General features: G+C 34.5%; 1 pseudogene; it reads left to right on the top strand.

Moving 5' to 3' along the window:
* The first annotated feature begins 33,098 nt into the window (after positions 1–33,098).
* Positions 33,099–34,338, top strand: LOC136123108 (tubulin alpha-1C chain pseudogene; annotated as a pseudogene).
* Positions 34,339–72,089: the final 37,751 nt, after the last annotated feature.

Genomic DNA, 72,089 nt, shown 5'->3' with positions numbered 1-72,089 from the left:
ATACCATGTGTCCATCAACAATTTTATAATTATTGTTTTTTGTAGGTATTTTTAACTTTGCCTTGCACACTAAACTTTAAGACTGAATGATATCAAAAGGATGAGAAATACTTTGTCTGGAATGGGGTTGCTGTTCTAGATAAGAGAGAACGTGACTATCCCAGGCCTGTGTATATATTCTTTGGATTGAATTAAAAACAGAAGGAAAATTTTATTTAAAAACTTACAATAGGGGATTTTCATCACTCTTTTCATATTCGCTCACCTTATATTTTCCAATTAGCGGCTGTCTTCGTGAATCAAGTCCTACTAATATCTGTATCACTGCTCTTGAACTGCTTATGGTGCAGTCAACACAATGGGGTAAATTAGGAAACAATGGGATCAGTAAAAAATCTTGACTTATGCATTAAGAGAAAAATTCTGGTCTTTCCTCCATCCCCACTACAGTGTGTAGTGTGTACATCTTTCAGTGCTTGTTGGCCTCGGTTTTCTCAGCTCTTGTGGTAAAGACCAAAGGTCGGACTAAAAGGCGGTTTGAGTTTGAGTTGTAAGTTTCTATAATTAAAAATATATTTCTTTCTTCTAGAAGCTCTTTGCTTAGCTTTCAGTAGAATAGAAAAAAATCTTTCCCAAATTGTCAAAACCATGTTCTTATGAGGAAACATAATTTCTTTTTCTCATATTATTTTTATTATATTTTATCTTGCAGTGTCTCATATTTATTATATTTATGTCTATATGCTGGCACCCTCTGTGGCTAAGAAGTGCACCAAATCTCAGGTATAGTGTGGTAAACTGTTTTTAACCAAAGCATCTAGATATGTCTCCAGTAATCTGTGTATATATTTACTATGCTTTATTTTAATTATAATCAATTTAGAATTGATTGTGGCCCCTTTCTCACTCAAAAGTGGTTTTGGAATGTACTAGGTCAAGGAGATATTTTCTTAAATATTGTCATACTTTTGGCAAATGAGTATATCACTTAGACCTCTGCAAACCCCCAAATGTTTGTATATTCTGCTTTTAGACTCTCCTGATGATATTGAGGTTGAAATGTAACTATAAAATCTGATGTTATTTCCAGGAAGGTCACCTTTAAATAAGAATGTGCATATGTGTGTCTTTTTCATGTGTTATGTATTTGCTTGTTTCTTTTTCATACTTTACTTACAAGTTTTATTTTAGCTTCATTTAGTTTTTCCTTTTTTGGTTCCTTATATTTTAGAGATTGAGCAAGTTTAATATAGAAGTGATATAAATTGTTGCGCTCCTTGAATTTTCATATGTGTTAAATGAGGAAAAGTGAGGAGACTAGGACTAGATACTCTATAAAATCATGCAATACTAACATGCTTTGCTAATTTTATAAGGGTTACAAATAATAGTAACAATCAGCTTAAAATAATACCAGGTACCATTCTAAGTGCTTTGCATATATGAGCCCAGAAAACAACCCTGTGATTTAAAAAAATTTCACAACAACCCAGTGCGGTAGGTAAAATTATTATACTCATTATACAAATGAGGAAGCAGAAGCACACTGAGGTTAAACATTTTGCCTAAGGTTACACAGAATACTCATACCCACTGTGAAAACATATAAACTACAACAATGGAAGAGACTAGACAAGGAGACCAAAACAGAGGCCATTGCCCTTCCTTGGCTTGCATTGCTACGTTTCCTCCTTGCTCCTTTGGGTCTTCAGGAAAATTAACTCTCCATCCTATTTGACTATAAAATCAAGCTGATATCCATGCTCTGGCTACAGTGTCAATCTCTTGTCTTCCTTGCTCTCTGAGCTGATGTTTTAAAGCCAATATGTTAAGTGAGAAAATCTGGCTGACTCTGTTTTCCCATCAATTTTAAACATTTTTAGTTTGCCAATTCTACATTCATTTGGGTATTACTTGAGGCATATGTAAACTTAGAGTATTGTAATATATTCCACGGATTTTCATAGGACTGAGTTCATTTGAAAAAATAAAAATTCTCCCGTTTTTCTTCTACTAGTTCCATAGTGTCCCATTTCTTCCTGTAGGTTTGTACTTACTGCCTATTTTAGGCAGACTCCTACATATGGCTTCTACTGGCTGAGAAAAGGAAAAGTGTAAAAATGCCTCAGGCAAATACTAGAATTAATCTGATAGGACAGGCAGGCCAATTATGAGGGCACAGTAATATATACACATATACTATTTATTTTCTCCAGTGGGGAAGACCAAGGTAGCAAGTTGCAAGATGACTGGTCCTCAGGAAATCTTTGTCTATCAAAGTAAATAGTGGAAGAAAGAACGAGTGATGTCGTTATTATTTAGTTGTTACATAAAACTAAATCTGTAAACTGCTTTGTTAACATTTTGGGATAGTTTGCATATGGAACTTTTGAAGTAAGTTAGTTTCCTATCTTCATTTAAAGATAGTAAATCAGACAAAACTAAACCATAATATCCCTTTTTCTTAGAAGACGTTGAACAAGTTCCAGTACACACACAATATACATATATCTGTATGTACTTTTTTGTTGTTGTTAGGATTGCTAGGATACTCCAAACCCTTTTACTCTTCCTGAACTTGCGCTGCAATTTGAGCCATGAGATGGAGGTTTGGTGACTGTATTGTGAATGTCGTAACTATCCAATGTCATTTGTATATATTTAGCCATTAATTAATTAGAAACAGGCACAAAGTATACACTTTATGTCAGGCATTGTATTGGAACTCTAAAAAAAAATCAGTTCAGGTCACATCTTCATGGATCTCACATGAGGAAAATAAAGCAAATCTTAGATAAAGTTTCAAATTAATGTAAAATTTCAGCTGTGATTAAATGTTCTAAGGAAGGCAGCAATGTAATGCTATTAGAATCTACAGTATGTACTCTAGCCAGAATGCATTTGTGCAATCTGAAGGAGGATAGAGGATAAGAGGGTGAGACAAGCAAGTCTGAACAATCCAGGTGCTTCCTTGAGAAGATGAAAAATAAACAAAGCTTTGAATAAGAGTGAAGGAAAGCTGTGTGGTTATCTGGGAGTAGAGTATTTCAGAAGGAAAAGGAAATGCTCCCTTTGAAGCATCCTGTATACTTGGCATGTTTGAGGAATAGCAGGAGGCCAGCATGAGTGACAGAGGATAGTATTGTGACAAAAATTCTCTCCTTGACCAAACTCTAGCCAGGCTCCTCTGAGCCATCTTCTCTATAGCCCTCCACCTTGGCCTATAAAGAATTGAACACATACTGACATAGATTCTAACAGCACAAAGCTGCATCCCTATGATGACCCTAGCCTCCCTGAGAAAACTCAAGGCTGGCAAAAGAATTTACTGTTTATTCTAGCCAACAACTGATGATAGATGGCAGAGTGGGAGCTTAACCTTGATATGTGCCTGTGAGTAAACTTAGATGGGTTTCCCATGCACCTCCTCTCTCACTTTTGGTAATTTTAACGTCCCTGACTCTACTCATGCTCTTTCATCGTCCCTCCCTACTCCCTCATCCTCCCTTTAAAATGCTCAGTCACCTCTGCACAGCTTGGAATGGAACTTAACTCTTTGTCTATTGTTAGTAGTTAACTGAATAAGTCTGTTTTCACCACTTGAACTAATGTCTGGCTCTGTTTATCTTTATAGTAGGAGGACACAAAGTCATAAATAGTAGATGGGAGCCTGGTCTTATTGAGGCTAGCAGTCAATAATAAAAACTCTGGATTTTACTTAAAGTGGGAATCCACTAAAAGATTTGAGCTGAGAAGCTGAATAATAAGACATGTTTGCAAAGAAACCATCTAACTGCTACGTGGAGAAATGCCTGCAGACAGACAAGGGGAAATGCAGGGAGACCAGTTAGGAAGTTGGTGGTGAAAATGTGAAATGACAAATTTTGGATATATTTGAAGATAGCACTAATTGGATTTGCTAATGCACTGTTAGAGTTAGATTTTAATATGTAAGGATTACTTATATACAAAAGGAAAAGTAAAATATGATTTTACACTCTGCTCAAATATCTGTGTCAGATTTATAAATGATGATGATGTCTTTCCAAAACAATTATTCCATGGAAGAAAAGGCATCATTAGCTAATTAACAAAATCAGATATACGGTATACATTTCCCACTTGATATTTTCCAGATCATTCAAAAGTGGTTAGTGACAAAGACAGACAAATTCAGTAGGCTAATTAGCAGATAATGAAGGACAATATTGTTGAGGGCTCTCTTATATAAGATATCCTATTCTGTTTCCAAAGAAATACATGCTTTTTTCCCCTAGACATTAAGAAAAATAGGAAGATATATTTTGTGTTTTCAGAAAATATTTTTATATGAAAAACAAACTCAGTAAGTGGTAATAAGTGTATTACCCACTGGAAGTTAAGTTTCTAGCTTGGTAATTACAGCTGTAGAAAGTAGAACAAATAACTAGAATGCCTGGGTCTTTTTTAAGAGAAAATTTATGCAAAAAAACTGTGCTTTATTTGTAGTGAGTGTCAAACTTCATCCTAAATTTTATTAAATAGCACACAATTATGATCCTTTTCCAGGCACTCTGAATAATTATACATTTACTTTCATCCAGCCACCTATCCAATATTATCTAATGACCATGAAGATTTGCTTAATATATTTTTCATTTTTGCAGTGGAAAAGACATATATCTGAAACTAAAGTAGGAAAATGGTTTGAAATAGCATGTCCTATTTATATTTGAATAGTTGAAAATCTATTATTTTTATCATGAAAAATACAGGAAGGAAATGTCAAAAATATGTTTTAAATGCTTAATTGAAAGTCTATGAATTCATACTAACCAAGTTTCTTCAGGGTAGTTAAAGTGTGAGAGTGTGATTTTTATGCTTATCCCAAAAGCAGAAACTTTAAAGGAATTTATTTACTTAGCAAATGGATCTGAGTTGGAATCCTACTTCTATCATTTATAAGTTAAGGTTCTCTGAACTTCAGTTTTCTCAAGTCTGAAATGGGGTTAATAATTGCATGAGATTCTTGTAAGAATTTAATGTGATAACACAATAGAGTGCTGGTCAACCTCCTTGATTTTTTCACCTGGGCCTCGGCTCCCTCGGAGTGATGGAGCAGGGCACTGGGAGACGGGACATGACAAATCTCTCCAGGATAGTAGATTACCATTGAAATCCTTTCTGTTAATTAGTGTTGTTTTTCTTGACTAACACTGAATGGTATTCTCTGTATTTATATAACAGCCATTCATACTCTCCCAAATGGGTCTGTGTGAGAATTCCTGAGAGCGTTTCTCAAGGAGCCTCTCTACTTGCCAATTCCCTAGATTTTTCTTGCTTCCATACCTTAAGCAGCCACCTGCAAGGGTACAATCCCAATCTCTTGCTGCTGGAGGAAACTTGTCAGCTTTTTCAGGTAAAGTAAAAGTTTAGTGAATGTGTGATGTTCCAACCAGATCCAATTATCAGCTTGCTGGTGTTCCAACCTCCAGCTCCTGAAAGGGTTAGCAATTAACAACCTACAGCTGTACCCTCTTATGGCAAAATTTCCTTGGACAAATTGGAACTGTCTCATCATAGAGGCTATGAACCACCTTTTCCCTTGTTCCCCTCTGCCAACTGGGGAAAAGACCTCAGCCAATGACTAACATCAATGAGGTCTAAAATTTCAACCCCTTCTGTTGAGTTGAACCCACTCTTTTGGCCCATTTGTGTTTCAGAGTTTTGCCTGGATCAGAACAAAGTGAGTTTTCAACTGAGACCACGTTATTGCTTAGTTTTAAATCCAGTATGCTATCCTGTTTCTTTCAGTCTTCTGTGAGCACACCCCCAATACATCCACTTAACAAGAATCTTGTTCTGGGCTCTGCTTCCAATCTAAGACAATAAGCAGTGTGATTGGAGCCTGACTGGTTTTGTGATGTCCAGCCCATGGGAAGCCCATGCATTTGAATGTGGCTGCTTCCAGCAGAATATGTCTTCTGCAGTTTTCTAGAGTCCTACTGCTCTGTGCCATCTTAAAGCCAGTCTAACTTATATATTAAGGAGCACATGTGAGACATTTCTGAGGACTCCTAGAAGTAATAAAGTTTGAATAAGCTCAGAATAGGTATTATTCCACATTACTTATGATTTCATAGGAGAGAAAAGCCTTATTTCCAATCATGTGTTATTTGACCCAAATATTATTTGAGAAAATTCTAGATGGAGCCTAACCTGGCTGTATTACTACAGCTCAGAAAGGGTTACATTATTCCTGGTTAGATGACATTCTTGGATTCCACAAGTATTTAACAATTTGTGTTGCATATTATGAAATACAAGTCTTAGAGTTCTGGCTGATATCCTCCTTGGCTTATATGCAGCTAGCAGGCATAGATAGCACTTTTCTATAGTTTCTTCATTCTGTTGATTATAACCCAGGTATCTTTCTCATGACCTCCTTTTTCTCAGCCTCTCAAATTAGAGATAGAAAGATTCATGTATAGCCATGAGATAAGAACTATCACAGGAAGGATGACTTTAAGTATTTCTAAAACTACTCCCTTGTTTTACATAATAAGAACGCTCTCCTTTTGTCTCATATTTGCTGCCTTGATTTCCCTGTGGAAAGACACATATTTAGGTAATATTTTTAATGCTTTTATTTCTCAGTTAGAAAAATAAACCCTTCATTGCAGTTATTCACACTTCTAAATAGCTCGTTCACAATTTAGGAAAATTTAGGTTGAACTTGATAAAATACCCAAATGGAAATAATTCAAGGAAAAGGTGAGTTTTATGGGAATAAAACTAAGGCATTTCTTGAAATCAAAGAAGAGTTTAACAACTAAACATCTGGAAGTCAAGGATGGCAAATGTTTTTCTGTCTTTCATCTTTATTCTCTATGGAGGTTAGTTTATGCTTTTTCCACATGTCATAAAATGTAGTTGGTGACAGTTGCAGCACATTATATCTTACAATTCCAGTGGCAATACAAAGAATGTTGTGGCTCTTTTTGGAGTCTAACAATCCCTGGGAAAAGTTTTATTGGCCAGGTTGGCTCAGGCACTTACTCCAGGACTAATCAACTGGGAACAATGGGTGAGATAATGTTACGCTTAATGGAAGTTCTCCTGCTAATCCTGTGAAATCAGTAGGGGAGAGTGGGCATTACTATAGAAAAGTACAATTCATCAGAAAAAAAAATCAGGTATGCCAATGCCAACCACTACACACTCTGTGCTAGTGCTGGCCTCTTGGGTGCATGAGTTAGTATAATTAATCTAAACAAAAATTGGAGGCCACTTTTTCCATTATATGAGTGTCCTAAAATGAAGAACCTTGAAAGTGGTAGCTATCAAATTGCCAAGCCACTGTGAAGCTATTTTTTTTTCTCTAAATCGGATTTCTTTTACTTTACTTTCTCCTGGTCTATGGTTTAAATGAAAGACAGCTCTTTATGTTTATTAACCAAAGGGTGGCCCTCTTTAATATCTTCCTTCTGCATACTTCAGCCTTGTGTTTCCTGGAGGATCACATACCACAGCCCCACACTTTGTAAGTCCAGAAGTTTTATCAAATTTTCTACTTTCATGAAGTCATAAACCCGAGCAGGAAAATTAGAAAAATGTGTTTCTAATGGCTTTTATCTACTGATAGACATTATTCATAACAGACATTTGTAATATCAAATGTTTGTTACAGAGAATATTTCAAAATGCAGATTTGCATAGTTATGGCTTCTCTACAGATATAGATAATTCTTAATTGGATTGGAGTATTAGGCTCTTATGAAGAGCTCATAGTTTAATGAAAGAGTAAGGTAAGTTATGTGTGCAGGGATTAAATAAGAAAAACACTGCAAAAGAAAGGTAAGAATATAAAGTAGTTTGGTGTAGCTAAAATTAGTTGTCCAATTTATGGTTTTATAGAAGTAGGCTACACTATAAAACCGACACACACTTTTTCTTCCAACTTTATTTTTTCTCTTTAGGCTAATATGGACTTGATATTCAGCAATACCTTTTATCTGCCAAACATCCAATATTAATGTTTTCACTTGGGAGTAAGCTAATGATTATACTTAAAACTTTGATTGCAAGTTGCCTTAAAACTTTGAATACTAGTTAGAACATTTTTACTCAAAACATAAAGTTATGCTAAAATGTCTTTCATATTTGATATTCTACCAGAATAATTTGTCAATAGATCTACGAATTTAAGAGGGACTCTATGTTCAAAATACCTGTGGCATTATTCATTAGTGATAGATTTTTATTTTATGAGTAAAAGAAGTGAATGGAAACACACATTCAGCTCTAACATGTTACTGATATGTGAAAGAATACTGCCACATAACCTTTTGTCTTGAATGTGTATTTTTTTTAAATTATCTTTTTCTTCAATTAAATGCTTATCACAATATATAAAATGGACAAGATTTTGTTTTTCTTGGCAAAATGAAAAATATAAACTTTACAAACATTAAATCGTCAAACAAGTTGTGTTATTTGGTACATAAAAGTGACCTTATATAAAAATCTCTTTGAAAACTATTGGACAAATAGATGTGAAAAAGAGTGCACTAGAGCAGGGTCTCCATAAGAGATCTCAGTCAAAACTCAGTTTACAATTTTATTGCTGGTATGAAGGTAAATGAGAATAAGGATGGCAGTTCAATAGTTTCTTGCTTGTTCTGACACTTTTATTATTAAATAACTTAGAAAAAAATTGAGTTATAAACCTGCTATGTTAAGAGAAATAATGGAGAAACATTTTTTTCTTAGTGAAATAAAATGAAAGACAGCTATAAAAGATTATTATTCAACCAATTTGTCATCAGAAGAATTTGGGTGATACTAATCTATGTAAAGCGTATCCTATTATTAACTCTTAATTATGAGCTTGGAAAATAAAGTGACAGAAGGAGCAAAATGTATGCACATTTAAAATAATTATGAATCAACAAAATTTGCATACCTTAAATCAACAAATAGTATGTCAGTAACGTCTCAATGCTGAGAAAAATATAAATTCTTTCACTGATTAAAAATGTATCTGTGTGTATGTGTATGTCTGCATGCATGTATATACAAACATATATGGAGGCAGTGTGTAAAATGGTTCAGAGAAAGAACTCCAGTCTGGGTATGAATTCAGGCTCTGGCATTTACTGGGTGACTTTGATATTGGACAAGTTACTTAATTTTCTGTATATCAATTTCATTAGTTGTAAAATGTGGAAAAAAAAGTAATATCTGCTTTGTAGATTGTTGAGGTTAAATTTAAAAGCCTAGCATAAACACTATATAAATTATTAAAATACAGTATATATACGTATATATTATACATATATTTACTTTTCTATTTCTGAAGACCCATCATAGGTATTACAAGAAATACAACGTGTGCGTTTTGACTCTGAGACTTGTGTTCTCTATTCTGGCCTCACTTCTCACTTAATGCAACAGAGCATCAGGAAAGAGAAAAAAAGAAAAGATCAATTGAAGTTCATGATTTTTCAGGTTCATTGGCACTTAAAAAGCTAAAGCATAGACAGGCAAGGCTCACAGCTTGGTATTTCAGCCATACACATCTCAAAGGGGTAGGGCTTTATTTAATTAGCAACTGACTTCCCAGAGCTGCAATGATACTCTGCTGAGCTTTTAAGTGAGGAATGTGAACTTGGAGCCTACAATCTTGAACAAAGCCAGATTCTGTATCTCCATTTGCTGTTTTAGCAATGTTCTCCATCACGAATGTGGTATATAAGAAGAACATAAAAGTTTCCTAACTCTGGGCTCCTCTAGCATAAACCTTTTACCTTGTTACTAACCGGGTGAACTACTCCAATGTGCTCAATCTCTTATGTTTACATTTCCTCACATTTGTCATAAAACATTGGAGTATTAATGTATTCTATAAAAATAAGTCTTTGTTTTGCTGTATCGTTAATTCTAGTAGCTTGCTAGAATCATGACTTTCTTCTTGCCCATTTTTTTTTGTCCATATCTCTTTGTGATTTAATAGTTCAATTGTGTTTACCCTAGTTTGGAGGTTGCTCCCTCTGTGTTTTATCACACAGGTTCGCTACCATTTTGGGCCTGCTTGATGTTTGTGCAGAGACTGAGATGGATAAATATTGCAAATCCATGAAATAAACCAGAGATCCAACACTTTAGTGGAGAGGAGCTCTTTTTTGTATTTGCTGAAAAACGGATTGACTGAAAGTAAAACATAGTAGTGAAGTCCTTTCGTAAGAAGGAAAGCTGCTTAACACTTGTTAAATATGTAGAAAATGCCAGGCACTGTGCTGGACATTTTTCATCCATTGTTCCATCTAATTCTGATAACAAGTCACTGTGGTAAGGTTGAGTAACCCAATCTGAAAGTTCCTAGTTGAGAACTTATGCTCTGCGGAATATGGGTAGCCTGCTCATGATTTCACCTCTAAACGGTTAAAGCTCAGTGTTTGGGTGTTGTGTCTTTAATTTTTTTCTCTTTATTGCAGAATAGTGCTTCTGTGGCATGATGCTCTTGGTGAAATCTGCTCAGGGTGGTTTGGGCCATGTACGGAGTTGTTTTTGAGAGTGAGCAAGGGGATTTCCCTGTCCTTGGGAGCCCTGTGTCTGAGGGAGGTGGTGGACAGTTTGGAGGTGGTGGTGTTAAGTTTCAGAATTATAGAAATAAACCATGAATTAGCTAACAACAGAAGTGTTCTTTAGAAATTGCTAGCTTACTTGTGAAATATGAATTTATAAAAGAATTTTAGCAGCTTTACTGAAGCATAATTTACATGCCATAAAATTTACCCACTGTATATGTAGAATTCAATGATTTTTAATAAACCTACAGAGTTTTGTGACAATCATCATAATGCAGTTTTTGAACATTGTCATTCAAAAAGTTTCTTCATGCTCTCTTTCAGTCAATCCCCTCTGCCCTAAGAACAAGGCAACCCTTGATATGATTTTAGTCTCCATAGATTTACCATTTCTACATATTTACCATAACAGTACAATATATAGCCTTTTGTGTCTGGAGTTTTTAACTACTGTGATGTGTTGAGCATCATATCTGTTTCATCATATATCAGTAGTTTGCTTCTTTTCGTTAGTAGTATTCCATTGTATAGGTTTACCATATTTTGTTTATTCATTCACTGGTTGAACATTTTGATTCAGTTCTTGACCATTATGAACAATGTTGCTACGAACATTTGCCAAATGGCTTTTCTGTGGACATTATGTTTTCATCTCAGATAAATTCCTAGTTGGAAAATTTCCAAGTCACATATGAAGTTTAACTTTTTTTAAGACACCACTTTCCTAAGTAGCTATACTGTTGTGGTAGGCAAAAGAATAGCAAGCCCCCAAATATGGCCATGTTCTACTCTCTGGAACCTGTGACTATGATATATCATGTGGAAAAAGGGAATTAATGTAGCAGGGGGAAAATAGCTGAGCTTATCCCGGTGGGCCCAATGTTAACACTAAGGGTCCTTAAAAATGTAAGAGAGGCAGAGGCAGGAGGCAGAGAGATGGCAGCATGAGGATTCAGTACTTTTTTGCTGGTTTGAGATGTAGGGGTGGGGGGAGCTATGCACAAGGATTGAAGAGAGGCCTCTAGGAGATAAGGATGCCCACCCCAGCCGACAGCCAGCAAAAAACAAAGACCTTGGTACTACAATGGCATGGGACTGAATTCTGCCAACATTTGAATGAGCAAGGAAATGTATTCTCCCTAAGAGCTCATGAAAGAAACAGCGCTGCCAAAACCTTGGTGTTAGCCCAGTGAAACCCATATCGAACTTCTGACCTATAGAACTGTAAGATAATAAATGTATGTTAAGTTGATATGTTTTTGGTAATTTATTACATTTGTAATAAACCAGTACAACCATTTTACATTCCCACCAGCAATGTATGAAGGTTCTTGTGTCTCAACATCTTTGCCAACACTTGTTGTCTTTTTAATTATAACTACTCTAGTGGGATTATAGTGGTATGTTACTGTGTTTCTAATTTGCATTTTCCTAATGAATAATGACATTAAACATCTTTTTGTGTGCTTATTTGCCATTCGTATATCTTTGGTGATTTCCTTTGGTAAAACATCTATTTGAATTTGTTACCCATTTTTTAATTAGCTTGTCATCTTATTACAGAGTTTTATGTGTTCTTTATATAATCCAGAAACAAGTCTAGCAAATAAATGAGTTAATTTATCTATATAATGTGAGGTATTCAATTGTCCCAGTACCACTTATTTTAAACAATTGCCTTGGAATCTTTGTCAAAAATAAATTGAAGATACAAAAACAGATTCATATCTGGATTCTTAGTTCTATTACATAGATTTATATAATCTGTATGACAAGCCTTATACCAATACCGTGTTGTTCTTATTGCTGTAGCCTCATAGTATGTCTTTAAAATGTCTTTAAAATGATTAGTGTCGTTATATAACTTTTTGTTTTCTAAAATTGTTTTGGTTATGCTAGATCTTTTTATTTTCGTATGTATTTTAGGATTCACTTGTCAATTTATGAAAAAAAACAACAAACTAATTTTGACAGAGATAGTTTTGAATTTGTATATTAACTTAGGGAGAATTGCCATGTTGAATCTTCTTGTCCCATGATCATGCAATGTCTCTCAATTTGTCTAGATCTTTAATTGTCTCAGCAATGTTTTGTAGTTTTTATTTTGCAAGTTTGTACTGCTTTTATTAAATTTATATTCAGTATTTTATTCTCTTTCATCCTATTGTATATGGAATTAGATGCTTAATTTTATTTTTGGATTATTTATTTCTAGATTATAGATATAATTCAGTTTTTAAAAATACTGACATTTGCCTTAATTTCCTGGACTGTTGGGATAAACAACAACAAATTTGGTGGCTTAAAACAACAGAAATTAATTCACTCACAGTTCCAGATACCAGAATTCTGAAATCAAGGTGTTGTCAGGTGGATGCCCCAAATTCCTTGGTATTGCTTGGCTTATAGAAGTTATCACTACAATCATTGCCTCCATCTTCACCTTCTCCTCTGTATGTCTCTTCTCTTCTGTCCATCTAATCAGGTTTGTCCTCAAGTTCAGTAGATTTGTATGAATAAATACTTGTCTATTTGTTGTTTTGTCTTTTGTCTATTTTCAGAGCTCTGAATTTGTTGTTTTTGACAATTGTGTCTAGTTTCATAATTACTTTATGGAGAGGTGATTTGCCAAACTTTTCATTTTACTGTAGCAGAAAATGCCCAACTTGTAATATTTTATATTTGAGGCTCATGTAAAGGTAGGTAAGTAGGAGAACACAGAATAATTTTAAAAGTCAAAAACAAATGTCTCTTCATTTGTCTAAATGGTACTTTTCCTAAAAGTAAGCCTGTAGTTGGAAAACCAGAAACTAATGTAACTAAATTTCAGTGTGATTATTAGCCATGTAATTTAGAAAAGTTTACTTAAATTCTTTAAGTTTCTTCATCAATATAGAGTTGAAGGATAAAGATATTTATACACTAAGTTTGTTGAAGTATTTATTAAATAGCATCCAAATGCACAGTGGTAATCAAAATATATATGTGCATATATACACACATATATGTAAATATATAGATATATAAAACATATACATGTATAATCATTTCTTTTTTTGTTTTTGTTTTTTACATCTTTATTGGAGTATAATTGCTTTACAATGGTGTGTTAGTTTCTGCTTTATAACAAAGTGAATCAGTTATACATATACATATGTTCCCATATCTCTTCCCTCTTGTGTCTCCCTCCCTCCCACCCTCCCTATCCCACCCCTCCAGGCAGTCACAAAGCACTGAACCGATCTCCCTGTGCTATGCGGCTGCTAAAACAAAAAATATCATAACAACAAAAATTCTCTACTCTTCATTTTTTTCAAAAGAAAGACATATTAGCACCTCAGTGTCTTGATTTTATATTATTAAGTTACTCTGTGTTCCTTTAAAGGAAAGCTGCATGAAAGTGAATATAGTAGTCATTAGGGCTGGTTACAAATATGTCCTTTTCTCTTTCTGACACATGGTGAAACTGTACTTCCCCAACCACCTTGAGATGATTTGCTATCCCCATGACTTGTTTTGGGAAGGAAACAAGAAGGAAATGAAATGTGATATTTTGAGACTAAAATTTTCAAAGCTAGACATGATTTGCCACATCCCAACTCCTCTGTCTTGGTGATCTCGAAATTCAAGTCCAGCTGAAACAAACTCTTTTGCCAACCCACCATGGGCGTGAGTTATGAGTGAGAAATAGGCTTTTATTTTTCAAAACCATTGTGATTTTGTGCATGCTAGTTAATGCAGCATAGTTTAGCCTGATTTGACTAATAAGAGTTTTTCAAAATATAAGATTTACTGGTTTATACCCTTTAATATAAGTAATGCCCAGTAATATGCTTTAAGAATTCACATACTTAGAGTAGGGTTTTAACTAAAATCTTAAAGTATGCAAAAGTTTTATAAATTTCTTTGGGAAGCTCAGTTAAAGAGCTTATGTTACATTGCAGATGAATTCTGCAGTTACAAAATAATGGTAAACATAAACTGGTAGCTGAAAATATCCAAGCTAAAAGTCATTAAACTAGAATAAGTACTTGATAATGAATATAGACTCAGATAAATTCATATATTTAATCAAACGTTTCTGAAGGTGCTTTCTCTAACTGCTAAATTCAGAAGCACAGAAATAAATGCAAGTAATTTGAGTGCTCTGCACTGGCATTTAAATACAAGAGAAGAAATGTTAATAGGATAAGTACCAGAAAGGATTAAGTGTCAAACACCAAAGAGGATTAGTTATTATCCTGCCTTTACAGGCACCCAAATTTCATGTGGCCAAGTAGATAGGAAATAGAAAGCCAATGCTACAAAATGGGACATTTTTCTTCTCTTTGCTATAAGCTTATACTAAAATCAGTTTCATTATGGCACATAACTAAACAAGTAACACAATACTTAAGCTTTCCTATGAATAATCTAAATTATAGTACTTTTCAATGTATTTTAGGAAAATTAAAAATTTTCCCATTTAAGATTACATTAAATAAACACATGAATTTGCAATTAAACAACATAGCTTCCACTTTTTTTTTTTTTTTTTTTTTTTTTAATTTTTTTTTTTTTTTTGCGGTATGCGGGCCTCTCACTGTTGTGGCCTCTCCCATTGTGGAGCACAGGCTCCGGACGCGCAGGCTCAGCGGCCATGACTCACGGGCCCAGCCGCTCCGCGGCATGTGGGATCTTCCCGAACCGGGGCACGAACCCGTGTCCCCTGCATCGGCAGGCAGACTCTCAACCACTGCGCCACCAGGGAAGCCCCATAGCTTCTACTTTTAAAACCAATCATTCATACCTATACACTGAGTTAAAGCTTTCTGAATTATTCAGAATAGTAACTGCAGAGATTTACTGTATTTTATTTCATTTACTATATATATTTCATTGCAATAAGATATAAAATATATACATGTATGTATGTATATATATATCACATACATAAATGTATATGTATGAATGTAAACAAACACATTCATCCACACACACATACAATATTTACATATCTCTGAAATTGAGACGTATCTTACACTAGTGGAAGACTTAAAGATTATTTGAGATAGTAATGAGAACCCCGGCTGTTGTATGAGAACCTTAAATTCTTCAGTAGATCAAAAATGTACCAGCATTAAAAATGTATAGAAATGTCATCAGTGATTTAGAAGGAAATGTTGGAGACAATTATGGAAAAGTCTTAGGAAATGCTGTATCATCGCTCTTGACAACACAGTGACCAATGTTGTGTGTTGTGATTCAGTGACAATTCTGAATCAAAAATAAATTCAGAAAAATCACCTTTGGATACACAGAAGATTTAGAAACATATGAACCAATTTAGTTTGCTCATATTTTCTATTGTGTATACATATAAGAATGATACACAATTGAAAGAACTATCTCAGTAATTCTAAAAAGAACTCTTTTGACAAGAATACAACTGAAAAAAAATATAAGTACATTGTTGTTTACATGTCAGCATTTTTTCTTTCATAGTGTTCATAAAATAAGGTGCAGCTTATAGTTGATGACATCTGCAGTTCATGAAATATGGTAGTTTATTGACTGTGGTTTCTTACATTTTAACATGAAAGGCAAGTGCTGTTGGCATCTTTACTGGAAATGATATTCTAGTCGTTCAGGTCACTGAACGACTAGAATATAATATTCTATTCAACTCATATTCAGACCCCTTTCCAAGTAATTTCTAACTTTACATTATTTGTCTCCACATTACCTCATTTACTGAGGGTGAAAAAGGATAAAAGACAATATTTGAAACGCAAACTAGTTTCCAATTATAGTAAGATGGCTAGAATTATTTACTTAGTTGTTATATTTTACTTATCAAATTCCTATCAACAAATACCAAAGACTTACTGAATTTTATTCACTCATTCCATCACTGAATATTTATTTGCAGAGTTCCTAATATGTGCCAGAAATTGTTTTAAGTTAGGATTGTTATTTTACAATGATATTTTTGTGGAGTAGTATCAGTATGTTACTATTTGAAAAAAAACGATTTTGATAAAGAAAATTTCAAGAGGGCAAACTGTTTATTTAATAGTATTATGCATGAAACACTCCAAAGATATACCTTACTGAATTCTCTTCAGTGAGAGCAGAGACTTATGCCTGTGCTAGTCAATGATATATGCCCAGCATCTGGCCCAGTCCTGACAATTATAGTGTATGTTATTAAATAATTGCTGAATAAATGCTATCTTTACCCCTAATATCAGTAACACTGGTCAACTTGGAAAAGTTCTAATTCTTAATCACAGTAAAAAATAAGGAAAAACAAAAGTGTATAAAAATGTTTTAAAATATACCAAGCTAGGAAATCACAGAGAGAGAAAGAGAGAGAGTGTGTGTGTGTGTATGTATGTGTGTGTGTATGTATGTGTGTGTGTGTGTGTGTGTGTGTGTGCAGTTCAGGTATCCAGTGGTGTCTAGTCATGCTGCTACACTTGGTACAGAAAGAAATACAGCTTGTTGCTTTTTCCTTTTTTTTCTAATATGAAAGTTAAACTGCCAAATAGAAATCAGCAGGTGACATACTCAATAAATGTGCTGCATAAATGAAATTTAAGATGACTAATTCCAGAGTTACAAAAGGAAATATGGTGGTACTCTACATAGAATGACAAGTCCCGATTTACTGGGGTCATTTTCAGACTATGCCTGTTGTAGCAGCATAATTATTAAAAAGTGTCCCCGGGCTTCCCTGGTGGCACAGTGGTTGAGAGTCTGCCTGCCGATGGGGGGGACACGGGTTCGTGCCCCGGTCCGGGAAGATCCCACATACCGTGGAGCGGCTGGGCCCATGAGCCATGGCCGCAAAAAAAAAGAAAAAAAAAAAAAAAGTGTCCTCTTTCACTATCCAGAATGTCTTCATTTGTCTAAGAAGTTTAATGATCATCTGTTATTACTCATAACAACCCTTTTATGACAACTAGATATTTCATTCTACTTTTGATCACTAGAAATCTGTTTAGAAGGAATACATGGCATAGTTAGTTATGATATAAAATCTCATAAACCTCTTTATATTTTTATCAGATGCTTTCTGGTATACAGAAAGTATACACATTGAGTAGATAAATAAACTTGTATTTCTTCAGATGAAACTTGATTATAAAACTTCTTAGAGATTTAGTGAGAGCATTAATTTTATAGTACAGCTTCAGTTTTAACTCTTTGTGAAGACAAATATCTATGAGTACAAATAAGTAATAATTTGTATACATCAACACATGTACAGGAAGGAAAATATTATGAATAAGGGGTGTACAAGAATCATTGTCATATATCCATGGGCAGGTAAACACATAGTATAGAATAAAGGCATGTTTCTAAGTGCTAACGGAAAGAAGTCCTGAATGCCTATGGAGTAGTTTACAAGGGAATCTCATTAATTTAGATTTTTTCAAAATTCAGACCATGTCAGATAATTTTACTTTTTCCTAAGAATATCAGAGTTATTATTAGAACTTTATATTTTGAAACATATTTTACCCCCTCCCTAATGTGGCAAGATCTCCTACCAGAAAAAGATATTTTTAAAAATTACCTTGTTTCGAATTTTAAATACAAATGCATAAAATTTTCTTCGAGTTTCAGCTTCAACTTGTAAAGAACTTGGATGTTATCAATTCTCTTCTTAAAACAAGAAAACCCTGAATAAACTGAAAAGCAACACCTTTTCTTGCATCCATTAATGCACTAAGATTTCAGAATAAACTGCCATCCAGAAATGTACAGAAATGGCAAATCCAGAGAGTCATGGTCAAGATCTGCCATAATTGATAAGTTGGATTTTATTAAAATTTCTGCTTTTTGAAAGATGCTGTTAAGAGACTCAAAAGACAAGCTAAATAAAGACTGGGAGAAATTATTTGCAAAACACCTATGTGATAAAAATATGTATCCAAAATATACAACAGAAATTCAACAGAACAAAATCAAACAATGCAATTACAAAATGGGCAAAAAATCTGAACAGACACCTCACTGAAGATTTACAGATGTTATATAATCATATGAAAAGAGCCTCAGTATCATTTGTTATTAGATATTGAAATTAATTAAAATTAAAACAGCAACAAGAATTAACTTACACCTATTAGAATGGCAGAAACCCAAAAGATGGCCATATCAACTACTCGTGAGTATGAGCAACAGATACTCTTAGTAATTGCTAGTAGGGATGTGAAATGATACCACCACTTTGGAAGGCAATTTTGCAGTTTCTTACCAAACTAAACATAGTCTTACCAAAATATCTAGCAACTGTGATCCTAGTTTTTACTCATATTTTTGAAAACTTATGTCCACACAAAAGCCTGCACATAAATTTTGAAAAGAGTGTTATTCATAATCACCAAAAACTGAAACCACCATGATGTCTGTCAATTGGTGAATGGATAAACAAACTGTGGTACATACATACAATGGTATATTATTCAGCAACAACAACAAAACTTGAGCTATTAAACCATGACAAGACTTGATGAATCTTAAATGCAAATAACCAAGAGAAAACTAAGAGAAAGGAACCAGTCTGAAATGCTACATACTTTCTGACTCCATACATATAATATTCTGGAAAACGCAAACTATAGAGATGGTGTGCAGATCAGAGGTGATGGAAGTTTAGAGCAGAGAATGGAGTAGATTGAATAGACGAAGCACAGGCTGTTTCCAAGGTGTTGCAACTGTTCTGTAGGATACTAGAGCGGTGTATACAAGGTATTAAACATTTGTCAAAATCCACAGAACTTCACAGCACAAAAAGTAAATCTTAATGCATGCAAATGAAAACAAAGAAGAAGTCAAAGGATCTCAGTTTAGAAGGTAGATGTGACAAAAGAAACCACATGTATTAAAAAAGCAATGAAACCCCCTCACTGAAGGAGATGAGGCTGGTGGAAGGTGCTGATATAAGTAAATTCGGAAATGAGTGGAGTGTGTAAGACTAAAGGCTAGTAGAACCTTAATCACTGCACTTAGTTGATAAATTTGTTTCCCAAGAAGACAGTGGTTAACATTTCTGATACTGTGTATATTGAAACTGAAAAACTAAGTAAATGTTTGGTGACTAATGGGAGTCAGATTTCTCTCTATTGTAGGGGGAGGTTAAAGATAGGCAAGAAATGGGGCTTCCCTGATGGCTCAGTGGTTGAGAGTCCGCCTGCCGATGCAGGGGACACGGGTTCGTGCCCTGGTCCGGGAAGATCCCACATGCCACGGGGCGGCTGGGCCTGTGAGCCATGGCCGCTGAGCCTGCACGTCCGGAGCCTGTGCTCCACAATGGGAGAGGCCACAACAGTGAGAGGCCCACGTACCACACACACACACAAAAAGAGATAGGCAAGAAAGGGCTTCCCTGGTGGTCAGTGCTTAATACTCTATGTTTCCACTGCAGGGGCCATGGGTTTGATCCCTGGTCAGGGAACTAAAATCCTGCATGCCACGTGGCAAAAAAAGAAAAAAAAAAAAAAATATATATATATATAGGCAAGAAATAGGAGGTTAGAATAAATACATGTGGTAATATTAGGATTAGAGTTGGAGACGGGAGTATGAACTCATGTTTAGATTAATATAGATACAGTTTGCATATATATATGTGAGAGGGCCTAGAATAAATTATACCCCATTAGCAATGAGTACAGCTAGCATCCAGATCTTGGTTTTTAATACTATTATCTAACAAAAGAAACCAAGATTCCTTGAAGAATTAGCTGATTGCAGGAATGAGTCAAGAACTATACAACAGGAGATGGCAGCATCTTGTAGTGGCAGAAATAAAGCCACCCCCCCAAAAAAAATTTCCACACCCACCACTGTTACAATATGTCAAAGGGATGCATGAGCCATATGAAAGTCATTTCAACAGCTAAAACGAACAATTTGAGCAAGAAAGCAAGTAAAGAAGTATCGGATTATAACCCAAAGGATAAAAATTCTTGAAACTATACTGACATAAACACATTATTGGATAAATGAGAATAGACATATCTCTTCTATAGAAGAATTCCAAAGAATTTCTGTACATATACTATTCTTAAAGAAGTGGAACATAATTCTCCACTCCCTAAATGTGGTCTGCACATAGTTGCTTTCTTCCAAAGAATACAGTATGGAAAGTGAGGAAAAAAAAGAAAAAAAGAGTAGTTTTACATTGAAAAAACCTGACAAATGCTAGCTCAAGCCAGGGGGATCAAGGTTAACAGCAATAAGTTGTGTTAATTGTGTGTACCTTTTATATATAATGAGAATGACCTCTGTGATCTTCCTCTTAAAAAACACATTATCCCAGTATAATCTTAATTAAAACGATTACACATAAATCCCAACTGAAGGACATTCTAAAAAATACCTAACCAGTAATCCTCAAAAATGTCAAAGTAACCAAGAACAAGGAAAATCTGAGAAAATGTCACAGTCATAAGGAATGATTAAAGAGAAATAATGGCTAAATGTAATGAAATATCTCTAATGATACTGTGGGACAGAAGAGAGACATTAGGGAAAAACTGAGGAAATCTGAACAAAGTATGAACTTTTTATCAATAAATATCAATATTGATTCATTGTGACAAATGTTAATCTCTTTTTTTTAAAATTCCCTTCTCTTTCCTTTCTTCCCCCCTTCCTCCTTTCACCTCCCTTTTCTCCCTCCCTTCCTTCTTTCCTTCCTTTTTCTTTCTCTTCTCCCTCTCTTCCCTTTCTCCCTTCCTTTCCACTCATTTAAATTCTTGGAAAAAGCTTGACGTAGCTGAGACTATTTCTTGTTTAACTACCTGGAAAGAAGTGAATTTAAAACTATCTGCACAGTATTATAGAATTGAAAACTGGTGGGAAAACATTTAGTTTGCAAGTAGGGTAAAACTTCAGAAATTTCATAGGTCTTGATGCACATGTTAGCCCATCATATTTTTCTAGAGAACCCAAATTTTTCCTGTCTCCATCCAGCCAAACTCCCAGCTGAATGCAGCTGCTTGAGTAACCTCAGCTATAGCCCAGGGAACAAAGAATTCTCCAGCTGAGTGCAGTTACCTACATGAGCCAGAGAAATAATAAACTGTTGTTTTCAGTTACTGAGTTTTAGAGTGGTTTATTATAGAGCAGTAGAAACCAAAACAGTAACAAAACTTAGAACTTTTAAGTCAATACAAATATTAATGGCAATATATAAATAAGAGACATGAGCAAAGTATTCATATAAGAGGATCTCTACCAGAGGATAAACATGGAAATATGCCTAAATTTATGACTAATTAGAGGTTAAAAATAAAGTTTACAATATTTAATACATTTCAGATTCTAAGTGTTTGTGAGTATGAAGCAACACAATAGAAAAATGTCCAGTGTTTGTAATAGAAAAATTTAAAACAATCTGAACTCCTTAAACAAGAAAATATATAAAAGAAAGTGACATTCAGAGAAGTGAAATCAAATCAACTAGAGCTACATGTATCAACCTCATGAAACTGTAGAAACATAATGTAAGGTGAAAATAGCAAGTATTAAAAAGATATTTATATAGTATAGTATCATTTAACTATATTTTTTGAATAATGCAAAGAACTACATATGTTTAGTGAGCATGCCTAGGGCATGATAATCCTTGGTGAAGAGGAAAAAGTAGATTGAAGAAGTCCTCCAAGACCAGCTGCAACATTTGTAAATATCTTTTTCCTGAGAAATTATGAAGCAAATATGTGACAATGTTTAATTTCTTAGAGTTATTCTTATAAAAATACCAACAGAATATTCATGTTTTCAAGGTAAGCAATAAAGAATGTTATTTCTGAACCATACCATGTTTTCTCCCCTCCCAAAAAACTACTGATTTGCATGGACAAGTATTATTTGGTATCTTCCTGGGAGTTTTGTCCTTAGCCTGAAATGCCCTTATAATTGGATAGAGTATGTGTAAAGTTTAACATCTCTCTGGACTGATTTGGGATGCCAGCTTACTTATAGAAAGTTCTGAATTCAAACGCCTCAATTTTCTTTACCTTCTCTTGAACATGAATTAATTGGAGTATTTTGTTGCATGTATATTTTCTCCCTAGCCTTTCTTCTTCATTAAAATGATTTCAAAATAATTGGAAGCTTTTTGTTTTATTTCCATCTTTCCGATCCAGGCATTTGGTGGCAACAGTGACAGAATTAGCCTCAGAGAGATCTTCTGCTTCATATTCTGAGAACACATCAAAACTCCACAATGTCCCTCATGAAATATTTATTCTCTCATTCTTTCTTTGACTTTCTCAAGGGTTCCCATGATCTCAGCATCAACCTATTAACTAAGACTGACTTAAATGAATAGAATAAAATCTCCTCAATAGCATACCACTATCATGTAAAGCTACAAACCATATTTCTCACAGTTCAATCAAAATTGTTTCATAACTGCCTAAGTCACTTTTACAACAATCTCAAATTCTGAAGAAAAAAATGTGTACTGAATATTCATATCTTACAATTTGCTTCACCCAAGCTAAGCCTCATTTTTCATCTATTGCTCCACTCTCAAAAATTGCTACCCATCTCTGTGGATGTAATTTCTTTCTGTATTCAGCTAGTTTGTTAGTCTCCACACATCCTATAATATTATTCCTAACAACTTGGGCAATTTCTGTCACTAGCCCTATATTCTCAAATCCTGCCAGACTATTCCATTAAGTAAACAGGAAAACAGCACTACTTCTTTTGTCATGAATAAGGAAAACTGGATATTTGCTGTGTCCTCGCTAAGCACTTTTGTGGTCCTGGTAATGTCACTAAGCCTTCTGGGGCTTCAGTTTCCTCATTTGTAAAATAAACAAATTAAATTCAGTGGTACTTAAAATTCTTTCCAATTCCACACTTCTGCAACTTGGCTTCAAATATCACTTCAAAATAAAATTTATAAATTAGATTTATTGCCATTGTTTGCTTCTTTCAAAACAAGAAATTCACAGGAAAGGATAAGTACAGTTTATTTATCTGTATTTATTTATTTATCTGAGGTCTATTTTCTAAACAACCATTCCTTGTAAAAATCTGTAGGGCTTTATCCTTTCTGAAGCAAGATTATTTTGGCATTTCTAGGTTTATTTCCTGAGGAGGAAAATGAAGCCCTTATTGAAAGTTATCTCTCCTAGGACATATCACTTCCCATTTGTCACTTTTTTTCCTAGCAAAATTGATTCATTGATTTATGTTCCTGATTCAGACTCTTTTTTTTTTTTTTGCATGTTTTTGAGTCTGATAATTATGACTCTTCTCATCAGTGGTTCTGAACATCAGGTTTGAGGTTTATACATTTGTCCATGCTTTTTGAATTCCAGCTTTACTTCTGCATTGTGCAAAGAAATAAGTTGGTTTGACAAGGCTCAATTGCTTTGTAAAACAAAGTAATTAACTAACAAGTAAAAGACACCACCACACTAGAGAATTCTAGATAATTTACTTTTAAGTATGTTTTAAAGGAAGCTGTAAAACTCAAAAATAAATTATCACAGACTGGAGAAGAGTACAGAGACGTGATGATGAAATGCAATTTTGTGGTGTGCTGGATTGAATCCTGGAATACAAACCACCTTAGTGACAAAACTACTGAAGCCTCGATGAAATCTAGATTCTAGTTAATGGTAATACACTAATGTTAGTTGCTTAGCTAGGACAAGTTTACCATAGTTATATAAGATGATAACGTTTGGGGAAATAGTGCAGGAATATGGGGACTACTTGTGCCATTTTTACAATTTTTGTGAATCGAAAAATATTTCATGATAAAAGTTTATTTTTAAATTATTGTACCCAGAATTGATCTTTTTCATGGCATTTTGGAATGGTTTTCTATGCTAGAAAATCTGTTCAATGACTAGACTCTCTTGGCTTTAAATACTCATCAAGTTTACTATCAGTAGTAAATTTTCCCCAAATATTATAATGTGATAAAAGGGAGACTATTTCCACAGACAAGCATCAACCACACAATTCATTTTATTCCAATCTGAATAAGGAAGAGTTCTAAGAAAAAACAAATTCATCCTCTATTTTAAATATATTCAACAATTGCTTTAGACAAAACTAGTCCCTTTAAATCCTAAAAAGCAAACCTATATTTTAATATAGCTAATTTTTTTTACTTTAAAAAATCAAATATATTAGTACAGAGATAAAATTCAACTGTGAAAAACTGTTTCTAATATTTTCTTAAGTTTTGCAAAGTAGTGATGAAATAAATGGACAAACTTGTCAAAACTGATCAAACTACATTAGCTTTTTAATATTATCTAAGAGGTGGGCAAACCTGTCAAAGTCAACTAAACTAATCTATATTATTAAAAAAACAATTCAAGTAGAGAGTCTATCAAATTGAATACATGGTATTAATATTTTAATGATATAGAATGCTGTAATTACACAATTTGTTTTTGCGGGCCTCTCACTGCTGTGGCTGTCCCATTGCGGAGCACAGGCTCTGGACGTGCAGGCTCTGGACGCGCAGGCTCTGTGGCCATGGCTCACGACCCCAGCCGCTCTGCGGCATGTGGGATCTTCCCGGACCGGGGCACGAACCCGTGTCGCCTGCATCGGCCAGCGGACTCTCAACCACTGCACCACCAGGGAAGCCCACTACATAATTCTTAAAAAAATATGTTTTACTCGGGATTTTTGGGTGGCGTTTTTGGTAGTTTTCTTTTAACCTAGTAGAAAAGCGCCAACCAGTGTAGTGACGAATATCTGTGCTGTTAAATACTCAACCAAATTATGCTATCAATTCCTAACTTAATGGCGTAAAGAAAATAATCCAAATATCATTGAGAAATCAATTGTTATCTTTGCAATGTCAAATACTTACAGTTGGATAAAAGTACAGATGTTTTAAACATGTCTCAACTTATGGCATTTGCTAGATTCTACTTCTATAAAGAAGTAGAATGCCACTTTGTGTGTGTGTGTGTGTGTGTGTGTGTGTGTGTATGTGTGTGAAATACCAAAATAATCATGTATCAAAAATATTCTCATTAATAATTTTTTTCTAATAAAAATTGTACAAGTCTAACTTTGTAACCATTGAGGAGGTAATACCTTTGACTGGGTACCAAAGAGCAGAAAAAAAAAAACAGTGGGGCTTCCCTGGTGGCGCAGTGGTTGAGAATCTGCCTGCCAGTGCAGGGGACACGAGTTCGAGCCCTGGTCTGGGAAGATCCCACATGCCGCGGAGCAACTGGGCCTGTGAGCCACAATTACTGAGCCTGCGCGTCTGGAGCCTGTGCTCCGCAACAAGAGAAGCCGCGATAGTGAGAGGCCCGCACACGGCGATGAAGAGTGGCCCCCGCTTGCCACAACTAGAGAAAGCCCTCGCACAGAAACGAAGACCCAACACAGCTATAAATAAATAAATAAATAAATTTAAAAAAAAAAAAAAAAAAAAAACAGTGGTAAGTTTATATATATATATATATATATATATATATATATATATATATATGATACTACATATAAAATGTACTCTCTCCATCATCCTTCACTGCATCATAAGTCTACTGAAAAGAAAAACCTTTAACAATAAGTATATATTGAAATTATTGAAATATTTTTATTGTGAATAGCATTCGTAACACATAGAAATTCACTGGGTAGTTCTTAGTGCAGTTCTTAAAGTTGTCAAATTTAAAGTGGAGATTTTCTTTTACAAAATATGTGTTGGAAATTTGCTGATTTTAATAAGTACTATTACTAGATACTGCTTAGCTGCTAGTTACAAAAAAATTATTATCTATTCCTTTGAAGTGAAGATAAGGTTTTAAATAAGCCTCTTTTTGAAAGAAACAATTGTCATGGAGACAATATTTTTGAAAACAAGTAGTATTTGGAAATGTTTCTATAATTATATAATTTTCTTCCAGAAATGGTATCATCTGTAAAAACTTTTTTTGTCCACGTAAAACACTTAAAAAGAGATTTCTAACCTGTTTAAAAATCTTTCAAATTAAGAGTGTCATTGGGTTTTGAATGCACTTGATAAAAATATTAAAATGCAACAGAATCTAAATCTAGTTGACACTTGAACAGTGCAGAAGTTGGGGCACCAAGCTTCTGTGCAGTAGAAAATCTACATATAACTTCACAGCCTGCCTTCCTTATCTATGATTCTGTACCCACAGATTCTACGAACCTCAGATCATGGAGTATCACAGTACATACAAAGTGAAAAATATCTGTGTATAGGTGGACTGGTGCAGTTCAAATCCATGTTGTTCAAGGTAAAATGTAGTGTGAAAAAATAACGGATGGACTTAGGGAAGTTAGAAGGTACTAGCTGAATTTTAATTAAAATTTTCAAACAATTGAAATGTAGAATAAAGAAATTTGTGACAACAAAAGTAAAAATAGATATAAATTGAACTACATCGAAATTAAAAAGCATGCCTCAAAGGGCACAGTCAACCTACAAAATGGGAGAACATATTTGCAAACCATATATCTGGTAAGTGGTTAATATCCAGAATTTATAAAGAACTCCTACAGCTCAACAACAACAAAAAACTGATTAAAATAATGAGCAAAAGGATTGAATTAACATTTTTCCAAAGGAGATATGCAAATGAGCAGCAAGCATATGAAAAGATGATAACATCTCTAATCATTAAGGAAATAAAAATAAAAAGCAAAGTGAGATGCCACCTTACAACAATTAGAATGACTATCATTAAAAAAAAATAAGTGTTAACAAGAATGGGGAGAATTAGGCATCTTTGAGCACTGTTGGTCGGAATGTAAAATTGTCTAGCTGCTATGGAAAGCAGTATGGCAGTTACTCAAAAAATTAAAAATAGAATTACCATATGATCCAGCAGTTCTGCTTTTGGATATATACCCAAAAGGATTGAAAGCAGGGTCTCAAAAAGATATTTGTATACCCATGGTCGTAGTAGCAGTATTCACAATAGCCAAAAGATTGGAAGCAAACCAACTGTCTGTCAATGGATGGATGGGTAAACAAAGCATGGTATATACATGAAATGGAATATTATTCAGCCTTAAGAGGATGAGAACTGTGACACATGCTATAACATGGATAAATCTTGAGGACATATGTTAAGTGAAATAAACTGGTTGCAAAAAGAAAAACACTTACATGAGGTACCTAGATCAGTCAAATCACAGAGATACAAAATAAAATGGTTGTTGCCAAGGGCTTGGGGAAGGGGAAATTGGAAGTTGCTTAATGGGTATATAGTTTCAGTTTTGCAAGATGAAAAAATTTCTGTAGATTTGTTGCACAGCAATATGAATGTACTTCACACATTTAAAACTGGTCACTGTGGTCAATTTTATGTTACGTTCACACAACTAAAAAAAACTTTTATAATATTTACAAGTTAAATATTTTAATATTAAAAATATGTGTTTATATAATCAAAAAGAATTGGTTTGTAATTCTTCCATCAGAAATACGTAATGTTGTGAGGTGTCTTTTTCAGCTATGATAACCAGTATCATCAAATACAGAAGAAAACAAAGTTTGTTTAGAATTCTGAATTACTTTTTGCATGTTTTTGTTTTGTTTTGTTTTGTTTTTGTTTTTTTGCCGTGCGCAGGCCTCTCACTATTGTGGCCTCTCCTGTTGCGGAGCACAGGCTCCGGACACGCAGGCTCAGCGGCTATGGCTCACGGGCCCAGGCGCTCTGCGGCGCGGCATTTGGGATCTTCCTGGACCGGGGCACGAACCCGTTTCCCCTGCATCGGCAGGTGGACTCTCAAGCACTGCGCCACCAGGGAAGCCTGCATGTTTTTTTTTAATTGAACTATAGTTGATTTACAATATTCTATTAATTTCAGGTATACAACATAGTGAGTGATACAATATTTTTTTACAGTTCATACTCTATTTAAAGTTATTATAAAATATTGGCTATATTCCCTGTGCTGTAAAATATTTCCTCATAATGATTGTATGTTCATTGAAAATTTTTAAAAATAATGAAGCAATCACATTCATCATTAATACATTATTAACGGTACCTTTTAGTGAAAATATTCAGTGTTATTGATAAATACAATAATTGTAAAATAATTTAACTATATCTCACCTTTTAAATTCATATTTTTATAGTACACATAATTAGCACATTTATATGTTAATATATATGAATATGTATAATACATAGATCACGTTATAAATAAATATGCATCTATTGAAGTTCTACTCTTAAAATATTATGGAGGCAAATATCAAAATTCTATTATCTAGATTCCATTATCTAGAACACATAAAATAATTCCAAACTGGAGTTTGCCACACAGGCACTCATATCTTGCATATAAAAATTCAAAAAGTGATTGTTTTGAGATACCTAGAATGGATGTGGGATTTGGCTGTACATTTAGAACTTCTTGGTGAGTGAGGTATTTTACCTGACACTCAACTGTCGTAACATGAAGCTATGACTCATTTCTGTTAAATTTCTTTCACTTTTACTCTTCAAGTATGTAAAAATTACACAGGTCAGGTTAATAGTTTCATATTAAAATTATAATTAATGAACTCAGTTGGCCCCAAATCTTACCCAATAATTAGACTAAATATTTTTAAACCTTCATTCTTCCATTCTTTGAGAAGATTCTTTTATACCTTCTCTTCACTTTTAAAACCCCTGATGTTTCCTCTCATTATGGTGCTCAGGAAATCTTTCTCTTTCCCTGAGAAAATACAACCAATCAAGAGAGAATTTATACAAGCCCCCACCATCACAAAATGTACCAGCGTATCTGTACCTGGACTTAATTTTTCTACCTTTCCTTCTAATACTATGAATAAAAAAAATATGTTCTTCTAGAAAGGCCAGCTCCTCTCTTGCACTAGATCCCTAATATTGTCCCTAGAATACTATTCTAGCAATTCTCATTTCTCTTTGATGTGTGATTATTTTTCCCTTGTCTGTTGGATTAATCCCATCAACAAACACACACATATCCTATAAACAAACAAAAATTCCCTCTCTGTATTCAAATTCCTCTCCATCTAACATCACTCTATAACGCGAGTGCTTATACATGCTATCTCCTACCCTGCTCATTTATTGTTTTTTGAACCCACTGCAATTAGACTTTCTCCCCTAGAACTCTAGTAAAATAGCTCTGGTCAAAATCAACAACCTCCCCATTGCTAAATGAGCAGTTTTCAGTTTTCATCTTCACACAGCCAAGAGTATTCTTGACTTCTTTCTTGAAACATTTTCTTCATTGGGCTTCAAGGAAAACATATTCTCCTGTTTTTCTCCTTATTACCTTTGCTAACTCTTCTGTTTTCTTTTTTTCCTGACCCCAATTTTCACTCAGTCCTTTGATGATTTCATCTAATCTTATTATGTTACATTCTATTTATACAATGATAATTCCCAAATTTGCATCTCCAGCACAGACATGCTACTAAAATTCAGATTTCTATATTCAATTGCTTCCTCAACATCTGCACTTGCATACCTCATAGGCAGCTTAAACTTTCATTTCCAGAATCAAATACTAATTCTCTGAAGTCTTATTTTTCTCGATAAGTATCTTCATCATCTTTGGAGGCACTCTTGATTTCTCTTTTTTGTTTCTCTCACCACATCCAATCTGCTAGAAAAGCCTTTTGGTTCTACCATGAAAATATATGAGTCTGTCTACTTCTTGTTTTCAAGTGTAAGGATTAACACCTATAATAATCAAGTTATATTCTAAGGTAGCTTTTATTTGTTGCCTGGTAGTTTGCTCAGAACTGATTTACCACTATTGCCTTTTATCTGTCCTCTACAGTCAATTCATCACACAGAAGCCAGCAGTTTCTTTTAAAATGTTATACCATGCTAGTTACTTATTTGGAATCTCCTGGTGTGTTGCTATATCATACAGATTAAAAAAACAATGTCCCTAGTATGTGCTTCCAGCCCTTACCTCCTCTCCCCACCCCCATGTATCTGACATCATCTCCCACAAATCTCTTACTTTCTTCTTGGCAGCCACAGTGGCATCTTTGCTGGGTTTTGTCTGGAATCTTCCCCCAGAGCTCCTTGGCTTATTTTCTCACCTCATTCCGATCTGTGCTCAAACGTCACTTTATAAATAGTGCCTTCCCTTACCACTGTTCCTAAACTAGTAACCTCATATGTATCTCTCCCTCTGTTTCTCTCCCCCCCCCACTCCATTCTTTTTCTCCTTAGCACTTATTTCTACTTGACTCTTCTCTATTTTATCTTTTTTCCTGTCTTTCCCTCAAAATTATGTTTTATCAGAGTAGATATTTTTATTTATCAGGGTAGATATTCAGGCTCACTGCTGTATTCTTTGTGCCCAGCACAGTTCTTTATGCACAGTAGTTATCCAATAAACATTTGTCAAATAAATTGAGAAAAGTATTGAAACTGATAATATGTGTTCTACTTCTTAATGTACTGAAATACATTACTCTTTTTTTTTCTTTAGTAGTGTCTTGTCAAATAAGAAATTGTACATTATTGCTTGCCTTGTTTAGTATAAAGAAGTTGGATCAATAGGGAGTGGTGAGGGCTTCTTTAATTTATAAAATTCTCTATAACTAAAAATTTTAAATTGCCAGCTGGGCTGATCATTGGAGAAGAAAATTACCAGACAGCTAGGTGCTATTTTTTTTGTTTTTGTTATTAAGAATTATTTTAAAATGTAAAGATGAGCAACTTTTGTAATTGTAGTAACAATATTCATAAATATGAAATTGCAATGCTCAAAAATATATGTGTATTTTAATTTCAGGCCGCTTTTATTTCGTACTATACATACTATAACATAAAAGCTGTTTCCAGTCAGATGATGTCAGAAGGCTATAGATGTTGAAAAAAGAACAGAAAATACAAAATCTCTTGCAGACCCTTTTGCTATTAGCTGAAGGTATTAGATAACCATAGCTATAGCTATGACTAAGGTACATGGCACATTAAAAAAATAAATCCTCGTTCTACCATACTTACTGCTATGGTAGGTACTGGCACTACCATAGCACTAACTAAATTTTCACAAACCGAGATATCTGACTTCCATGTAACAGAAGTATGAATAGCAGATGGTTGTGAGGGAGCAAATTTTGGATAATTTGTAAGAGGATCTTTTTCTATGACTTTCTAATTAAAGTTTTTGTCTGGATTGAATTGCAAAGTCATAGCATGTTTTTATGCAACTTGCTTTATTAGCATAATACACAGATGACATTTGCAAAGATTATATATACAGGATAAGAATAAGTATTTCTAAAGCACACATAACTGAATAGTGAGACTTGGTAACCATGAAGTCACTGGAGTTCAAATTTCTTGAATGTTAGGGTCCTAATACTAAAAGAAATAATCCCTTCAACTTGGAATGCAGGCAATGCAGTGTCAAATCCTGGCTCTGCCACTACCTAAATGACTTACTTTGGCCAAGTTACTTAATCTTCTGAGTTTTGGTTTTGTCACTTAAAAATGGGGACAATAATATCTACTTAAGTGAATTGTTCAGGTATTTAAATAAAAGTGTGTCTAAAGTTCTTAGCATACTGACAAGCATATAAAAAGTACACAATAAAATTTATCTATTTTCATCATAAATTAGGCAACAAATGTATAGTTGAGGAAACAGATGTCTCCTATCTAGATATATTCTCTTCACTTTTTAATTTTTTTGTTTATTCACCAAAATTGTATTAAAAGCATACATGAATATGATTTAGGCACTTATTTAATAAAATTTTATTCTCTAAATTTTCCTACATCTCCATCAATCCCATGATCATTTTTTGTCCATAGCTTTGATTTCCTGGTGCTCTACCCCTTGCCCAGAAAGCCTGCCCTTCTGAATGCCCAACTACCCAGATCCTAGCTGTGTTGGAAGGTATACGTTGAGTCTCAATTTGCCCAAATCTTTCTCTGATGGTTGAGCTTCTCTTCTCTCCCTGCTGTTAGGTATTTATTCTCAGTCCTAAAAAGGTCAGCACTTTGTTTTTTCTTTTTCTTTTAAAATCATAGTGGGGAATGTACAAGATTTATGGTTGTAATATATGGATTCAATCTTATCACTTATTCATGTAAGGCAATCAAGATGAGGGTGGATTCTTTTATACAAAACAGTCATAATATTAGCTCTCTAAATGTGTTTATGAGTACCGGTCGGTTAAAAATCACTGGTAAAAACAAATTGTATTGTTGCTATAACTGTATTAGTGTTGTTTCTTGTAAACTTGAGTGAAAACATTTTAAAAATACAGAAATAAGGATAATAAGTTTTTTCTAATTTTCTTATGCAGTGAAAAGTATTATTGCTATTTTGTTGCATATTATCTTCCTATATATAATATGTATATGAATGCACATGTATACTTCTAAAATCAAAAAATAATATATCTAATGAACTGCTTTTTAAATAGTTAATGTTTGACTACTTCTTCCCCGGACTCCTTGGTAATCTATTAGTGGGAGATCTTTGTGGCTGTCCCCTCGCCTCCTCCAGTGCCACAGAACCCTACAAGTCTCAGCCATGTGTGAGTGCATCTCCATTCATGTTGGCCAGGCCGGTGTCCCCATCAGCAATGCCGTCTGAGAGTTCTACTGACTGGAACACGACATCCAGCCCAATGGCCAGATGTCAGGTGACAAGACTATTGGGGGAAGGGATGACTCCTTCAACACCTTCTTCAGCGAGACAGGCACTGGCAGGCATGTGCCCACAACAGTGTTTGTAGACCTGGAACCCACAGTCATTGATGCATTTTGCACTAGCACCTACTGCCAGCTCTTCCACCCTGAGCAGTTCCTCACAGGCAAGGAAGATGCTGCCAATAACTATGCCCGCAGTCACTACCCCATTGGCAAGGAGATCATTGACCTTGTCTTGGACCGGATTTGGATCTCTCTGTTGATTATGGCAAGAAGTCCAAGCTGGAGTTCTCCATTTGCCCAGCACCCCAGGTTTCCTCAGCTGTAATTGAGCCCTACAACTCCATCCTCACCACACACACCACGCTGGAGCACTCATTGTGCCTTCATGGTAGACAATGAGGCTATCTATGACTTCTGTTGTAGAAACCTCGATATTGAGCACCCAACCTACACTAATCTTAATCACCTCATGAGCCAAATAGCGTCCTCCATCACTGCTTCCCTGAGATTGGATGGAGCCCTGAATATTGATCTGACAGAATTCCAGACAAGCTTGGTGCCCTTATCCCCACATCCACTTCCCTCTAGCTACATATGCCCCTGTCATCTCTGCTGAGAAAGCCTACCATGAACAGCTTACTATAGCAGAGATCACCAATGCTTGCTTTGAAACAGCCAACCAGATGATGAAATACAACCCTCACCATGGTAAATACATGGCTTACTGCCTGTTGTACCATGGTGATGTGGTTCCCAAAGATGTCAATGCTGCCATTGCTACCATCAAGACCAAGAGCAGCATCCAGTTTGTGGACTAGACAGGCTTCAAAGTTGGCAATAATTACCAGCCTCCCACTGTGGTACCTGGTGGAAACCTGGCCAAAGTACAGCTTGCTCTGTGCATGCTGAGCAGCGCCACAGCCATCGCTGAGGCCTGGGCTTGCCTGAACCACAAGTTTAACCTAATGTATGACAAGCGTGCCTTTGTTCAGTGGTACGTGGGTGAGGGCATGGAGTAAGGAAAGTTTTTTGAAGCCTGTGAGGACATGGCTGCCCTTGAGAAGGTTTACAAGGAGGTTGGAGAGGAGGTGGGAGAGGATGAGGGTGAAGAGTATTAACCTGTCTGCTACAGTTTTACACTCTTGTCTTAGGGTTGTCTTATTTGTGTTCTGTGGAGCTGCCCTTTGTGGCCCTATTTGGTCAATAAAAGTGATAGTTCTATTTTCAATGTCAAAATAAATAACTAGTTAATGTTCAATGCTAAGAGACAAGGTTGGAGACTAAGAACAAATTAATAGATATTCATTGCCTATCCACAAACAGTGCAGAGATGCTACAGGCTCTGACGTACCATCTCCATATATTCATGAGAGCTCATTATTAATGAATCTTGAAATAGTGTCAAGGCAAATAAAGTATTCAGATCAACTTCACGAAATTAGTTAGGGTAGGCATATGCAAGCAGCATTTCACAAATTATATGTGAAAAATCATATAGCTTTATAGCATACATTTCTTTAGAAGACACAAATTTGACAATCATACAGTTGAAAATGAACCCATCGATTCAAAATTTAAAAAGACATATTCTTTGTTCTTTGTTATCTCTAAGCTAAATAAAACTGCGTGGTATTTGTATCCTCCCTTTGGAGAGGAAAGGCTGCATCTAATTGGGGATAAACCAATGCAGAACCATTCAGATAATTAACTCTTAAAAACATAAATAGCTCATCTTCAGGAACATATGCCTGGAACCTAGTGGGCACTCAGAAGATTGTCACCACATGATAATAGAGCTTTAAATTTCTCTGATTATACTCAATCAGGATTTCTTTAGAATTCAAGATATTAAAGTAGTTCATTGTATTCTGGTACAGGAATCTCCACTAGAGTCTTAATTCCTTATTAAAGGATATTTATTACAACATAAATTCAGGTTATTCTTATAGTAGAGGAAAGACAAGTTGGAATCTAGAGAAACTATAGCTAAGAGGCCAATGGATACTGGTTATAGGAATTTAAGGGAAGAGGCATTTGTCCATGAGATAGCCTTGGCAATATGTCAATTTCCTATTATTCTAAGGAGCAGGAAAATAAAAGATTTAGATCCTAAACACCCATACAAAGATAGAAAAACTGTATTTGTAATGGGCATTTTTTTTACTATATATTTTTGAAATCAGTGTCTAGATTATTCTAGCACTCAGTTTAGTTTTGGATTAAAAAAAACACAATTTTGTAGATTCAACCTAGAAAAGAAGTGCATGATGTCACTTGTTTTTGTGTCTGGCTTATTTTCACTCAGCCTAATGTCCTCTAGGTTCATTCATGTTGTTGCCAAAGGCAAAATCTCCTTGAAGATGTACAAGCAGAGAGTAAAACTGGGGAGGGGAGGTGGGGAAAATGGGGAGATGTTTGTCAAAGAGCATAAAGTTGCAGTGATGCAGGATGAAGAAGTCTAGAGATCTAATGTACAGTATGATGACTATAGTTTTTTTTTTAACATCTTTATTGGAGTATAATTACTTTACAGTGTTTTAATTTCTGCTGTCAGAAATTTGCTGACAGAGTAGATTTCTTGTGCTCTCATCACATGCACAAAATGGTAACCTTGTGAGGATCTGATATGTTAATTAGCTTGACTAGTAATCATTTCACTCTATGTATATCAAATCATAAATGTATCCAACCTTTATTAAAAATAAAAATACTTCGTATTTTTTGTTTAAAGTAAATTAGAGTATGAATAAATTAATGAGTAATCATTTCAACAGATGATCTTTAAATCTTAACAACGAAAAGAACAGCTCTCTAATTCTTGGATATTATTTTTAAATATATGAAATTATAAGGGAGGGAAAGAGAAATTAACCAATATTCCCAATATACATATAATTACTATGAAACTGTAGAGTAGGCACAATACCATTCTCATGATTGCTAATTTCTTCCACTACTAAACTTTTCCAGGACTAAAAACTGAATGATTATAGCCCTCACCAAGTTTCATTTTATTTTCTTAAGTAAAACAATTTCACTTTAAACATGTTCTCAAAGATGAGAAAACTACATTATATTGGAAAGTGCACTGGGTGTGAAGTGGTGGCATGGCTTTTGTTTTTGTTTGTTTTTTAATCTTGGTTCTACCACCTGATAGTTATAAAATTCTGGAAAAATAACGTTATTGTCCTATACAGTACAATGAAGGGAGAGGATAAGAGAGATAAATATTTTATTCATTCCTCATTCCAGCCATATGACTTGGTACTATGAGGGGCAGTACAGTTCAATAATTAATAGTCCAGGCTCTGTGGTCAGGCAGCCCTATATCACCAGTAAATGCCAATCAACCACAGAGTCCTGAAGAGTCAAGACTGCCTGACAGAAAAGTACATGCCTGTCCCAATCTAACCTTCTGTGGTCTAATAAAAGGATGACTGTGAGAACTAATTAAATAGCATTGGAGAAAGAAGAACAATATCCATCCTTTACAACCGTTAATATTTCTGCTTATGAACAATACTGTGAAACTGTGATTGTTTTTCCCAAAACTGCCTGTGTAGAATTCAGAATTTGTTTCTACATTTGTTTGGTGCATGATACTGGAATTCTGCCTATGAAAAATGAATATTTTCAGTAAGAAGTATGTTTCTCTCACATCAGTTCAATTTAGCCTTATCAGAAAAAGTCAGAAAAGGGTACTATTCAATAATGAGAAATATATGTGGCTTAGAGTCACACAAATATAAGCTGCTTCTGGGTGATTTACAGGAATAGTAGAGAAATCAGTGTTTTAAAACAGATATAGCAGTATGAAAATAAGAAAAATATGCTTCTTCCTGAAAAATAATTTAGTTTTTTAAAGGATATCTTACAAATTATATATATATATATAAATATTATATATATATATATTTAAAAGAATTCATCATTGTTGTCTGATCACTTTTTCTCTTTTAAATAAACATCTTTCTCCTTGGAAGAAAAGCTAATAGGAGATTTACCATCTATTTTTCCAGCAAAACTTTTATGTAAAAGTGTGAGCAACTGTTTAACAAACATAAAACATTACTCTCAAACAGCACCAAATGCTTCAGGTTGTGTTGTAACTATCTTGGATGGACTTTTGCACAAAGTTCCAATAGATACCTATATATCAGCTAACTCCAACACTTCTTATCTCTGTCACCTTTCACTACCTTGAGATGCTAAATCAGTTTAACAATCAATTCTCTTTGAAATAATACCTATTATTCCTCTAACTTATGCTCCCACTTCTGTCCTCTCTGCCAGATTTATGCTTCTTTGATCTGTTAGCTGGTTTCACTATAAATCAACTACAATGGATATTCTTTCTGTCCATTCTTTCCTTTTCTTATACAAACCCTAATCTCTGCGAAATCAGTGCCCTCTCCTGTGGTCCATTCAACTTCATGTTGATGAGCTTCTAGCAATCACACATTGATGGCAGGGATGAAGCTATCAAGAACAGGAATGCAGATGTTGTTCTTATGATAGTTACTATTTCAAACTATTAATCTTTCATTCTTGAGAGAAACTTGAATTCAGATCATCTGGTCATAATACTGTCTTTCTCACTGTCTTTCTCTTACTCACTGAAGATTAAGTCACTGGCCTTATGGATGTCTTTAAGTACCACCATTATTTTAGGAGATAAGTGTCTTCATTAATTGATATTTAATCCACATGTTTTATAATTGTTTCTCTTCCTCAACATCAATGGCTCTAAGCTTCATGCCACATACATCCTCATATACCTCTTGGCAACAACCTAAAACTTTGTCATAATCCAGAAATAGCCAATTAATATTTATACTACAAAATTCCATTATCTGATCTCATGCTTTTCTAGTTCTCAGTCTCTCCTATTCAATATATCTACTTTTTAAACTCAGAGACATCCTTTTTTTTCACCAACCTGTTTCCTACCAATCTATTAGCTATATTCTAGCTTTCCTTTCTTCCTCATTCAGGATTCGAAAGCATGTCAATTGCTGTTGTAATTGTTTTTATTGCTGATTTTCTTATCTGCAAGTATCTCTCAAGCTTTGTCACCTAGCTCATTTAGCTGAAAAAAGTCAAAATGATACAAAATTATGACATACAAATCCTTCTTAGTACCATTTCAAAACTTGCTTAACATGTGTATTTCCAAGAATAGAGAGTTTTTAAGGTTTAAAATTGAGAGAAACGTACGCAGACTTCTCATATACTCCCTGTCCTCACACATGCATAGCCTCACCCATCATCATTTTTTACAAGAATGGTCATTTTTTTCTTTTGAACCAAAAATGAACCTACACTGACACATCATAATCATCCAAGTCCATAGTTTACATTATGTTTCACTCTTGGTGTTGCACATTCTGTGGGTTTGGACAGAAGTTTAATAACATATATCCATCATTATCAAACAGCATTTTCACTACCTAAAAAGCCTCTGTGGTCCACCTATTCATCTCTTCCCTTTACTTGCCCGTCCCCCACAATCACTGAACTTTTTCTCCCTAGTTTTGCCTTTTCTGGGATATCATATAGTTTAAGTCATACAGTATGAAGTCTTTCCAGATTAGCTACTTTCACTTAGCAATAGGCATTTAAGTTTCTTTTATGTCTTGACAGTTCATTTCTTTTTAGCTTTGAATGATATTCCACTGTATGGATTTTCTACAGTTTATTTATGCATTTACCTACTGAAGGACATCTTAGTTGTTTCCAAGATTTGACAATTATGAATAAAGCTGCTGTCAACACATGTATGTAGGTTTTTGTGTAAGCTACACAACTTGGGGTAAATAACAAGAAGCAGAATTGCTGTATCATATAGTAAGAGTACATTTTGTAAGAAACTGCCAAACTGTCTTCCAAAGTGGTAGTACCATTTTGAATTCTCAAGTGTGTACAAAAACTATAGTTAAGCATATTTAAAAAATAGGAATATCTACCGAATTGATTTTTATTTGCTACACATAATATCTGTGCAAAGAAAATAGGTTTTTTTTAAATTAAATATATTTATGCTAATTTTTCTTTCTTTTTTTTTTTTTTTTTTTGCGGTACGCGGGCCTCTCACTGTTGTGGCCTCTCCCGTTGCGGAGCACAGGCTCCGGAAGTGCAGGTTCAGCGGCCATGGCTCACGGGCCTAGCCACTCCGCGTCATGTGGGATCTTCCCGGACCGGGGCACGAACCCGTGTCCCCTGCACCGGCAGGCAGACTCTCAACCACTGCGCCACCAGGGAAGCCCTATTTATACTATTTAATAAGCATTTTTCTCCAGACTCAAGTATTTCCTCTCAATTTCATTGACTTAAAAAAAGGAAAAGGGTTTCCCTGGTGGTGCAGTGGTTGAGAGTCTACCTGCCGGTGCAGGGGACACGGGTTCGTGCCCCGGTCCGGGAAGATCCCACATGACGCGGAGTGGCTAGGCCCGTGAGCCATGGCCGCTGAACCTGCACTTCCGGAGCCTGTGCTCCGCAACGGGAGAGGCCACAACAGTGAGAGGCCCGCGTACCGCAAAAAAAAAAAAAAAAAAAAGAAAGAAAGAAAATCACCTTCTTATAACCATGATACTTTTCAAAGACCTCTCCTATTTTTGAATGCTTATATTTTTCTGTTTCCTTTATGGCAGGCAGTGCCAGATTTATTTTAAGTAACAGTGAATATGATTTTTAGGATGTACATACATAAAATTGTATTGATGCTACACAGTCTGCTTCTTGATGAGAACTGTCATTTGTATACATGTTAATTTTTCATAATGCAATACTAATACAGAAGTATGTAAAGTAATTTTGTACTTCAAATTCAATTATATATAAGACCAGTAGCCTGATGTCTATTCTGGTATACTGTACATGATATAAGGATGATTGTGGGTATGTATTAAGAGACTTGATTGGAAGAGTCCCAGCTCAATCATTATTCAAAGCAGAAAAATGACTAATCACTCATAACCTCTGTTTTTCCCACGTGGTAGAGGAAGACCTTTGACTAATGCAAGAGAAAGTAATTAGTTTCAAGTAGAAAAATACATTGTTTGATACTCATCTATACTCTACAGTGTACATTCAACAGCACTATGTAGATGTAAAATTTATGATTTATCTTTCTAAAATTTTATTGCCTTTTATAATATGGTTATTAATTTTTTGCACTAGTATCAAACATCTTCTAATATTTACCTTACATTTATTAAGAAAATAGTGGGTCTAATACTTAAAAATAATAGCAACTATGATTTATAGAGTATTTACTAAGTACCAAGCCCTGTGCTAAATGTTTTATATATCAATGCCATTTAAACATCAAACAACCCTATGAGCTAGACATTTATTTTTACAGAAGAAACTGAGTTTCACAAAGGTTAAAATGACAGCTGCTCTATGTCAGAGACAGGATACAATGTCAGTTCTATTTGACACCTAACTCTATTTGGTGCATCTTAGTAAAAATTCAGTGAAAGGCATTACAAGTGGTTAATAAGTGAGTTTCTAGAGTGGGAAACAACTGGATTTGAGTCTTCTTCTACTACAAGGTATGTTACCTTGGGCAAGTTCCTGTGTGTGTGTTTTCATTGACAAATGGGAGTAAAAGTGGAACCCACCTCATGGAGCTCTTACTAGGTTTAGATGAGATCATGTTTATTGTACCTGTCACACAATAATTACACAATGTTTCTTACTATTTAATCTTGAACTTCATTTTTTTGTTTTGTTTTTTTTTTGTGGTATGCGGGTCTCTCATTGTTGTGGCCTCTCCCGTTGCAGAGCACAGGCTCCGGACGCGCAGGCTCAGTGGCCATGGCTCACGGGTCTAGCTGCTCTGCGGCATGTGGGATCTTCCCGGACTGGGGCACAAACCCGTGTCCCCTGCATCGACAGGCAGACTCTCAACCACTGCACCACCAGCGAAGCCCAGGACTTCCTCATTTTTAAGGTACAGATGAAAATAGAGCCTACCTCAGAAGGATGTTACAAGGATTAAATGAGATCAATTACAAATGTAGAATCATAAAGATGCTACCAGAAAACTACTAGAGCTAATCAATGAATTTGGTAAAGTAGCAGGATACAAAATTAATGCACAGAAATCTCGTGCATTCCTATACACTAATGATGCAAAAATCTGAAAGTGAAATTAAGAAAACACTCCCATTTACCATTGCAACAAAAAGAATAAAATATCTAGGAATAAACCTACCTAAGGAGACAAAAGACCTGTATGCAGAAAATTAAAAGACACTGAAGAAAGTAATTAAAGATGATACAAATAGATGGAGACATATACCGTGTTCTTGGATTGGAAGCATCAACATTGTGAAAATGACTATACTACCCGAAGCAATCTACAGATTCAATACAATCCCTATCAAATTATCAATGGCATTTTTCACAGAACTAGAACAAAAAATCTCACAATTTGTATGGAAACACAAAAGACCCTGAATAGATAAAACAACCTTGAGAAAGCAAAATGGAGCTGGAGCAATCAAGCTACCTGACTTCAGACTATACTACAAAGTTACAGTAATCAAGACAGTATGGGACCTAATAAAACTTAAAAGCTCTTTTGCACAGCAAAGGAAATCATAAACAAGACCAAAAGACAACCCTCAGAATGGGAGAAAATATCTGCAAATGAAGCAACTGACAAAGGATTAGTCTCCAAAATTTACAAGCAGCTCATGCAGCTCAATATCAAAAAAAAACAAACAACCCAATCCAAAAATGGGCAGTAGACCTAAACAGACATTTCTCCAAAGAAGATATACAGATTGCCAACAAACACATGAAAGAATGCTCAACATCATTAATCATTAGAGAAATGCAAATCAAAACTACAATGAGATATCATCTCATACCAGTCAGAATGACCATCATCAAAAAATCTTTTATAGAAACAATAAATCATTTATAGAAACAATAAATGCTGGAGAGGGTGTGGAGAAAAGGGAACCCTCTTGCACTTTTGGTGGGAATGTAAATTGACACAGCCACTATAGAGAACAGTACGGAGGTTGGTTAAAGAACTAAAAATAGAACTACTATAAGACCCAGCAATCCCACTACTGGACATATACCCTGAGAAAACCACAATTCAAAAAGAGTCATGTAACACAATTGCAGCTCTATTTACAATAGCCAGGACATGGAAGCAACCTACGTGTCCATCAACAGATGAATGGACAAAGATGAGGCACATATATACAATGGAGTATTACTCAGCCATAAAAAGAAACGAAATTGAGTTATTTGTACTGAGGTGGATGGACCTAGAGTCTGTCATACAGAGTGAAGTAAGTCAGAAAAACAAATACCGCATGCTAACACATATATATGGAATCTAAGAAAAATGTCATGAAGAACCTAGGGGCAAGATGGGAATAAAATGCAGACCTACTAGAGAATGGACTTGAGGATATGGGGAAGGGGAAGGTTAAACTGGGACAAAGTGAGAGAGTGGCATAGACATATATACACTACCAAATGTAAAATGGACAGCTAGTGGGAAGCAGCCTCATAGCACAGGGAGATCAGCTCGGTGCTTTGTGACCACCTAGAGGGGTGGGATAGAGAATGTGGGAGGGAGGGCGATGTAAGAGGGAAGAGATATGGGGATATATATATATATATATATATATATGTATAACTGATTCACTTTGTTATAAAGCAGAAATTAACACACCATTGTAAAGCAATTATACTCCAATAAAGATGTTAAAAATAAATAAATAAATAAAAGGTAAATAAAAATAAATGTACTGGGCACATAAGTGCTCAATAAATGGTAGTTATTTTCATCATTGTTCCAAAGACTGATTGATTTTATCTGTTTCATTTATTTATCTAGCAGAACTGCCTGCTAAATTTTGTAGGTAAATTTAGGCAAGAAGAAATCCTGACATTTTGGATTTGTTTTATTCCTGCTTTTCCTGCTTCCAGTGGAAAACAGAGAAATCCATCCAAGTCTTCTGAAATATGATTTGTCCAGTCTAGTTCTGCTGAGAGACTACCATTAAATGCAAAATTTATATACATAAAATATTTATTTTAATTCCTGTTGGTTGTAGATATTTGTCACCTCTTAAACCACACTAAGAAAGGCCCTGTGACTGATCAATTGCCTAGCATTCTGTTAGGGCTCGTTTATATCTTAATAGTATAAAGAGAATATTTTTTGTGTTCTTTTTTAAGCCCAAAAGAGACCAACAACAAAAAATCAACATTTGAGAACTGGGACTTTGCATTATATTTTTTTGTATGACAAAGTCTAAGTGAGCATCCTTAAAATAGGCATGTAGAACAACTCCTTAGTCAAATGTAATGAAAATAGATCTGGAATAGATGACAGTGTGATACCAAGAGATAAAGACCAAAATGTGTAAGATATATATAGGGAAATATGTATTCTCTTTTTGGAATTTTGTTTAGGTTAAAATTGATGTATTTTAATATAAAGTTGGAATTAAATTAGGAAAAGTCTGGAATTCTAAAGAATGTAAATTTTTCTGGCAGCAACTAAATAAAATAAAATATGCCTTCTTGGTTGTTAATTTGTAATGCTATGATCATGAAGTGTACAAGGATAAGATTGGCAGGGATTAGAGAATGGGGATAGGCAAAGGGTAGAAGTAATTATCAGGGAAATGCAAATCAAAATCACTATGAGCCATCACCTCATAACTGTCAGAATCGTGATTATCAAAAAGACAAAAAATAGGGCTTCCCTGGTGGCACAGTGGTTAAGAGTCCGCCTGCCGATGCAGGGGACACGGGTTCGTGCCCCGGTCTGGGAGGATTCCACATGCCGCGGAGCGGCTAGGCCCGTGAGCCATGGCCGCTGAGCCTGCGCGTCTGGAGCCTGTGCTCCGCAACGGGAGAGGCCACAACAGTGAGAGGCCCGCGTACTGCAAAAAAAAAAAAAAAAAAGACAAAAAATAGCACGTGTCGGTGACTATGTGAAGAAAAGGGAATTCCCTTGTACTGTTGGTGGGAATGTAAATTGGTGCAGCCACTATGGAAAAGAGTATGAAGTTTCCTCAGGAAAATTTAAAAAATAGAACTACCATTGAATCCATCAATTCCCTTTCTGGGTATTTATCTGAAGAAAATGAAAACTGCATGCCTAGAAAAAATATCTGTACCCCTATGGTCACTGCAGCATTATTTACAATAGCTAAGGTATGCAAACAACCTAAGTGTTCATTGATTGATGAATGGATAAAGAAAATGTCATATGTATATATATATATATATATATATATATATATACACACACACACACACACATATATATATATACATATACAGTGTAATATTATTCAGTCATAAAAGAGAATGTGATCTTCCCATTTGCAACAACATGGATAGAACTTGCGGGCATTATGCTAAGTGAAATAAATCAGACAAAGGCAGATACTAAACAATCTCATTTACATGTGGAATCTTAAAAAAACCCAAAAAACGAACAAAACAGAAACAGACTTACAGATACAGAGAACAAACTGGTATAGGCCAGAGAGAAGAGGAGATTGGGAGATTGTGCAAAATAGGTGACATGGATTAACAGGTACAACTTCCAGTTATAAAATAACTAAGTCATAGGAAAGAGTCAATACATTGTAATTACTCTGTATGGCAATAGATGGTCACTAGATATTGTGGAGACCATTTCAAAATGTATATAAATATAGAATCACTATGATGTAGACCTGAAACTAATATGACATTGTATGTCAATTATATTTTAATTAAAAATAAATAAATTACACTCCCACAAAAAAGTAATCGTATTAAAATTTAATAGGAATTCCAAACACAGGTTAATTACATTTTCTTAAGTAATATGGAAAAAAATGTTAAATTTTTCTTTAGTCTCCAAATCCCATCAATTGACTTTACGTTTCTTGACTGAAAGAAAAATGCACAACCTAAAAGCTGAGAATTGTGTTTTTATTTGGTGGACAAAACTGAGGACTTAAGCCCAGGATGCAACCTCTCAGATAACTCTGAGGGACTGTTCCAAAGAGGTAAGGGAGGAGCCAGGATATATAGGAATTTTTTGCAATGAAGACCAGATAGTCTGAACTTCAAAAGATTACTGTTAAAGAAAACCAGACATCTAAAGTTAACGAATGTAGTACGTTATGTGTGGGAAGATGTAAGAGTCTGGGCTGATTGAAATCATTCTTTTGATATGCACTTTAGCTATCTAAGGTCAGTATCCTGTTCTTTTCCATCCTGAGTCCCCTCAGGGTACACCACTGGGGGTGGCTGCAGCATCTTGAGGGTTGCAATACCCTTTGTTTCCTGATATGGCAGGCAACATTTTTCTTTCACACTTTTTTCATTTGAAAAATGAAAGGTAATGGTACTCTCCCCTTGGTTAGGGGGTGTGTGTGTGTGTATGCACATATAAACATATCCTTCTCTAATGTTTGCCATGGTTCTACCCTCAACACATTTATTCAATGATACATTTTGTTTTTCACTGAGTACCTGCAAATACAGGCATTTGGCAGATATTAGTAAATATAACAGAAAAAGATACCATCCTGTACTCTAGCAGGGGAAGGCAAAAATAACTTATATCATAAAACTAATAACCATAATAATATTGCCAGGTGATTAGTAATCTGCCATTTTCTAGAATTAGCCATGGTCTCACTACTGGGGTTCTCCCCCTCTGACTTATCATCTTTGAAAAAGGTATACACACCTATTTGAATGGCCAACACCTAGGAAAGGGCAATATCACATATCGCATCTGCAAGATGCAGATTTTTGCTATTTCAAGCCTCCTATATTTTAATGAATGTAAAATTGGAAATTTAAATAAAAGTGTGGTTATAAATCTGTATTCAGCAAGTATGGGGGCATGTTTCTGGCATGTGAAAATGTATAAAGACATAAGAAAACATGCAGTTCAGGTCATGTGGACGCCTGCATCTCTGAAGATTAGGTCCATGTAGATAATCAAGTACTCCCTGTGAACATGACATACTTTTATTTTAGTGGAATTTGTTTATTTATATATCTTGTTTCTACTTATTCCTGTGAGTGCCTCATGGACAGAAACCCTGTGATTCATCATCAAACAAGCTAACAGCCATGATGACATCAGAGAGTGGCTCAGATATAAGAGATTAACTTTATGAGAATACACCCATAACTTTTACTTTTAATGCAGTTGAGTATTTTCTCTTTCATGTATCAATTTCTACCATTCAGAAATAAAAACCAGTATTAAATCAATTTTTTTTAAAAATGTATCTATTCTTGTTATGGGTTTTTTTGCCCTCCTCTATTTCTCTCTGATATCTTCCTTCCATTCTTCACAAGTCTTCATTTTCCCTAGTGAACTGGCTCATAGAGAATCCCTCAGTCTCTCCCACTGGATCCTCTAGTATCAAGCTTGCCTTTGCAACATTGATAATTGAACTTTTTGTTTAATTTTTATTGGGGTATAGTTACTTTACAATGTTGTAATTTCCACTGTACAGTAAAATGAATCAGCTATATATATACACATATCCCTTTCTTGAATTTCCTTCCCATTTAGGTCACCACAGAGCATTGAGTAGAGTTCCCTGTGCTATACAATAAGTTCTCATTAGTTATCTATTTTATACATAGTAGTGTATATATATCAATGCCAATCTCCCGAGCCATCCCACCCCTCTTTCCTGCTTTGGTGTCCATGTTTGGCCTCTACGGTTGTGTCTCTATTTCAGCTTTGCAAATATGTTCATCTGTACCATTTTTGTAGATTCCACATATATGAGGTAATATACGATATTTGTTTTTCTCTTTCTGACTTACTTCACTCTGTATGACAGTCTCTAGGTCCATCCACGTCTCTACAAATGGCACAATTTTGTTCCTTTTTATGGCTGAGTAGTATTCCATTTTACACATGAACACATCTTCTTTATCCATTCCTCTGTTGATGGACATTTATGTTGCTTCCATGTCCTGGCTATTGTAAATAGTGCTACAATGAACACTGGGGTGTATGTAAATTTTGTAATTATGGTTTTCTATGAATATATGCCCAGGAGTAGGATTGCTGGGTCATACGGTAGTTCCAATTTTAGTTTTTAAGGAACCTCCATACTGTCCTCCATAGTGGCTGTATCAATTTACATTCCCACCAACAGTGCAAGCGGGTTCCCTTTCCTCCACACCCTCTCCAGCATTTATCGTTTGTAGATGTTTTGATGATGGTCATACTGACCAGTGTGGGGTGATACCCCATTGTAGGTTTTTTTGTTTGTTTGTTTGTTTTTATTAACATATTTCCATACAAATAACCCAAAGAAAATTTAGTATTAGTTGTTTTTTCGGTATTTTTTTTTAATTTTGGAATTTTATTTTATTTACTTTTTTATATAGCAGGTTCTTATTAGTCATCAATATTATACACATCACTGTATACGTTAATCCCAATCACCCAATTCATCACACCACCATCCCCACCCCCCACGGTTTTCCCCCCTTTGTGTCCATGTTTGTTCTCTACATCTGTGTCTCAACTTCTGCCATGCAAACTGGTTCATCTGGACCATTTTTCTAGGTTCCACATACATGTGTTAATATCCGATATTTGTTTTTCTCTTTCTGACTTACTTCACTCTGTATGACAGTCTCTAGATCCATCCACACCTCAACAAATGACCCAATTTCATTCCTTTTTATGGCTGAGTAATATTCCATTGTATATATGTACCATAGCTTCTTTATCCATTCATCTGTTAATGGGCAGTTAGGTTGCTTCCATGACCTGGCTATTGTAAATAGTGCTGCAATGAACATTGGGGTGCATGTGTCTTTTTGAATTAGGGTTTTCTCTGGGTATATGCCCAGTAGTGGGACTGATGGGTCATATGGTAGTTCTATTCTGAGTTTTTAAGGAACCTCCATCCTGTTCTCCATAGTGGTTGTATCAATTTACATACCCACCAGCAGTGCAAGAGGGTTCCCTTTTCTCCACACCCTCTCCAGCATTTGTTGTTTGTAGATTTTCTGATGATGCCCATTCTAAGTGGTGTGAGGTGATACCTCATTGTAGTTTTGATTTGCATTTCTCTAATAATTAGTGATGCTGAGCAGCTTTTCATGTGCTTCTTGACAATCTGTAAGTCTTCTTTGGGGAAATGTCTATTTAGGTCTTCTGCCCATTTTTGGATTGGGTTGTTTGTTTTATTTGATATTGAGCTTCATGAGCTGTTTGTATATTTTTGAGATTAATCTCTTGTCAGCTGCTTCATTTGCAAATATTTTCTCCCATTCTGAGGGTTGTCTTTTTGTCTCATTGCTGGTTTCCTTTGCTGTGCAAAAGCTTTTAAATTTCATTAGGTCTCATTTTTAAAATTTTTGCTTTCATTTTTTATTACTGTAGGAAGTGGGTCAAAAGAGATCTTGCTGTAATTTATGTCAGTGTTCTGCCTAAGTTTTCCTCTAAGAGTTTTATAGTGTCCTATCTTACATTTAAGTCTTAAATCATTTTGTGTTTATATTTTGTATGGTGTTAGGGTGTGTTCTAATTTCATTCTTTTATATGTAGCTGTCCAGTTTTCCCAGCATCACCTATTGAAGAGACTGTCTTTTCTCCATTGTATATTCTTGCCTCCTTTGTCATAGATTAGTTTACCATAGGTACTTGGGTTTATCTCTGGGCTTTCTATCCTGTTCCATTGATCTGTATTTCTGTTCTTGTGCCAGTACCATACTGTCTTGATGACTGTAGCTTTGTAGTTTAGTCTGAAGTCAGGGAGCCGTTCTTTCTCAAGATTACATTGGCTATTTGGGGTCTTTTGTGTTTCCATACAAATTGTAAAATTTTTTGCTCTAATTTTGTGAAAAATGGAATTGGTAATTTGATAGGGTTTGCACTGAATCTGTAGATTGCTTTGGGTAATAAAGTCATTTTTATAATACTGATTCTTCCAATCCAAGAACATGGTATGTCTCTCCATCTGTTTGTGTTGTCTTTGATTTCATCAGTATTTTATAGTGTTCTGAGTACAGGTCTTTCATCTCCTTAAGTAGGCTTATTCCTAGGTACTGCCTCGGTGGCAAGTTTGCTTCAGGATAAAAAAAGGAGGAATACTTTCTTTTCCCTTAGGAAGTGAGATGAACAAATCTTATTATCTAAAGCCTGTGGTAGCAAATAAAATCTTGGCATGCTTGGTCTTGCTGGTTCTCCTATGAATGATGTTATTAAGGAAACATGGCCAGACCCCACACCAAGCCCCCACTCTTGTTGCTAACCAACTATATTCCACTGAGTGTTAAAGATACAAACTGTCACTAACTCTATTTTACTGGGGTTTGATGATTTCTTTAGGATAATAGAATTATAGTTTTCAATTTAAGGTCAACATTTTCACCTTATAAAAATAATAAGTTTTAGGAAGTACTTGATGCCATTTTTCTTTTCCTTCCTATTTTTAAAGCCATATCTATATGCTTCTTAATGCTGGACTTTTATAATTGAATTCCTCAACCGAGTCAGTGAAATAACAGTCAATTCAGAAGCTTTCTAATCATGCACTTGGAATCATCTAGGTATGGAAAAATACTCTTTACAATGTTTCTGGGCATATGGACAGAACTGACTAGTAGGGTTTCTGATGTCGGTGAGGGCAATTGTCAAAGCCCCAACTTTAAAGCAATAAGCTGAGACTCTAGGAAAGATCTGCAGGTAGAGAGTATTGCCAGTCTTGGCTTTTGGTGGAAAGTCCAAGCTGATAACCAAAGCTACACGTACAAACTCTATGCCAAGAGAGCTTCCTTCCACATTAGTTGGGCAGTCAATAACAGGTGTCACAATAGGGTGGCAAAATATCCCAAAAGGCATTAGTAAGTCCACTTAAAGTAATTAATTTCAAATTATGAAAGGCTCTCACATAATAATAGTGTAATAATAGTGTGGCTTTGGGCAAGCAACAGTTTCTCTGATCCTTGAGTTTTCATATCTACAAAAAGGGAGAATAAAAATGCTAGCATCATTTATTAGCACCATTTATGCAAAGTGGACTTATAAGTGTTTGAATACAGAGGATATTTTGCCTAAGATCTGAAAGTCTAATGGTGACAGCAGACAAAACTAACAGTACATATTTAACAGTGCAATAGAAATGCTTTGCTTTTCTATAGTGCTTCACTCTTTAAAAGAAAACAAATTTCCAAACATTTTCTCAGATCCTTATGCAGTATATAGGATGTAGTTTATTGTTTTAAAGTTGAGGATTTAAAAAATATGAAGTTAAATAAGTCTTTTAGAGATCTTTAATTTGTAAGAGAAATAAAGTAAGACTTAAAATTGCTTGAGTTAAAAGATATTTTATTGGTGTATGTAGTAACAGCCTGAGATTAGGGAGTCTTTTAGGACTGATTGGATTCAAGACTAAGAAGAAAAAGTTTTATCTAATTTCTCAGAAATATCAATACTTCTTATATTTTGTTTCATTGCCAGGCATGGAGCTGTATCCTGTACTGGCTCTAAACATACATCCTGTGGTCAGAGGAAGATGGCTGTCGCTTCTCCAAATAGAAAGTTATCATAAAGGTAAATTCAATTTTTTCAATAATGTCTGTAAAATTCCTGAGAGTAAGTCTGATTTGAAAGGCTTGCATTGCATGCCCAATCCTCAACCAGTAGCTGGATATAGAGGAATGTGGTCTGCTGTCATTCAAGGGCTCAATGCATGGAACAGAGTACAGGGAGGCAGAACTCTCTCAATTTGATTACGTGAGCTAACTATCCTCACTTTTTGGATAAGTGGATAACCAAATAAAAATTGGGACTGATGCTCAAGGCGGAAAAGATGCAGGGGATGCCAATTGAAACACCTGTCTCTGAAGATGAACAGTTTAAGGTATAGGAAGTAGGCAAAAACAGAATGCAGGCACTCTGCATACATAGAAAAGAATAATTTTTCAAATTAGGGACTGGGAAAAATATATGTGCAAGTATGAAGTGACTACAAAATTGAAAGAAAAAAATGGTTGCAATGACTTGAGTAACTGAAGTTACTTGAATCATAGTAAATGAGCTCTGAAAAACTTCATGAAAGGCATTCCACTTAAAGCATTACACAGCCCTCCTTTGGACTGTCTATTTGATATGTGAAATTCTATCTGAAGGTATGACCAAATGAATTCCATAGATCATATTTCAGAGACAGACATATCCAGGGAAACTATTTTTCTATTCAATGTATTTTTGGCTGCCTCATTTCACCAGACTACATGCAGTAACAGGTTTAAACACTATTCAACAGTGATAGAGATTGGCACTCGTCTTTGAAATATGAGCGTAACTAGTGATATTTCCCACTGAAAGCTATCAGCTCTATAACTCTGAAGTTACAGCCCATAAATGTAGGACTGGCTCCTCAGTAATTACTATTTTCTTTCAGATCAGAAGGAAAATAACCTCATATATTTATAGCCAACTATATAAGGTATTCAATGATTTTTTTTGATTCATGCATTGAGCTTTTCATACAGGATGTTGTTATTTGAAGGAATTTACTCATGGGAAAAGATCTAATTGGATTGAATATATAAGCAGCATGGCCTTCATAAATAGCTGACATGTGCTATCTGTTGGTATTTGCAGATGTAGATTAGAGAGGAAGGAGGGAGGGAGGGGAGAGAAAAGGACTGATAATACAGTTGGTTAGCTTAGTTTATTGATAATCTGTAGCCTTGCCAAAGTTGAGATCAGTATATAAGTTTGTATACTTTTTAACAATATGTGATGTGAATAAAAATAAAAGATGGAGCTAAATTGGTTACTTAAAGAAATACATCATATTGATAGCAGCCAATCCAAACTATTGCATAAAAATTGGCTAAGCATAGAGCTTAAAATACTAAAGTGATTGTGTTGAAGCAACTTTGTGGCCATATAACTCTGGAAAAGTCTTGCTATATTGGAAATAGATAATGATGGTAAGTGATTTAGCATGGTCCTGACAACATACTAATAAAACAGGAAGATTTGTTTAAATTGGCCTAAAGAACTTTATGGGGTTATTTTGCAAACATGACCATAAATCCTAGTGGTTCTATTAACCTCATTTGGAATTGTTTGTTTCTTAGAATGTAGAAACATGACAGCATTTAAGAATATAGGTCAAATCCTTTGAATGTGTATTCTGTCATCACTTCTTTGACCCTAGGACAAGTTAGAATATTTTTCATGCTTCCACATAGTCATTTGCATATAGACAGATTATTTTAATTTGACAGGATATAACGCCTAAATGTTTTAATCAATACAGACTACTAGCAATGTGACTATCCAGGACACAAGCTCTAGGCAAAAAGGAGCTTTGGACTGTAGAATTGCAGAGTGGGTTAAGAGGACAAAGTCTACCATATTTTCTTCTCTGCTTAATTCTAAGATGAGTCTGCTGCTATGAGTGAGATTAAAAACAAACCACTGAGTATTGGGAAAGCTGGACAGCCTCATATAAATCAATGAAGTTAGAACACACCCTCACACCATAGACAAAAAATAAACTCAAAGTGGCTTAAATGTAAGACATGACACCATAAAATTCTTAGAAGAGAACATAGGCAAAACATTCTCTGACATAAATCATACCAATGTTTTCTTAAGTCAGTCTCCCAAGGCAATAAAAATGAAAGCAAAAATAAACATATGGGACCTAATCGAACTTACAAACTTTTGTACAGCAAAGGAAGCCATAAACAAAAACTACCTATAGACTGGGAGAAGTTATCTGCAAATGATGCAGCCAATCAACTGACTAAGGCTTAACTTTTAAAATATACAAACAGCTCATACAGTTCAATAACAACAACAAAAAAAATACAATGAAAACTGGAGAAGACTTAAGTAGACATTTCTCTAAAGATGACATACAGATGGTCAAGAGGAAGCAGGTGAAAAGATACTCAACATTGCTAATTATGCAAATAAAAGTGCAAATGCAAATCAAAGTCACAGTGAGATACCACCTCACACCAGTCAGAATGGACATCATTAAAAAGTCTACAAGTAAATGCTGGAGAGGGTGTGGAGAAAAAGGAACCCTCCTACACTGTTCGTGGGAATGTAAATTGATGTGGCCACTATAGAAAACAGTATAGAGGTTCTTCAGAAAACTAAAAATAGAGTTGCCATATGATTCTGCAATCTGATTCCTGGGCATATATCTGGAGAAAACTTTAATTCGAAAAGATACATGCACCCCAATGATCATTGCAGCACTATTTACAATAGCCAAGATGTGGAAACAATCTAAATGTCCATTGAGAGGTGAATGGCTAAAGAAGATGTGGTACATATATACAATGAAATACTACTCAGCCATAAAAAAAGGAATAATGTCATTTGCAGCAACGTGGCTGGACTTAGAGATTATCATACTAAGTCAGAAAGAAAAAGACAAATACCATATTTAATATGGTATCACTTATATGTGGGATCTAAAATATGACACAAATGAACTTACCTACAAAACAGAAACAGACTAACAGAGAACAGACTTGTGGTTGCCAAGGAGGAGTGGAGTAGGGGGAGGAATGAATTAGGAATTTAACAGATACAAACTATTATATATAGAATGGATAAACAATAAGTTCCTACTGTATAGCACAGGAAAATATATTCAACATCCTGTGATAAACCATAATGGAAAAGAATATGAAAGAATGTATATATGTATAACTGCATCACTTTACTGTACAGTAGAAATTAACACAGCCTTGTAAATCAGCTATACTTCAATAAAATAAATTAAAAAACAAACCACTGAGGGTTCAACTATACTGTATTTTTATTTATAGGAAAAAAAGGAAATTTTTAAATAAGGAAAAGGTAAATTGTGTGAAAATTTAAAATGATGAAAGTGAGGAAGGGAAATGGAAAGGGGCGGGAAGATTTAGGAAAACAAGACTGGGGAGATGGAAAAGTAGGAGATAAAAATATATCTTGTATCCTTGTTTTTCTAAAAGGGAGTCAGACCCAGAGGTGGCTGAGATACCACAAATTTGTTCTATCAGGTGTTTCTCAAAGGTTCTACTTATTTGTTTCCTAATCTATTGATAGACCACTGTTTTCAAGCTCAACCCATTTATTAAATATACAATCAAGTTCTTCAAGAGATAGAATAGTGAAAATCATTAACAACGTGACTCCTGGAGCCATAACAACTGAATTTGAGTTTTGGCTCTGCTACTTAATTGCTATTACCTTGGACAAGATTCATAACCCCTCTATGCAACAGTTTCCTCAACTATAAAATGGAACTATTAATATGATCTCCCTATGGATTTGTTGTGTTTAAATATATGTTATGGTATTTCATGTATCTAGATAAGTACAGGGCACAAATTGTTTGCTATTACTATCACCAACTGAGTGCACTATTACTAGAAGGGCTTTTTTTTTTAAACATTTTAATTAAAATTTTCAACAGTTTTATATTTATAGATAATTTGAGAAGATAGTACAGAGAATTTCTCCCATTCCACAGCCAGTTTTCCCTATTAATGTCTTACGAATGTATGGTAAATTATAATTAATAAACCAAAATTGATATGTTATTATAAAAGAAAGTCTAAACTTCATTCAGATTTTCTTAGTTTTGACCTAATGTCTTAATACTCTTCCAGGATCCCACCCCAGATGCCACATCACATTTAGTTTTCATTTTCCTTGTGCTCCTCTTGTCTGAGAGTTTCTCGGACTTTGCTTGTTTTTGATAACCCTCATAGTTTTGAAGACTACTGGTAAGGTCTTTTGTAGTATATCCCTCAGTTGGGATTTATCTGAAATGTTTCTCGTGATTAGATGGGATTACGGGTTTCAAGAGGAAGACCACAGAGATTAACTGCCATTCTCATCACATCACACCAAGGGTGCATGCTAGTAATATGACACCACTATTGATGTTGAATTTGAACACCTGGTTTGAAGCAGTATCTGTCAGGTTTCTCTACTGCAAACTTACTCTCCCCCTACCCTGCCTATACTGTACACTTTGAAAATACATCACTCTGTACAGCCCACCCTTAAGATGTAGGGAGTTGCATTTCACAGCCTCAAGGCTGGAGTATTTACATAAATCTGGAATTTTTCTACATAGATTTGTTCATTCTTACCGATTATTTATCTGATTAAACAAACATTTATTTTTATCAAAATGGAGTCATGGATGTTTAATAGTTTGGGTTATAATTCAGTACTTTAATGTTCAAAGTGCTTCACCTTTGGACAATACAGGTTTTTCCAGTTGGCTTCAGTGTTCCTTGACAAACCACCATCATTGTGCATAAGAGGGTGTATGTATGTATTTAGCACATCCTTACTTTATGGAACTGCAAGATGCTCCAAGTTCATCTTGTATATTTCCTATCCCAGACTTAGAATCAGCCATTCTTTAAGGAGCAATGGTTTCTTTTATTAGAGAATGGTATTAGGAATCAAGATCTGAGTTCCATGTGTGCCTACTTCTTCTAGGCTTTCTCAGCTGACAGAGCAGAAAAGCTATGTGTATACTAGTCCCTGTATGTACAAATAGATATTTTCTAAATGTAACCATCTCTATCTATATTAAATTACACATAAGTTTATACTGACGTACTCAGCTTTAATCTATTCCACGAGGATCATTCTATCTTCCTCCTCTTACTTGTTACCTCCCATTCGAAAAGTGAGAAACATGGCTCCCATCTTCCATTTAATTAATTATTCAATTCATACATATACACACACACACATATATATAATATTATATATGTATGGTATCAGAAATATTCATGCATACTACCATGGGAAACAATTTTATCAACTAGAACACAGAACACATGTACTTTTTCTTTCTTTCTTTTTTTTTTTAACACTAAATCTTACACACTGCGCATTTCCCAAGATACTCAGGTCAGTAACCTCTTCCCTCCACCACCACTTCACTGAGGTTGTTGCATGCACCTTAAATATAATTAGATAGTTTTATCATATTCTTCATTGCATCATGAATTCTCCAACATTGTAAATCTTCTCAACTTTTAAAAATTTTCATATACTGTTTCACTCTTTGTGTTGTATTTCCATGGATATTAACAAATTCATTATATCATATGTTCACAATTATAGTATCATAGAGAATAATTTCACTACCCCAAAATTCCCTTTTGGTTCAATTATTTATCCTTCCTCATCTTTCACCTAAACTCCTGGTAAACACTGAGATTTTTAATGTTGCTATAGTTTTGCCATTTCCAGAATATTATAAAATTGAAACAAGCAGTGTGTGGCCTCTTCAGACTGATTTCTTTCACAAAAGTTCTTGGCACACTTCTTTCACATTTAAGATTCACCTAGTGTTTCATAGCTTGATAGGTATTTTATTTTAATCACTAAATAATTACTACTGTAAGGTTGTATCATAGTTTATTCATTCACCTACTGAAGAACATCTTGGTTGCTTTCAGTTTTGAATGATTATACTTAAAACTGCTACAAACATGTAAGTTTTTATGTTAAGACTAAATTACTCTTCTTTCTCTAGTTTCCTAAGGCAGAAGCTTAGGCTATTAATTTTATATCTTTCTTCTTTTTTAGTACATGCCTTTAATGCTGTATATTAGATTTCCCTCTAAGTATCACTTTGGGGGCTTTTTACAAATTTGGTGCATCCTACAAATGTCACATGTTTGAATTTCACTTTTATTTAGTTCAAAATATTTTTTAATTTCTTGTGAGACTTCTTTGTCACATGTGTATTTGGAAATGTGTTGTTCAGTCTCCAAATATTGGAGATTTTCTAGCTATTTTTCAGTTATTGATTTGTAGTTTAATTCTACTATGGTCTGAGAACTTACATTATATAATTCCTAAACCTTTAAATTGTTAAGGTATGTTTTATTAACCAGAATGTAGTCTGTCTTTGTCAGTGTTCCATGGGAGCTTGAGAAGAATGTTTAATCTGTTTCAAAAGGAGTATTCAATAAAAGCCAATTAATTGGATTGAGCGATTGATATCACTCTTGAAGTCAAATACATCCTTACTGATTTTCTGCTGGCTTAATCTATCAATTAATTAAAGAGGTATATTTAACAACTTTAATAATTATTTACTTCAGGAACAAGACAAGGATGCCCCTCTTGTCACTTTTATTCAACATATTGTTGGAATTCCTAGCCAGAGAAATTAGGTCACTATTAGCAGAGGGCATGATGTTATGTATAAACAACCCTAAAGAATCCACCAAAAAACTGTTAGAACAAATTAAGTTATGTTGTAAGATACAAAATCAATATACAAGAATCTGTCACATGTCTATACACTAACAACAAGCTATCAGAGATATTAAGACAATAATTCCATTTATAATTGCATCAAAAAGAGTATCTAGGAATAAATTTCACCAAGGAGGTGAAAGACCTGTACACTGTAAACTATAAGAAATTGACATAAGAAACTGTAGACACCAATAAATGGAAAAATATTCTATACTCAAGGATTTGAAGAATTAATATTGTTAATATTTATATTACCCAGAGAAATCTACAGATTCAATGCAACCCCTATCAAAATTCCACTGGCATTTTTTCACAGAATTTATGTGGAACCACAAAAGATCTCATATAGCCAAAGTAATCTTGAGAAAAAATCAAAGTTGAAAGCATCATGCTTCCTGATAGTAAACTCTATTACAAAGCTATAGCAATTAAAACAATATGATATTGGCATAAAAACAGACACAGAGATCCATGGAACCGAGAGATGAGAAATAAACTCACATACATATGGTCAAGTAATTTATGGCAAACAATCTAAGAATATATAATGGGGAAAGGACAGTCTCTTTAATAAATGAAGTTGGATAAACTGGACAGCCACAGGCAAAAGAATAAAACTGGACAACTAGCTTACACCACATACAAAAGTTAACTCAAGTGAATTAGACTTTAATGCAAGACCTGAAACCCTAAAACTCCTAGAAGAAAACATAAGCTCCTTGACAATGGTCTTGGTGATGATTTTTTGGATCTGATTCCAAAAGGAAAGGCAACAAAAGCAAAAATAAGTGGAACTATGATAAACTAAAAAGCTTCTGCACAGCAAAGTTCATCAACAAAATGAAAAGGCAACCTACTGAATGGGAGAAAATATTTGCAAGTTATTTACCTGATAAGAGGTTAATATTCAAAATATATAAAGAACTTGAAACTCAACAGCAAATAAATAATCCAATTTAAAAATGGGCAGGGGAAGGGGGGGTGGGATGAAGTGGGAGATTGGGATTGACATATATAAACTACGAAGTATAAAATAGATAACTAATAAGAACCTACTATACAGCACAGGGAACTCTACTCAGTGCTCTGTGGTGACCTAGTGGGAAGGAAATCTAAAAAAGAAGAGATATATGTACACGTATAATTGATTCACTTTACTGTACAGCAGAAACTAACACAACATTTTAAAGCAACTATACTCCAATAAAAATTAATAAAAAATAAAAATGGGCAGAAGGTTTAAATAGACATTTTTTCAAAGAAGTCATACAGATGGCCAACCGGTACATGAATGTATAGTGATGTATAGTCAGCATCACTAATCATCTGGAAAATGCAAATCAAAACCACAATGAGGTATTACCTCACACCTGTTAGAATGGCTATGTTCAAAAAAGAATAATAATTGTTGATGAGGATGTGAAGAAAAGGAAACACTCCTGCATAATGGTATGGCCATTATGGAAAGCAATATGGAGTTTCCTCAAAAAGATAAATACAGAACTACCATTTGATTCAGCAATTCTACTTCTGGGCATTTATCTGAAGAAAATGAAAACACTAATTAGAAAAGGTATCCACACCCCAATGTTAATTTCAACATTATTTACAATAGCCAAGATATGGGAACAACTTGTGTCCATTGGTGGATAAATGGATAAAGAAAATTTGGTATATATATACACAATGGAATATTATTCAGCTATAAAGAAGAATGAAATCTTGCCATTTGTGACAACGTGGTTGGACACTGAGGATATTATGATAAGTCAGATAGAAAGACAAATACCCTATGGTCTCACTTATATATGGAATAGTAAAACACACACACACACACAACACAACTGAACTCAGAGAACAGATTAGTGGTTGCAAGGGACAAGGGGTGGGGAGGTTAGCAAAATTGATGAAGAGGGTAAAAAGGTACAAATTTTCAGTTATAAAATAAATAAGTCATAGGGATACAATGTACAGCATGGCAACAATAATTAATATTGCATTGCATGTTGGAAATTTACTAATAGAGTACATCTTAAAAATCCTCAACACAAGAAGAAGTGTGTAACTTTGTATGGTGATGGATGCTAACTAGACTTATTGTGGTAATCACTTCACAATATATACAAATATGAAATCATGTTGTACACTTAAAACTAATATATGTTTATACCTCAATAAAAGATACAAAATAAAATGATTGATATAGTTGGATTAATATCTACCATAACTATTTTCTATTCATTTTATATGTTCATTGTTTTTATTCCTCTTCACTTGTCATCTCTAATTTAAATTAAGCATTCAAGATTATTGCATTTTATCTCTTTTCTTAACATACGTTATACTTACTTAAAAAAATGTTTAGTTGTTGTCTTAGAATTGGCAATATAAATTTTTAACTAATCTAAGTCTACTTTCAAATAAGTAACTATGCCACTTCATGTATAGTGTAGGTATCTTATAATAAATTTCCCAATTTCCTCCTTCTGTCACTTTTGATGTTGCTGTTATTCTTTTAACTTAATTACATGCTATAACCATCCAATACATTGTTATAGTAATGTGATCAGTTCTCAGATTAAGAATGAGAAAATTTCAAATTATATTTACTTCACATATTTCTTTTTTGATGATCTTTATTTCCTCATGTAGATCTGAGTTTCTGATCCAGATAATTTTCCATTTACTCCCTTAACATATTAATCATAGCTATTTACAATTCCCTGTCGGACTTCCAACATCTATGTCATAGTTGGGTCTTGTTATGATGAATACTTTGTCTCCTTAGAATGTGTTTTTTCTTGCCTTCTGGCATGCCTTGTGCCTTTCTGTTGAATCAAAACATGATGTATCAGGAAACAGATACTGCATTATACATGCCTTTAGTGTGAGGATTTTTGTTACTCTGGTTTGAAGTAGTGTTGTGTTTAATATTTGCTATAGTTGCATACATGCCAGAGAATAAAAATTCCCCTCCTATTCTTGTTTTTATCTCCAACATTGTCTTTAGGCTTCTCTAGTAATTCCTTCTCAGGGTGAGTCTGCATCTAGCAGCTTTATTAGCTATAATGCACTGCTATTACACTGGAATCCTGTTGATTATATGAAGAGGAAGTAAAGTGTTGTATAATGTTATAATTAAATCTCAGTCCCTTAGTGGCCTGATTTCCTTGGCCATGATGTTCACACATATCTTAACTTTTAACCCCCAATTATGTAAGATAAGAAGGCTAGAAGGATGGAGTTGAGAAGTGATCTTCCCCCAGATGAGACAGCACTATTTTGTCTTCCTCCCACCCCCCTTCAGATTAGACCTTTGTTATGTGTAAAGCTTTGGGTGTATTCCACCATGGTTAATTTTCCCTACACATGACTAGAGCCAGGAGGGTAACTTTCTGGATTCCTCACAGTGAAAGACTGGTGGGGCTCCTGCCAGTAAAACCCAGAGAAATAGGAGTTCCCCACTTACACACAGTATCCAGGAGTTTCTCACTCTCTGTCTAGCTCTACTTCACAGTCAGTCTTTGGCACTCAAAGTTACCTACTCCTGTCTGTTTATGTCTCCGGCTAATTCTGCTCCAGGTGAATAGACCTTGGCTGTGAATTTTAGAATCATTTGTCTCTCCATATATTCAGGCTGTCAAATTGTTGTGACCTTAGCTCTCTGATGAGTCTAAGAAAGGTTATTAATATTTAGTTTAAGAATTTTTAGGAAAAAAAAAAAACTAGAAGAACTGGCATGATTTCTTCCAAACTCTTTACCTAGGAACTAAAGCCACAAAAAGGACATTTTTAAAATGAAAAATAACAGATTAAAATAGAGTACATCATATTTAGTAAAAGAAAGAAATATTTCAATTATATTTGTGTATAAGTAATATATCAAAATTAATTAAACTTTTTAAAAAATCTGAGAAATACTGATCTAGAACACTGGTCAGGTTTGTTTTTCTGTGATGGTATGCATTTGTATGCTTGATGTACCCATTTCTTGAATTAAATTAGTATTAAACCATAGGATAAAATATATTTTGGCTTCCGTATAATCCTAGTGTACTGGCTATAATGACACAGCTTCTCAAAACCAGAATTCTGCAATGCTCCCTAGAGAAATACTCCTGCAGACATTAATTCACTTTTGACAATGTTACCAGAAAAATACATTAAAATTAAAGGACTGCAGGAAAAAAAAAAATGGACAAGGTAAAGAAAAAGCAAAAAGCACTATAAAAAAATACCCCAGTACCTCGACTCATATTGAAGTTCTTCACCTTCTCAAATTAGTTTTTTATTGTTTCATCATTCTGTTCTCACTGGGGAATCATAACCTTATTCATACTAGTTAATTTCTACATATTTCAAGGTTAATTTTTTCTACTTAAAAAAATTAATATGTATCATTTAAAAAATATGTCTTATTTAAACACATGAGGAATTGGATTGGAAGACTTTGTGTAGATCACTCCTCAGCATCAACCACTTTATCTTGAGTCATCCAGCACTGAGGCTCTATCCTCTTTGGGGCACTAGACTCTTTTAAAAGCCCTTCTCTCAAAATTCTTCCCTGGAGTGTACTCCAAGACTCTTCTTATTCCCAGAAACAGGAGTTCTTTCTCTGATATCCAGGTTAACACCTGGATGACAAACTTTGCAAAGGCTTCAAATCCCAGGAAAATGGGCCCTGTGATTCTCATCTTTGCATTTGACCTACTATTGCTGCTTTTGCTACTGCTCCTTCTACTCTTGATACTAGTTTAATGATATGATTACATGATATGCATGAGCATATTTATCTTTCAAAACAATCTATTTAAGCCTTTTCAATGATGAAGCAATTGAGTCTCATAAAAGTAAAGTAACTTCGACACAGATAAAAAATAATTGCCCAAATAATAGAGTTAGTAAAAGGTAGAACTAAATATTAAAACAAAACTATCTAATTCCAAGATATGTTATGCTGACCACTGTCTTCATGGCTATAATTAGCTTTCGGAAGAAATTATTTGTTTTCTCCTTTTTGACTGGACATTTCAATAAAAATAAAATGGCAAAAACTCCAATTTGTAGAACAATTGGTCCCTTAGAGTAGTATATTCAAAATTGTTAATGCAAAAGTATATTCAAAAGTCTTGTTTACCTCAGAATTTGTAAAATAAAGAAAACAATGTAAATCAAGGAATATTAGAGAAGTCTTTTCTTAAGTGAACCCACACGAAATACTTTTAAATTATTTAAGATTTCTAAATATTTATGTCTTTACCACTATATAAAATTGGATAAGAATTTTATGGTAAAAAATATAAAATTAATCAAAAACATATAAGAATAATTACTAAACTGATAATCTGAAAACTTAGATCCTGAACAATCATGTAATGCTAGATGTTTTTGTCACTGTGGAAAGAAATGACCATAAATCTCTATTTTTTTTCCACAAAGTAAAGAGGGTTAATTAAATTATATGAGTAAGTTTCTTCCAGATCTAAAGTTGTACATCTGGTTTCATTAACACATTAACTCTTTCAGAGATAGTAAATCTTCAATTTTATTTTCATTATCTATTACTTGCATTTTCATATAAGAAAGAAAACTGGCCAAATTGCTGCTGGATATCAAACAACTCATTATTAACAATGTGAATATCTATGTGTTTTATTTTTCCAGTTTTACATATCTAAAAAATAAAGGTCATTTATACTAAGAAAAATTATTCAATATTTTTTCTTACTGAATTACTATATTTTACATTTATATCTTTGTGTAGAAAGTCTTGATTCTTCTTTTAAATAAATAAATGTGCAATTGCCAACAACATTCTCAAAAACACAATTGTTTTCACAGATGATCATAAAAAGGCTAGAGGAAGCTGATAATGCAAAAAGGGACTACCTGATAGAACACTTTCATTGAATGTGCTCATATGAGACAATTCTTGATGAAAATGTAGTGGAAGAGATGACTACCATTGCATTCAACAAGCAGAGCTAGTGTATCTGAAATTCAAACTTTCTCAAATATGTTCCTGTTATTTTCTGGACTTTTGGAACTGTCATTTTAACTATCTGAGTGTATACACATGATTTTCTTGATCATTATACCAATAGTTAATTTTGTATTGTAACAACTCAGTTCAATATGTGGTGGCTTAAAACCATAATCATTTATTCAGATCCATGGTAGGTGAACCTGCAGTTTGGGCTGAGTTTATTTGTATAAGTTTTTCACTGGTCTTGGCAAGATTCACACAAAGATCTGTAGTCAGCTGTCAGCATGGCTGGCAGCCAGTTGGTCTAGAGGAGTCTCTCCTTGGATGTTTTATTTCTGCTCTATGTGATCTCTCAATATCCTGTAGGTCAGCCCAGATTTATGCAAATGGTGGTGAGATTCACCACAACAGCAAGAGTGGAAATAGCAAAGTCTCCTGAAGTCTAGACTTACATTTATTACATCAGTTCTCTTGAATTCCACATTTCAGAAAAAGTCACCAGGACAGCCCAGATCCAAGGGACATAGAAATAAACCACATCATTGATTAAAAGAACTACAAATAGTGCAGTCATTTTTCCTCCCACTGCTGATAAATTATACTGCTGATAAATTCACTTATCCGCAAACTCATATATGTTGAACAAGTTTTAGGTTAAACTCCAGACTCATCAAAAAAAAAAAAAAAAAAAAAGGGAGAGGATTGAAATCAATAAAATTAGAAATGAAAATGGAGAGACTACAACTGACACCACAGAAATATAAAAGATGATAAGAGACTACTACAAGCAACTATATGCCAATAAAATGGACAACCTGAAAAAAAATGGAAAAATTCTCAGCAAAGTACAACTTTCCAAGACTGAACCAGGAAGAATTAGAAAATATAAACAGACCAATCACAGGTAATGAAATAGAAACTGTAATTAAAATCTTCCAACAAACAAAAGTCCAGGACCAGATGGCTTTACAGGTGAATTCTATCAAATATTCAGAGAATGGTTAACATCTATCTTTCTCAAACTCTTCCAGAAAACTGTGATGGGAGGAATACTCCCAAACTCATCTATGAGGCCACCATCACCCTGATACCAAAACCAGACAAAGATATCACAAAAAAAGAAAATCATAGACCAATATCACTGATGAACATAGATGAAAAAACCCTCAACAAAATACTAGCAAACAGAATCCAACAACACATTAAAAGGCTCATACACCATGATCAAGTGGAATTTATCCCATGGATGCAAGGATTCTCAATATATGCAAAACAAACAAGGTGATACACCATATTAACAAATTAAAGGATAAAAACCATATGATCCTCTCAATAGATGCAGAAAAATCTTTTGATAAAATTCAACACCCATTTATGATAAAAACTCTCCAGAAAGTGGGCGTAGAGGGAACCTACCTCAACATAATAAAGGCCATAATGACAAACCCACAGCAAACATCATTCTCAATGGTGAAAAACTGAAAATATTTCCTCTAAGATCAGGAACAAAACAAGGAGATCCACTCTTGCCACTCTTATTCAACATAGTTTTGGAAGTCCTAGTCATGACATTCATAGAAGAAAAAGAAATAAAAGGAATACAAATTGGAAAAGAAGAAGTAAAATTGTCACTGTTTGCAGATAATCCTAAAGACGCCACCAGAAAAATACTAGAGCTAATCAATGAATTTGGTAAAGTTACAGATACAAAATTAATGCACAGAAATCTTTTGTATTCCTAAACACTAACAACAAAAATCAGAAAGAGAAATCAAGGAAACAATCTCACTTACCATCACAACAAAAAGAATAAAATACTTAGGAATAAACCTACCTAAGGAGGCAAAAGACCTGTACTCAGAAGCTATAAAACACTGATGAAAGAAATCAAAGATAACATAAACAGATGGAGAGATATACCATGCTCCTGGATTGGAAGAATCAATATTGTGAAAATGACTATACTACCCAAAGCAATCAATAGGTTCAACACAATCCCTATCAAATTACCAATGGCATTTTTCACAGAACTAGAACAAGAAATTTTACAATTTGTATGGAAATAAAAAATACCCCCAAATAGCCAAAGCAATCTTGAGAAAGAAAAACGGAGCTGGAGGAATCAGACTCTCTGACTTCAGACTATACTACAAAGCTACAGTAATCAAGACAGTATGGTACTGGCACAAAAACAGAAACATAGATCAATGGAACATGATAGAAAGCCCAGAGATAAATCCAAACACATATGGTTACCTTATCTTTGACAAAGGAGGCAAGAATATACGATGGAGAAAAGACAGCCTCTTCAATAAGTGGTGCTGAGAAAATGGACAGCTACATGTAAAAGGTTGAAATTAGAACACACCCTAACACCATACACAAAAATAAACTCTAAATGGATTAAAGACCTATATGTAAGGCCAGACACTATAAAACTCTTAGAGGAAAACTTAGGCAGAACACTCTTTGACATAAATCACAGCAAGACCCTTTTTGACCCACCTCCTGGAGTAAAGGAAATATAAACAAAAATAAACAAATGGGACCTAATGAAATTTAAAAGCTTTTGCACAGCAAAGGAAACCATAAACAAGACCAAAAGACAACCCTCAGAATGTGAGAAAATATTTGCAAATGAAGCAACTGGCAAAGGATTTATCTCCAAAATATACAAGCAGCACATGTAGCTCAATATCAAAGAAACAAACAACCCAGTCCAAATATGGGCAGAACACCTAAATAGACATTTCTCCAAAGACATACAGATGACCAATAAATGTATGAAAAGATGTTCAGCCTCACTAATCCTTAGAGAAATGTAAATCAAAGCCACAATGAGGTATCACCTTACACCGGTCAGAATAGGCATCATCAAAAATATCTACAAACGATAAATGCTGGAGAGGGTGTGGAGAAAGCTGAATCCTCCTGCACTGTTGGTGGGTGTGTAAATTGATACAACCACTATGGAGATCAGTATGGAGTTTCCTTACAAAACTAAAAATAGAACTACCATATGACCCAGCAATCGCATTACTGGACATATACTCTGAGAAAACCATAATTCAAAAAGATACATTTACCACAATGTTCATTGTAGCACTATTTACAATAGCCAGGACATGAAAGCAACCTAAATGTCTATATACAGATGACTGGATAATGAAGATGAGGCACGCATATACAAGGGAATATTACTCAGCCATAAAAAGAAACGAAATTGTAATTTGTAGTGAGGTGGATGGACCTAGAATCTGTCATACAGAGTGAAGTAAGTCAGAATGAGAAAAAACAATACCATATGTTAACGCATATATATGGAATTCTTAAAAGCCGTACTGATGAACCGAGTGGCAGGGCAGGAATAAAGATGCAGACATAGAGAACAGACTTGAGGGCAAAGGGGGAAGGGGAAGCTGGGATGAAGTGAGAAAGTAGCACTGACGTATATACACTACCAAATGTAAAATGGATGGCTAGTGGGAAGCTGCTCCATAGCACAGGGAGATCACCTCAGTACTTTGTGACGACCCAGAGGGATGGGATTGGGATGGTAGGAAGGAGGCTCAAGAGGGAGGGGATATGGGGATATATGTATACATATAGCTGATTCACTTTGTTGTACAGCAGAAACTAATACAACATTGTAAAGCATATGTACTCCAATAAAGATGTGAAAAAAAATCAGTTGCATTTTCATACACTATAAACAAACTATCAGAAGGAAATTTAGGAAATAATGCCACATATAATTTCATCAAGAAAGAATACTTAGAAATAAATTTAACTGAGGAGATTAAAGATCTGTACACAGAAAAACCATGATAATGATGAAAGAAACTGAAAAGTATACAAATAAATGAAAGATATTCCATGTTCATGTAATATTAGAAGAATATTGTTGAAATGTTCATACTACCCAAAGCAATCTACAGATTCAATATAATCCCTATAAAAATTTCAATGCCATTTTTCACAGAAATAGACATAAGCATGGAACCACAAAGACCCCAAATAGGGAAATCTTGATAAAGAACAAATCCGAGACATCATACTTCCTGATATCAAACTATATTACAAAAATATTGTTATCAAAAGAGTATGGCATTGGCATAAAAACTGACATAGATCAATTGAACAGAATACAGAGCCCAGAAATAAACCTATGTGTATATGGTCACTTAATTTATAGTCAAGGGGTCAAGAATATACACTGGGGAAAGGACAGTCTCTTCAATAAATGTTGTTTGTAAAACTGTACAGCTACATGCAAAAAATGAAACTGAACCCCTATTTTTCACCATACACAAAAATCTACTCAAAATGGATTAAAGACTTACATTTAAGACCTGAAACCATAAAACTCCTAGTAGAAATACAGGCAGTAATCCCCGTGAACTCATTGATGATGATCAATTTTTAGATTTGACAGCAAAAGCAAAGGCAACAAAAGTAAAAATAAACAATTGGAACTACATCAAGTTGAAAAGCTCTGCACAGCAAAGAAACAATCAATAAAATGAAAAGTGACCTACTGAAAGTAAAGAGATATTTTCAAATCATATCTGATAAGGGGTTAATATCCAATATAGTTAAATAACTCACACAACTCAATAGGAGAAAAACAAACCATCCAATTAAAAGATGGGCAGATGATCTGAATAGACATTTTTCCAAAGAAAACATATAAATGACCAACAGGTATATAAAAGGTGCTCAACATTACAAAGTGTAGGACCCTAGCTCTGCTTTTAGTTTTAACACATCTAGATATTAATGAACTTTAGCTCATATTAGAGCTATAATTTTAGAAAGCGACTTTAAGTGGGGCTGTTATTTAAACTCAATGCTGCTGTAAATTTTTTCTGGGAATCAAAAGATCTTCTCTAATATAGTCATCAGAAAATTATAAACAGAAAAAAGATCTCTAATATAGTCATCAGAAAATTATAAACAGAAAAATAATCAACATAGTGCTAAGAAAATAAACATAGAATATATTTTTTACATAACTAGAAATTACTATGCTCAAAGAATGTTTGAAATATATGGCACAATTTGTAAGAAATTGAAAGAGATGGTGTTTCGCTAAGGAGAATCAGAGACCATTTCTTCAACAATTGATTGCCGCTTAATACACCACAGTGTGAAGTGGGCTTTTGATGATTTGAATACAAGTCAGTCAGGGTAGTCTTTATAAATTAATATTTTCACCACTTAGCAGAAATTTAATTTTGAAAATCAAAATTTATATTGACTTTTTAGATTAACCAAGTACCAAAGGAACAGAGACACTGGATATGACATTCAGTACAGAGTTAAAAAGTTAACTGAACTGGCACATAACATTTCCAATACCAGATAAATATAATACTGAATTATTCTGATATTCATGAGCTTCTCTCCATAAAATGACTTATTTTTTTTATTTGTCCAGGTGAAATAATAAACATCAAGATACAAGTAGCCAATATATGATTTTTCTTTTGAGACTAAAATTCTGTACTAAAAGTACAGAATTCCCAATTCATCAAGGAAGGTATTAAACTCTGATTGATTACAATGCAACTGTTATTGGGACTGAATATGTTAACAAGGAAAATACATTTTATCAAGTCACTGAGAAATTTAAATGGTCATGATTGTAATAGTTTTCTTTAGAGAGTCCTTACCTTGGGCTAAGTACTATGCTAAGTACTTTACATGATACTAGCTAACATACTACATAGTCACTACTTGTCAGATTCTGTGCTAATTACTTTTTCTTCATAAAAATAGTAGGCAAAATTCTAATACTGTCCCCAAGATTTCCTATCTTGCTTTACATAATCATTCACTTGAGTTTGGTTGGGATGTATGAATATGATGGGATATCACTACCATGATTAAGTTACAGTATAAGGCAAAGATGAAGGAATTTTGCAGCTATAATTGAGGATCAAAATCTTTTGGAGTAGAACGGGAAATTTTTCTGAGTTGGCCCACTTAATTAGGTGAAAACTCTTAAAAGATGGGCAGGGCCATTTCTGAAGAGAAATTATCTTGCTGACCTTGAAGAAGTAAGCTGCTATATTATGAAAGGGCCTGTGTGAGTATCCCCAAACTAAGAGCTAGAAAAAAAACAGATGCCAGTCCTATAACCATGAGAAGATGAATTCTGCCAACAACTACATAAGCTTTGAAGAGGACCACAAATTTCAGAAAGAAATAGGTAACACCTACATTGTAGCCTTATAAGACCCTGAGTGGAGGGCCCAGCTAGCCATGCCCAAACTCCTGACCCCCAGACTCTGAGATAATGAGCGGATATTGTTTTAAGCCACTAAGTATGTGTTGATGCATTATCAATTGAAACTTAACATAACCATCTTGTTTAATCTTTATAAAAGTGCCTTAGTTTGTTCAGGCTGCTATAACAGAATGCCATACACTGGGTGGCTTTTCAAGAACAGAAATTTATTTCTCATAGTTCAAGGCTGGGAAGTCCAAGATCAAGATACTGGCAAATTCAGTGTCTGGTGAGGATCTGTTTCTGGTTTTTATATGGCTGTCTTCTCCCTGTTCCCTTACATGGTGAAACGGGCAAGGGAACTCTTTTGGGCCTCTTTTATAAGAACATTAGTTACCTCCTAAAGGTCCCACCTCCAAATATCATCACATTGAGAGAATAGGTTCAACATATGAATTGAGGGACACATTCACTCTATAGTAGAAGGATTGTAAAAATCAAATGCAAAGGAAATATTAACACTTATATGATATATATGGGGCTCAAAGAGGTTAAATAACTTGCTCCAAGAATATAGTTTATTACTGATGAAGCCAGAAAAATCAGAGTTCAAAGTCACCCTCTCTAACTCTAGCATTACCCATGTTCTTAACAATTCACACAGTAAATTCTGCTCATTTCATCCTTTCAATAATTCTATGAAATTGGTATTAATATCCTCATTTTACAAAAGAGGATACTGCTCCAGGGATATTAAATAACTTTTCCAAAGCCACATGAATACACTGTGGAAATGATATTTAAACACAGGACTAACTGGTTACAAACTTTACCCTCATAAGCAGCATATTATACATGAGAGTTACTAGCCTGTTTAAAGTGTAAGGTGAAGGCAATCTAGGAACCATGCTTCTGTCTACTTAAGCTTCTATTTTCTACCTGTGATGAGTTACCCACTGTCCTTTGGGACCCAAAGATTTTTTGTCTCCCTGGTGTTTTAAAGTTGTTATTTCTACAGTTCCCATTCTTATTTTTTCTTATTAAACACTCACATTTCCTTAGTAAAACATGAATGCCATGTGGTAACCTGATAAGCTACATATCGAGTTTAAATATCAAGTTGAACAATCTTACAGTAAAGCTGTTGCTTTTGAATAGTTACCCAGGGAATAAAGCACCATTAAAATAATGTGATTGACTGCATGGAGTAAGATCTTTTATTTTACTTCATAGTAACTTAAGATGCATATAAAAAATAGAGTGCTACGTTGATATATCAACAAGAAACTTCCCTTGATATAAGGATCAATACAAAACTTTGGAAAATAATCAAATATAGGTTTCCATTTGGACCTTCATAAGTTTTTAAAAATTATATCACTAACTAATGGCTGTCTTAACATTGGCAAAAGACAAGAGATTGCTTTGAAAACCACAGTCACAGAGCAGTAGCTAGCAATACATGTCTTGTTTTTTCTAAGTCATTTTATTTTATAGTGTTCACTTCTTTGCTGTCATTACTATTAGCACTTAATAAAAAGATATATTAAGACCACAGAGGTTATGTTTCCATGAAACCTAAAAAATAGAAATGTGAGAAGGAAAAGAGTCAAGGAAGAAATACAAATAAGAATAAATGAGAAGAAAATAAATATTATATTTAGTGTTAAATTTGGCATTAAAATTTTAGAGTGTGAATGCCAAAATATCTTGCTAAAATCTCCCAAATTCAGAGTTATGGTATGGGACTTCCAGAAATCAAAATCGTGGTTAACTGTTAATACTTTAGAAATGAACTGTAGGCTTAGATGTATTATAAAGGGAATATGTTCAACACTTAGTACTTGACATGACATGTAAGTGGAAAGATGAAACAAGGGATAGAAATATTTTAAATACATGGTAGAGGAAATACTTCTCTTAAAACACACTCTAAGCCTTTTTAGATTAATGGGAAGTACGTTGGCCAAAAACTGTAGCTAAAACTTGTTACTAAAAAATCTCAACAGACAAAATTTTACATTTCTGGTGTCTAAATTTCATTAGGAAACCTGTTTTATTTTATTATTTCTAACTCACATTGACAATCTCACAATTACCGTCCTCTGCCAAAATGTTTAGGTTTGTCACCTCCTTTCTAAGGCACACACAACGCTATAAGCCTTAACAATTTGCCCTTAATACGGAAGAAATCTTTTGGAGAAATCACTCTGTTCAATATTTCATCTTTGTATGTAATTAAAGAAGACTTTTCCAAATAATGATTTACATTTAAAACAGCCTAGAAAAATGATATTTTCTCCTATACAAAGAACCTGGAAGAAGTATTACATTGTAATAA

Source organism: Phocoena phocoena, chromosome 5 (genome assembly GCF_963924675.1).
Source record: "Phocoena phocoena chromosome 5, mPhoPho1.1, whole genome shotgun sequence".
NCBI lineage: Eukaryota > Metazoa > Chordata > Mammalia > Artiodactyla > Phocoenidae > Phocoena > Phocoena phocoena.
This window is presented reverse-complemented; position numbering and strand designations above follow the sequence as displayed.